Genomic DNA, 66,280 nt, shown 5'->3' with positions numbered 1-66,280 from the left:
GGTGAGATAAATACTAAATTTTGCAATGCAGCATGACTGTTGGTGCCACTAAGCTCCCACATATTTGCCCACCAAGGAGTTCCCTGGAGTTTGATGCACATTAGGGCTCCCTCAGTTTGTAGTGAGGTGGTAAAGTTTGCAGACAATACTAAACTGTTCAAAATAGTCAAGACAAAAGCAGACTGTGAAGAACTGCAAAAAGATCTCACCAAACTGAGTGATCGGGCAATGAATTGGCAAATGAAATTTAATGTGGATAACAGTAAAGTAACACACATTTGAAAAAATAACCCCAGTATACTTACAATATGATGGTGGCTAATTTAGCTGCAACTAATAAGGAAAGAGATCTTGGAGTTATCGTGGATAGTTCTCTGAAAACATCCACACAGTGTGCAGCGGCAGATAAAAAGGCAAATAGGATGTCAGGAATTACTAAAAAAGGGATAGAATCCAAGATGTGGGCTACCATAGTTTTATATAGGGGCAATAAAATAAACTTTGTCTTATTTTCTATCCCTTTTTTAGTAATTCCTGACATCCTATTTGCCTGAAATTTCTTTGCTGTAGGATAGCTACTTTTAAGTCTGCTATTGTGTGGCCTGGGAGATTGAAGTGCTCTCCTACGGGTTTTTGTTTATTGCCATTTCTGATGTCTGATTTGTGTGTGTTTATTCTTTTACGTAGAGACTGTCCAGTTTGTCCGATGTATATAGCAGAGGGGCATTGCTGGCACATGATGGCATAAATTATATTGGTAGATGTGCAGCTGAATGGACCCACGATGGTGTGGCTGATCTGGTTAGGTCCTGTAATGGTGTTGCTGGTGTAGATATGTGGGCAGAGCTCGCAACGAGGTTTGTTGCATGGATGGGTCCCTGAGTTAGAGTGACTGTGGTGCGGTGTATAGTTGCTGGTTAGGATTTGCTTCAGGTTGGCAGGTTGCCTGTGGGCAAGGACTGGTCTGCCTCCCAAGGCCTGTGAAAGTGGGGGATCGTTGTCCAGGATGGGTTGTAAATCCCTGATGATGCGTTGTAGAGGTTTTAGCTGAGGACTGTAGGTGATGGCTAGTGGTGTTCTGTTGGTTTCTCTCTTGGGCTTGTCCTGTAGTAAGAGGCTTTGTGGCACACATCTGGCTCTGTTGATCTGTTTTTACGCCTAGACACACCACATGATCCATTGTCTACAGCCAAGCACTAAGATATAACCGCATTATCTCCAACCCCTCCGACAGAGACAAACACCTACAGGATCTCTACCAAGCATTCTTGAAACTGCAATACCCACCTGAGGAAGTGAAAAAACAGATCAACAGAGCCAGATGTGTGCCACGAAGCCTCTTACTACAGAAATTTCAGGACCAGAAAGTTCAGGACCAGACTCCAAAGAGAAATTTCTGAGCTACAATTCATCTGCAAATTTGACGCCCTCAGCTCTGGCTTAAACAAAGACTGCGAATGGCTGGCTAAATACAGAAGCAGCTTCCCCTCCCTTCGTGTTCACACCTCCAGATCAACTGCTGGTAGTAAGCCTCACCCTTGCTGACTGAGCTAACCTTGTTATCCCCACCCTTGCTCTGGCTTATTTATACCTGGCCCTGCAGATTTCCAAGACCAGCATCTGATGAAGTGAGTGTGTGCTCACGAAAGCTCATGTTCAAGACTTTTCTGTTAGTCTATAAGGTGCCACAGGACCCTTTGTTGCTATATTTGGAATATGGATGAAATGTGGACCCAGTAGGTGGCACCATTGCATCTTAAATACCAATAGCTGCAGTCACCACATATAGGGCACAATATGATTAAACTCCCACTGATTTCAGCAAGGAAGGATCAGGCCATGAACTAGCACAAAGGAAAGGATCACACTGTAGCATGACCACCCATTCCATCAGGTCCTCTGCAAAACTTAGAACTGTGATCTTTTTTCTATTGGATCCTCAAAAAGTGTGGGAATCAGAGATTCAAAACATCAAGAAAAGAACAAAGAAAAAACTACTATTTTCAAGAAGTCATATAAAATTCAGATTCTTTGCTACAATAAAACATTTGCACACTTGTCTTAGTGCAATCAGTGTATTGGGCTTCCCAAGTCATGTTTGAAAGGAAATAATGAAGGAGTGGTTTAAAGCCCTTAAATCTATTTAATATAAATTTTAGTATAGCCACTTTCCAATTTTTGCTGAGTAATGGAATGAGTTTTCATTACCTTATTAATTACTAACATTCACTTCTTTTGCTTTGTTGTGACGTTTTATTGGGATTTTAGAGGAAGAACCTGTGGAAATTAACAGGCTGAGGACATGTTCTATTTTGGCTAGAGTGACATATTTTGACATAAGAATTTTCAAGAAAGGCACCAAATGTCCTCTGCTGATTCCTCTGTGCCATTTTGCTGCTCCTAAAAGTGACCTGATCCTCCCATTGTCTTTTCTGTACTTTGGATTAGGTTGAGAGGATGTATTTAAAGCAATGGTGTGAGCTATACATATCTCCTAGTGCTTGGGAAGGACCTTGAGAGGTCATCAAGTCCTGTTCCCTGCACTCCCAGCAGGACCGAGAACTATCCGTGACATTTTTTTTTTTAACCTACCCCAGATCTGTGAAATGACCCCTCAAAGGCTGAGATCACAACCCTGGGTTTACAAGACTAATGCATTAAGCACTGAATTATGCCTCCCCCTGTCTTTTGCTTTGCCTTTATTGTGATCTCACAATCTTCTGTAAATCAGCTTAATTTCACTGCACGTAACAGAGCTGTGCTGATTTATACCAGCACAGCATCACTTAGGATTTGCCAAGATCAAACCACTGGTCTTTTTAGAGAAATGCTTGCTGCTTCAGAAGGTACTCATCTGCTCTCCCCAACAAAAAATATATAAAGCAACCAGTCTAGAACCCTAATGTGGACCATCTCTAGGTGGGCTGTTGAGAGCTGACTGCTCACAGGGTGTACTGCTGGGAGAAACATGGAAGTGGGAGCAAAACTTTAGAATGTACTTGAAAAAAGACAAAAACCTCCTGTTGGATTAGAGGCAGCTAAAATACAGTGGTTATTCATGGTGATTAGTCTATGCAATCAGTTGCAGAGATGTTATATCATTGGGGGTGAGGAGAGAGGGAGGGGAAGGAGGCAGCATGTACAACAAGGAATACAAAGGGTGACAAATATCAGAGAATTTTCAGTTCAGGTGTGTCCCAGGCTAGAAAATATGTAAATATCCCTGGTCTAGACAATTGTGCAGTGTTGTACGGGGTGTGAGGTGGGAGCTTAGAGGCTTAAAAATTAAAGTTTTAAACACACAATTCCAGCAGCAGCAACCTTAAAGTCTCGCAGCTGATTCACCAGGAGAGGAGCACCCTGTCCAAACCCCTCCAGAACCTGCAGCTCCTGTCAGTGTATTCTTTATTTTGTTTTGTCTCATAATCTTCCCTTCCAAGTCGTCACTACATTCAAAAATATTGAGATCCTTCATACAAGGAGTGTTGGTGTGTAGAGGGGTGGGCAGTGTGTGGTAATGTGAAATACATAACTTTGGGCCAACGTCCCCTTTAATCTTTTTCATCTGTCAACTCACAAGTCCAAGGACTGCTGGGATTATGGGTTTTGCTTCAACACAGAGCCGATTAGGGACAGCATCCTTTATTAAGCTTGACTACTTCAAGCTACTACAGGTTCATAAGGTACACATTAGCAAGCAAAAAGCACAACAGGACAAAGTGCTCAACCGGATATGAGACGCTTTGGAATACGTACGTCCCTTTCTGCCATGGGGAGTCCCGGTCCCAAAGTGCCTCACATCAGGGCTGCAGCAGACATGGCTCTAGCTGGGGGGTGGGACAGTAGCATCTTATGCTGGAAGTCCTGGTGAAACTCAGTTAGGGGAGGGATTTTCCAAGTTTTTATCCCTTAGCTCTTTACTGGGTGTGTACATACAGGCTCACTGCCACTTTTAGCGTTCTCACAAGGATGAAGTCAAGATTGCTGTGTCTGCTGGTTCCCACCTCAAATGCAGGTGTAAGGGATGATATGTCTATCTGCTATTTATGTTTGCAGGGTTTAAGGCTGTAACAGGCTGTAACATAGGGATGGGAAGTTGGTTGTACTACAGGAATGAAAGTTTCCACTCTTGCTCTCTAAGGCTTGCAGGCTGCCCTGTAAGGCCTTTAGGCCTGCAGACAGGCCTGCTGGCATGTTACCTGACACTATCCATGTGTGGATTTTTTCCACAGATGTGTGGAATCACTTTTTTGTGTGCACTGAGGTACGTGTGAATGTGCACCACCACTAGAAACAGAAAACCTAGCTGTGGGTGCTCTCATAATCAGCTGGGTGGCATTTGAAACTCTTCTGAGTGGCTGCCCAAGGACACAGCTTACAGAGAACACTGCTTTGCATCCTCCATGAAGAGAATTTCAATACCCCACCATTCCTTGTCACAATGGTGTCCCTGGGAGGAAGTCTTGCTGAATGACATAGGAGTTAATTCCCAATTGTTGTGAAGAATCTGTACAGGGAGGTAATTAGGTGCAGTTGAGGCTAAACTCACATCTGCACCTTTCTACTACCTAGAAATCAGAGCAGTCAACTATGCGAAAATCAAACACAGGAGATAAGATACTCCCTATCCCTTCCAGTGTGGCTAGGCTGGGATGAGTTTACAGTTTATAAAGTTACATGAATGGGCTATGCAGATAGAGGGTTTTGCCAAATTAGATTAACAACAAGATTTGATATCTATTATTTCAGTTTACATGTAATAACGATTGTTAGTGGTTAAAATGATCTAACTCTTAAAAACAGTCCGGTTTTTGCCTGTGTTTAATTTTACAGCTGTAAGTAACACACATTGCGCTAAATTCCTTTTGTGTACACTCAAAAGCATTCTCATCCTCATCACACTAAAATCATGATTTTCTTTTATTTGGATTTCAGACCTGGGCCCATAATGGTGCTAACTGGGAAAGCTAAGTAGCTCAGATGTACAAATGATTGCTATAGAATATCCCAGATCCAGGAATAAACCACCAACATAAAATCAACATGAGGCAGATATTTTATTATGGTCAGAAGAAAACATTTGCGCATGAGTGGAAAAATGGAAACCTCGATCACATTTTCTTTCAGTTAAAAGTTTTAATCGAACAGCACACCCAACTGGAAAGTTCCTGAGACAGGGAGCTTTTCAAGCAAAAGTCAATAAATTACAAGTGAACATAAATAAAATCTAGCTCTACTCCCCTAGAGCAAAGGAGAGAGACATAAAAATGCAGGCATGTCTACAATAACTACGGCAGTATAAACTGACATAATGCCTTTGCTTTAGGCTACAGAATGTTCCTACTGTTGTTACTAACCTTAGCACTGCAGGTAAAAAATATCTAAAACCACGACTAAGGTAATGAACAATACATTTTTTTTCACAAGCACATTCCTCAAAATAACTGGCCAGGATAACAGAAAATTTGATTCATACAAATAAAAGAAGCAGTTAATATCATGCTGTTCCCACAAGGATGTATTGAACAGACAGACACATGAGGTTAATGGATCTATATACATTCATATTCCATCTTTATAGTCCATCAATTCTGCAAACATGTGCTTCATTTTATGCACTTGAGCTGTGTTTAAAATTAAGCATGGTGTAAATGTTTGGAAAATCAAGCCATAAAAATTAATGAATTGTTTCTCACAACAACCTTGTGCAGTAAATATTCTTCTCTACATTTTTCAAAAGAGGAACTGAGGCAGAAGTTAGAGCCAGGATTAGAGCTCAGTAAATTCCTGGCACCAAGACCTTCCTTGGACTAGCTAGACCACACCTCTTTCTGATATAGAACTTTATCCCTCTTTCCCATAAAACATTGCTATTACATACCTGCCCAAAGATCCCAAAATGATGGGTGCTTTTCAAAGGCCATACATGGCTCCAGCTGCAAGAGTCTCTAGAGAGACGAAAGGAAAAGAAAAGTCCATAGTGTTCCAGCTGCATGGACAACAAAAGTCATGATTATTATTTTTTCCTGATGGCTGCCCTTAGACAGGGAAATTATTTCTCTGTTTCAGAGATGGGGTCACAAATGACAGATCCCTAGAGACTCATGGGTATTCTTAGATTTGTATGTATACGGAAACTTGAGCAAGTAAAGAGTAGCTAGAGAAAAGCTTCAGTGGTTCAGAAAATATGTGCGTAGTACCAAATGCATCATCTTCTAACATAGTTATGGCTTGCTGGCTGAGCAGTTGGCTGTAGTGAGCTAGATTCTAGATTCAAAACTAATCTTGTGGTTTTGCTTTCTTATATGAGCCTTTGGACAGTTTCTCCTTTTTCTCATACTTGCTGAGTTCTCTTTTGTGTCCACTAACATTTATTCAACTGGTTTGGGGAAAGCATAAGGTAAATTAACTGACAAAATTAAAAATATGCCTGGATAACTAAAGAAGCATGTAGAGTCCTGGTATTAAGACACCATCCCAAACAGGAGGAAACTGTGACTTTCATCTATCCACGGACCTTGGCTGCATTTATGGGAAAGTGACTCTAGAGACATAGGCTAATACCAACCCACTCATTCTAATGCAGAGTGGTCTAACTAAGATTCACAGGTAATCTTGACTCCTTTAAGTAATGCCCAAAGGTCACATATGTGAGTAGAGACTCAGGGGTGGGTCTATTCTGTTGATGATCTCACCTACCTCTGAGTAATATGAAAGGGCTTCTGTGGGAGAACAGGTACTAGAAACCTCTTGTTTAGTCCATTACCTCAGCTGTGTTTATTTATTAACACTTTCAGTAGCATAAACACTGATCCTCAAGGCTATGTAGGTACCTAACACCCATAGATTTCAGTGGGAGTTAGACATCTAAATAATTTTGAGGAGCTGAGCCTTTTTCCTCTTGACTGAGGGCCATTCTCATCCCACTTACATTGGTGTAAACCAGCAGTAAATTCATTGAATGGCAAGATGTGGCCTTGTTTGGTACTCAACACCACATGTCCACAGCATATATTTTAACTGTGTATTGAAGTGTTGGCCCACACTGATTGCCACTCTGAATAGGCTTAATCTGAGTTGCCTTCAGTAAATCACCCATTCAGAGCTTTCCTTTTTCAAAACTGGCACTGGACACCTTCATTTTAGAGATAATTCGTCCGTCTCGCAAAAAAATCCAGTCTGTGTGCAAACTATCCACCGTGTTAACTAAAGAACAAGTTGTACACTAAAAGACAATCAAAGGACTAAATTGTGCTCTAATTCTCTGCCTGTACAGCCAGAAGCCAGTAGAGGTCCAGCTCAAGAAGAGAAAATGGTGATGGGCAGGCCATATCCTACGTAAGGACTGTGAAGAATGTATCACGAGGTAGGCATTAGAACAGAATCTAAAGGCAAAGACGAAAAGGGAACACCCCAAACAAACATGACAACAAAGTTTCCTGGATGAAGTGAAAGCAGCTGGCTTAATGTGGGACCAAATCAAGACTATAGCCAAGGAGCGCAAGAGATTGAGAATGACTGTAGAGGCCCTATGCTCTGCTAGGAGCCCAAAGGATTAATCGTCATCATCATCATCATCACAACCCCACTGATGTGAATGAGAACTGTAAATGCATACTGAGGGCAGAATTAGGCTTAAAATCTTCCTGTTACTGGACAGGGAAGGGACAACTAGAGAGGAGGAGAGTGGAGTGGAAACGATACAAGAGATTTAATCTCTGTACTCACAGGAGATCCGAGACAGAGCACACTTAAAATTCCTCCAGCAACAGCCATAAATTCTGGCAGCTGATTCACAAGGAGAGGAGCCACCTGTCCAAATCTCTCCAGAGGCTAAACATCCTTTTTTTCTGTAGCTCCATCTCTCATCCTTCTGCAAACAATTTTTTTCTTTCTGTTTTAGAGTAATTCTAAAAATGGCATGATGGGACTTCCATGTAGTTGAGGCATAATTACACCATTCTCACCAAATCTGCTTGGTTTAAAGTAAGGGTGGGAATGAGCTACTCATGGGCTGGACACAGTTTGCCAGGTTTAGCCCTGATGGACTGCTGGATGCTGTATTTACCTGTGCATCTGCAGGTATGGGTGCCTGCAGCTCCTGTTGCCTGTGGATCACAATTCCTGGCCAATGGGAACACTGGAAAGTGGTGTCCTGGTCCATGCCACTTCCTGCAGCTTCCATTGGCTAGGAACAGCGATCCGCAGCCAATGGGAGCTGCAAGAGGCTGTGCCTGCAGCAGGTAAATAAATATCTGATGGCCTGTGGTGGGCTAACCCTAGCAAACTGTGCTTCTTGCTTGAAAGGCTAAGAATACCTTTCTTCGTAATTGCCAACCCTCCAAACTCAAGGCTGTATTTGATGTCAAGATGGGTTCTTGCTGTCCAGTGTTTTGTCACCACCACATCATCTCTGCCCCCATACATAAGAACAGCCATACTGCATCAGACCATAGGTCCATCCAGCCCAGTATCCTGTTTTCTGACAGTGGCCAATGCCAGGTGCCCCAGAGGGAATGAACAGAACAGATAATCATCTAGTGATCAACTCCCTGCCACCTATGTCCAGTCTCTTGCAAACAGAGGGTAGAGTCACCGTCCAGCCCATCCCGGCTAATACCCATTGATAGACCTATCCCCCATGAGCTCATCTAGTTCTTTTTTAAACTCTACTACAGTCTTGGTCTTCACAACATTTTCCAGTAAGGAGTTCCACAGGTTAACTGTGCGTTGTGTGAAAAAATATTTCATATTGTTTGATTTAAACCTGCTGCCTATTTATTTCATTTGGTGACCCCTAGTTCTTGTGTTGCGCAAAGGAGTAAATAACAATTCCTTATCTATTTTCTCCAGACCAGTCATGATTTTATACACCTCTATCATATTCCCCCTTAATTGTCTTTTTTCCAAGCTATCCAGCCTCATCATCTCCTGTTCAGTTTGGAACTGAGTGAGTAATGCTGTTGATGCACAAGCCATAGCACAGAGCCCAGCTGACTCTCTCAGAGCTAGTTGAGTCTGAGTTACAGGAGCCACAGGAGGAGTAAAATCATGTCTAAACTTGGGCGGGGTGGTGGGGGAGGGAAGGCAACAGCATGGTGGTGACTGATCCTTGGCAGTTAAATTAACAGATCTAATGAAGACCCAAAACCAACTGCCAATGGCTGTCTTGTTGACTGCAGTATTCCACTGGAATGAGAAGCAGAAGGGACATTGATGGAAGAGTTTCTCCCATCAGCCACCCTGCAGTGGAGACCTAAGGTACATTGGCTCCAGCTACAGTATTCAGGTAGCTGCAGTTGTGTAAATAAGGTTGACTTTGTCCCATAGTGTAGACTTGCCCTAAGGAAGTGCTACATTTATATATCACTTTTCAGAATAGAACTTCACTTTTACAGTACTGATGGCCACCTCCTGCCTTCTTCCTTTCCCACCCCGTTTGGAAAGACAACTGAAGGGTCTTTCAGACAACTGAAAATTTAATTTCTGGAGAGTAAACAAAGCACTATGACCTAGAGTTCCAGTGGAATAATCTCATTCCTTGGGTTGATTTTAAAATTGCTCTTGATGAAATAAGAAGAACTCTTGTGATAGATGAAAATGGTAACACCTAATGGGTTTAATGTAGGTGCAGCTGTGCTGTAACAATATTTTATGAGTCATTACCTTTGTGCTCTTGACTGAATGAGTTTCTACAGGCTTCCAGTTAGCAATTAGACTTCATGCAGTAGCTTAACTTTGGAGAAACTCAGTGTTTTACAAGTGTCATCTATGTGAAGCAGCAAAGCCACTGAAATGTAAGGAAACTCATTTGGACAATGAGAGTGTGCCTATACTGCAATTAAAAAGCTGCAGCTGGTCCATGCTTGGTGCTTAGGGCTTGGACTAAGGGACTGTTTAATTGGACTGCAGCCTGGGACTTGGTGAGGTGTGAGGGCACCAGAGCTTGGGTTGAAGTCCAAATTGAAATGCCTACACCACAACTAAACAGCCCCTTAGTGCAGCCCGTTGAGCCTGAGTTGGCTACCATGGGCCAACTGTGGGTGTGTAATGGTAGTGTAGACATAGCCTTGGTCAATTTTTCAGACAAGTTACCAGTGCTACAGGGAGAACTACATGACTGAGTATAATTGCCTTCTCCAGGCTACCAGAGCAGGTCGATTACCATTTCACCATAGGCAGCAAATATTCAACAGGTAGCTTATATTCTTCCCTTAATAAAAGCGCTAAAAGGGGCTGGTCACACAAGACTTGCTGATGCTGCTCTACCTTGACTAATTTTTTCACCAAAAGAAAGAAGCAGCAATGGAAGGAGGACCAGAGAGTTGTGCAGGATCCCATTGGGCAGGACATGTCAGGATGCAGACTTGGGAAGGTTCTGCAGTTACTATAAAGAGATTGGAGTAGATTTCCTCTGAAAAAGTATGATAGCTTTGGAGATGGATATGGTCCCTCACTCAAATACATTCCAGGCCAGTAGTGACTGTAATATAATCCTGATGGATGTTCCTCCTGTAGGTCTCCCTACTTTCCTTCATAGGTGGCATGAATGAACGCTCTCAAGTCCACTTTAAAGTCTGAGTCTTTCAAAGTTGTCTTTGCATTGTGTTTGTAATGGGGCCTCAGATATTGTGTTGATGCTGTGATTAGAAGTGAGGTGCTTCTCGCTGGCAGTCTGCCTGCTAGTTTGAACTGTGGCTAGATACCACTTTACAGAAACCTTGCTTGTATGTGCTACAGTTTCACAGGTAGCCCAAAATGAGACCCTTCAAAAAGCAGGGCTTGAGGTGTTGATAAGTTGAAAGTCAGGGAACTAACAAGTGTGAAGCATGAAGTTGTTATGAAGTGGAGGATCAATAAATACCTAAAGGGACGTCATGTGGCAACATGTCTGTAAAAAACAGACATGCATGACAACATGTCTGTAAAAAACAAAATATGAATTGCAAAGAGAAGTAAGAAATCCCCACGTTTTGCAGAGGAGCAGGGTACCAAAATTGGAATTACAGGATAACAAATGTCAATCAAGCTGATTGTAAGGAATGTGGAAGCACAAGCTGAAGGAATTTGAGGAATGTGTCTTTATAGGTCATTTACCTGGAAATGGGAAGAGTTTCAGGGTGCATATATGTAAATAGTGGCATTGTTTCAAGACCTGCTGGGTAGCAGATGAAGCACTGGTGTTTTCCCTATTGTAAACAACTTGTTGTGAAGTCACCAATTATGACATCACTCAGTGTAGGAATTGTGGAATATCACCAGTGTATGAATTATTGTGGGGATAAAGGACAGTCATCATTGCTGAGTAAGATGTGGCTCACACACGACTCCCATCAGCAGAGCACTTTGGAGAAGAAGCAGGGGGAGGAGGTACTGGCTGAACCAGCTGGCTGAGAGCCTTTTGGCCATACAGTCATAAGTCTGGTTTGACTAGTCCTTCTCCCCACTGTTCAAAGATAGAACTAAAGCCCAGAGCAATGCTGGGATTTGTAGTTTTTTTTTGAGAATCCACACTGGTGGATACTGAGACTCTTGTGGCTGGGCCCAGAGCTGAAACCACCTGCAGCTGAAGCCACTGAGAGCTGAAATCACAGGGTTTTGCCCAGTGCCAAATCCACAAAGCAGCAGGTAAGTGGCCAGGGGAGAAGCAGTCAGCCAGGGTGGCCAGCAGCATGTGATGGGCAAGCAGCTGGGAGGGGCAGCTGGCAGAGCATAGCGAGCAAGTGGCCAGCAAGGGGCAGCAGCGGGCAGGCAGCTGGCAAGTGACCCTGCCCTTGTGTGGCAAAAGACTCCATGTTGATGTGTCTGTGAACTCTGGGTTTGTATGGACCAGCTCACGTGGTGAGTGCAGAGTTCAGGTGGAAGTACAGTCTATGAGGGGTGTGTGTACAGATAAAGAGCTCTAAGCAAGGTAGCTCAGCATAGCAGACTCTGGGAACAATGCCTTGCTTAACCGGGATTTTAGAATACCGCATGTGTCACTGTGTAAATTTATGTTAGGCTGCTGTTATTAAACAAGCTGTTTCTGTCTCAGACTCTTGTGCTTGTGAGAATGGAAGAACTGCCTTTATAGGCACCCAGCAGGTAGGGTGAGAATGTCCCAGATTACTGGGTGGGGACTCAAGGTGGTTTGGTTGCATTATTGACAGAAGCCACTAGGAATTGAACCTGGCCTTTCCTGCGATCACAAGCCGTTAACAGAAGGGTTGCATTAATGAGACATCACCATTTGAAATAATGTCTTATTTATGTGTCAAGTATTGCCTCACCTCATGGCTGCCCTGGGCATTGTTTGCTTTCACACAGCTCCACTACAGGGTGTGATCAACCACTCTGTATTGCAAATCATGTTATGGCAATAACAGATGAAGCCTCTGATGAGCTACTCCAGGCAAGCCCTGGGTAGCTGAATGCCCCAAATGTACTGTAGAGGAAATGTTTTGCTGATGACATGTCTACACAAACAGTGCTGCCGTGGCACGGCTATACCAGTGGAGCTCTGTTGCTTTAGCATGTCTGGTGAAGAGGTTAATAAAACCACCTCTGTGAATGGCAGAAGCTATGTTAGAAGGAGAAACTCTCCGCATGAACACATATATCAAAGGAAAGTAACAGAGAGGGAGCCGTGCTAGTCTATATACTATCAAAACAAAAAGCAGTCAAGTAGCACTTTAAAAACTAGCAAAACAGTTTATTAGGTGAGCTTTCGAGGGACAGACCCACTTCCTCAGAACAGGTCTTCAGACTTCTTCTTTCATGGTCTGTCCCACGAAAGCTCACCTAATAAATTATTTTGCTAGATTTTAAAGTGCTACTTGACTGCTTTTTGTTTTGATATGTCAAAGGAGTTTATGTAGCTCAGGGAGGTGGTTTATTCACGCTACTGAGAGGCATCAGTTACCCTGACATAAACTGTCATGTAGACATAGCTTTAGAAATGATAGTAAACATTTACTTCCAGCTGACTGTAACTGCTTGAGATTTTTATTACCATGCTGGTTGAGTTAACTTTTCTGTTGTTATCTTCCCAGGCAGCAGGAATTCTAAAGCAGAACTTCTCCTGGATTTCTGTTCTACTTGACAGGGTGGTATCCCCTAACCATCTCACACTTCAAGCCTCTGATGTGGCTAGGATTATGAACTGAAGGGTTTGGGGAAGGTTCTTTACAGATAATGTGGATTACTCTGAAGCTTAGTTAAGGTTCCTTTGATCATTCTGGGTTTTCTTCTCTGTTACTTGGAGATACATTTTTTTCCGCATTAAAACAACCGAAAGTCCCTTTAGTAAACTGAAAGCTAAATAAGGAGTAAGGCATCTTTTCTTTGGAAAATTGTAAGGAGTGTCCAATGTATAAAAATTAAAGTGCTTATAGGTCAGTCCAATGAGCAGTCTCAGAATATTACATTTCGAGGCCTGCTGCAGGTGTCTACAGAAATTTCATTAAAATGCAATACAATTATTTAAGGAGCGTAAATGATTATCAGAACTGATACAGCTTTTGTTAAGAACCAAATGTAGTAAAAAAGAAACATCAGTCTTTCAAAGCTGCTTTGTTAAAGGGTTTAGAGGAGTGAAATGATGGCTGTGCGGAACCTTTTACCACCAGCCCTAAAAAATTCTCCAAAGCTGCTAGATGTTATTTTGCTTTGACTCTGCGTGACTCACATGTGAAGCTAAATTTAGAAGCACATTATCAAGCAGTTAGGCCCAAAATTTGGATCTGTAATCAACAATACTTTATAAAACTTAATGTGACTGGAAATGTTTTTATAACATTTTCCCCCATTGGTCCCCCTCCAAAAATTAAAAGGAAAATTTACTCAAAAGAATTCCACACAGTCATCTGCGCTCTGGGAAATCCAAAGAGAACAACAATGTGCTAGTGCAGCACAGGCTGAAAGCGAATTGTTCTGTCTAGCCTCTTTTTCTAAGATGAGTAAAAAACAAAACATAAATGAGTGGCAGAAAGAATGAAATGTTTTTAAATCCTTTCTATTTTAATAATCAGTGTCCCTTTAAAAGGCAATTGCAACTCAGACCAGGGCTGGGTCATTTAAATACAACGGGCGATTTGCTGAAAACTTTAATGGGGTCATGACCAGAACCCAAGATGCCATACATTGGCTATTTGTGAACTTACATGGCTTTCATCATTGTACGTGGTGACCTAGACACAAAACTTGCCTATTTTGCTCACTGAGCTGGAGGATATTTGGCTCAGCTGCAGATCACATCCATTTTCATCAGCCTAATGAGGGAATATACATGTGCAATGAAACTAAGGGAAGTGCTCTCATGGGAGTAAACATTATAAAACAGCTGTTAAATATTTTCAGCATATCTGTTTATGGTTTAGCCTCTGTTTCAGTATTCACAAAAACACTGCTAAAATTCCTAATAAGGGAAGCCTTGGGTCACAGGAAGGGGTAAAGACCAGTTGTCATAGTTTGTGCCACTTTATTGGAAAAATTCGCTGTTGTTAGCTTCCTGATTCACGCTTAATTGAAAGAGATGAAAACCATTTCTAAACATGGCTTAAATCATACTGGAAGATGTCCTCAGAGATCCCCCCAGTGTAGAATACCACATTGCTGAGCTGAAGGATGCAAAGCAAAGTAAGACTCTCATATAACTTCATCTTGACTTTTTCACTTCTGAGATCAGTGACAAAGCAAAAGTCACTCGAAATGCAGTCTCACCTCCAAAAACTGCCAAGAACACCAAATGGTCTTTACTGAAATCCAGCATATTCAGTCTCAGGCCAGGCAATGGGTCTCCAGCCATCAGTACTTTTTTGCTATTTCTGCAATGCTGCTTATGAAAGATCTTGCATGATTAGCAGGTTTTGCTTTGGAAACCAGACCCTTCAGTTGCCTGTGAGCTTACAGGAAAATTACTAATGTGCTGGAACACAAACAGTCAGGCCTGATCATTGCTGATGTTTTAAAGCTTTTGAGAAATAACATGGTAAAAGATAGGGCGTTTGGACACATTAGTTCACTTCCATTTTTAACTCATCACCAACGCATAGACTGGCCCCAAAGAACAGCCGTGTGTATGGTGTGAGATTTCACCCCAGTGTGCATGGATGTGTGCAAATGGGAGAGTCTGCAAGGAGGCTCTGTTGGAATTCCAACTGGATATTATTAAACAAAAGCGATGAAAATATAGGAAGTTAATCCTTGACATTGTTTTCAGTTTCTAAAGTGCCAGTGTTCAGTGAAGTGACCAACAGGTTCGGTGTTTACAAGCAAAACCAGAAGCAATTGGTGGTACCCTGGAGAGGTACAAATAAAACTACACATCCTCTTTTAGGTACGTACATGCTGTCTGACTCTCTCTCTCTCCCCTCGTCCCCCATATACATATTGTCTATTTATGTGTGCTTGGCTGCTCCACAGCCTTTTCATCAGAGTTGACTATTTGGCTGAGCACATCCCTGTCTTTTCAGTTTCTAAAGTGCCAGTGTTCAGTGAAGTAACCAACACGTTTGTGCACAAATTTCTGTGGCATCTCTGGCAATAAACTTGGACCTGCAGCCTGCAGTGGTTGGACTGTGCCAAGACTCTGACATTAGGATGTCTGCTACTGGCATCCTGGCTGAACTCCCTCTCAGCACCACAACAAGCATTTCTAGATTTTCTGCAGATTTGCATCAACTGCTAAAGACCAATCAGCTTAATGTATGCATATGAGACTAGACTCCAGGCCCTCCTGCATCCAGGGAACAGCATTTAAAATTCGCTCATTTTAACAGCTATTCCGCAGTCAGCTGTGCTGCTCAGTATGTCACAGATTGTCTTGCAGCCCCCATTGCTTGAGTCTTGGCTGCCAGCAGCGATATGTCCATTGTGTTCTGTTGGAAGCCTGAAGGTGAAGAGTTGGCATGAGTCCTTTTGGTCACTGCCTTCCTCTATGGAGCCTAGAAAGGAGCCGGAGCCCTTCCACTCCTGAAATGTGTACATTTCCATGTGAGGGTGAGTGACTTTGCTCAGGTAGCCTGGGCTAGGAGTGGCTGAGGATAATGTTCTCTGACTGCCACTTAGGAAGCTTTTGCTGTCTTCCAACGAGTCCTTACGGGAGCGTTCGAAGGAGCCTGGGTTCCAGTTCCTATAGCTGTAGGCCCACCATCCTAACCGTCTGCGTCGGTGGCACTGACACTTCAGAATCCGTACAAAAGCCCGCTTGAACTCTTTGCTTGAGCAGGGGTAGATGATTGGGTTCAAGCAGCTGTTGAAGTAGCCAAGCCAAAAAATTATCTTGAAGATGGTTTCAGGTGGCTTCAAAGCAGAAAACATGGACCCTATCAGGAAAAGCAAGCAGAGAAAGCATCTGAGATAACTGGTCCCAACCACCTCTATTAAAGAGAAAAAGGTTAATCCATGATGTACATGGCCATTCCCATGAGGGTGCCTTTATTAAGAAGTCATATCACCCTTGCCACTTCAGTTAGAACTAGACTTAACATTCTTGATATTTTCCAGGCACAAAACGCATGACCCTTTTTTAGACTGATTTTTTTTTATCATGCAGTGACAGAAAGTTGCACATGAGCAACTGACACCCCCCACAATGTAATTATTTATTTATTTGCGTTGCAGTAGCACTTAGGAATCAGGGCTTCATTGTTTGTGCCAGTGTAAGGCTACAACCACACAGCAAAGTTATTTCAATATAGCAGCAACTATTCTGAAATACCTTTTCTAGCATCTACAGTACCTACATACTATTTCAAAACTTCATTGCAGGAGGAATAACACCTATTTCAAAATAGTGATTTCAACATTTGGGCTGTTAAGACATGCAATAGCTATATTTTGAAATAAGCCACAATGGTGTCCAATGGCACGATGTCAAAATAGGCACTCGGGCTGCACCTATACTAGCAAGTTCTTTCAAAAGAATTTTCAAAAGAAGGAGGCTCTTTCGACAGAGCCCATGGAGCATCTACGAATGAAAAGCATTCTTTTGAAAGTAAATCAGAAGAATGTGGCACTCCTTTTGAAATCATTCTTCCTTTCCTGTTTCAGAAAGAGCGCCTTCTTTCAAAAGCTTCTTTTGAAAGAAAACGTGTAGATGCTCCTCAGGGCCCTTCTTTCAAAAGAACAGTCTTCATTTTCAATCCCTGGCCTGTTCTTTTTAAAGAGCAGGGGCTGTGTGGATGCTCTCTTTTGAAAGAGCAGATCACTCTTTTATGTGTGGATGCACTCTTTCAAAAGAAGTTATTTTGGAAGAGATCTTCTGGAAGACCTTCTTTCAAAAGATCTCTGTAGTGTAGATATAGCCTTTAGGCTGTGTCTACACCAGCATTCCTCTTTTGAAAGATGCATGGAAATGAGGGAAATCAAAAATGCAAATGAGGTGCAGATTTACATATCTGACACATCATCTGCGTATTCTTCTTTTGAAAGAGCTTCCTTCAAAAGAAGAAAAGCAGTGTAGATGTGGCTCTTTTGAAAGTAAACCCTATCTTCGAAAGAACCCTTCTTCCAAAAAAAAGAGAAATAGGAAGAAGGGTTCTTTCGAAGATGGGGATTGCTTTGAAAAAAGCTGCATGTACACTGCTTTTTCTTGTTTTGAAAGAAGCTCTTTCAAAAGAAGAATATGGAAATCAGGTGCCAGATAGGTAAATCTGCACCTCATTTGCATTTTTATTTCCCTCATTTGCATGTATCTTTCAAGTGAGGAATGCTAGTGTAGACACAGCCTGGCTGTTTCTACACATGACACTTTCTCCAAAAGTGGCATGCTAATAAGCAGCCCAAAAGATGCTAACGAGGCATGTATGTAAATTCCCGGCACCTCATTAGCATAAGGTCACGTGATTTTCAGGAAGACGGGGCCTCCAGCAGGAGGACTTCCTTCTGGAAGACCCCCTGGGGGCCGTACTTCTATACACCATTTTAGAGTCTGGAAGGCCGTCTTCCGGACTCCAAATCGCGTGACCTTATGCTAATAAGGCACCGAGAATTTACATATGTTCCTCATTAGCATATTTCGGGCTGTTTATTAGTATGCCACTTTCGGAGAAACATGTAGAAACAGCCCCTGTGTCCAGACATGCTATTTTGAAATAGCTGGGTGCTGTTTCAAAATGCGTTCTTGTGTGTGGTTATGTTGTTTCGAAATAAGGTATTTGGGAATAACTGTTCCGGGATGGATTAGTTTAAAATAACACTTCTGTGTAGATATAGCCTAAAAACCATAGAGAAAGAGTTCCTTCTCCAGAGAACCAGTTGTGGGTCGCCTTCAATAGGAAAGACCCTAGGTCTTGTGCGTCTCCTACAGGCGCATAGCTGTGCTCAGATGTAATTTGCCATTTCCACAAACTTGCTTTGGGAGACATAGGTTTGGGAACATGTTCTTTCCTGTCCTGTCTAAGTTATCTAAGTCACGAATAGGGAATAATATTTGAGAGATACGAAAGCTATTTAAGCCTGAAATAAGCTAATGGTCACACAGGTCTACACAGACCAGGACTTTTCAACATATTTATAACACAAATAGAGGGATTATTTCATGAACACTTCCCCTCCCATTCACCATAACATATTTTCCCTGGATCAGCTACTACATTTGCCTTCACAGAAAATTAATACAGTATTAGCAAAGCAATTATTGTATTAATCTAATTAAATTACTGGTAAATTTAGCCAAAGGGAACATTCTGAAAGAATGCCTGAAGGCTCACAGTTAAAATTATGGGCCTCTTGCAACATTTTTATTTCTAGCTGGAGCAAGCTGAGCATGTGAACTCAATATGTGAGTTTAATTTCAGGAGTTTAAACTAGATTCTTGGTCTCCTAAAAATGGAGAGCTGGATCAGAACCCCTGTGTCAAGGCTCTGAGAATAGAATCCTTTTGTACTGGGGTGGTTTTCAGATTATGTGCATTATGAAAGCACTTGGGTCAGCAGTAGCTATCAACCCACCTTACTGTGGCAGCGGTGTGACTGTAGTAGAGGCACAAGCTATCTATCCCCATCTATCCCAGCAATGCAAAGGCTGTGGCCTAGGCCTGAGAGCTATGCAAAATCCTGTTTACTGGACATAGCTATGTATTATTTAGTAAGGAAACAGCTGGGTCATGCAGCTAAATATAGCTGCTGCTTTTTCAGTCAGCATGGTGGGCTTGATATTAACTATAAGGGGCTTAGCAAGCTTAACTCCCATGGAAGCCAAGGAGAGATAAGGACATACAACAGTTCATGTCTCATCCTGTCTTCCTCCATGCACTACCCAGCATGGCAAAGTTGGTGCAGAGGGTGAAGTCGCATGCTATTAATGCTGACAAACTGGGGATTACTTCCTGCCTCTGCCCGAAGCACGAGAAAACTGGGGAGAGAACCTTGCCTCCGTTCCCTGGACTACTTATTGGCTGATGCAGTCACATACTAGCTCTTCTATGGCTGAGGGGCAAAGCACCAATCTAGCTCTGAGGATTTAAATGGAATTTAAAAGGTGCATGGTGCTTTGTTCATGCCTTCTACAACAGACTGCATTTCAGTGCACAATCCCGTCTCTAACCATTGCACTGCCACTAATAGCCTGCAGGACTTTCCCTCCAGTTTAATGGAGCTGCTAAGGCTCTGCTCTGTTTGGTACAGCAGGAAGAGATGAGCACAGCACAGAGACTAGCACTGGAGAAAATGTGAAAAGTACTCAATAAACTTCCAACTGCACAAACCAAAATAAGGTAAGCACACTGGCCCCGTCCGCTTAGCTTAATGAGAGTGAACAAACATTATGTGGTCTAGAACATAAGCCAAGGAAAGGGTGTGAAGCCCTTAGACCAGGGATTGGCAACCTGTGGCTCCAGAGCCACATGCAGCTCTTCAAGGCTGGCTCCTCTTGCCGCCACTTAAACAAAAAAAATAAATTCAGTTGCTTGCTGTTAAACCAACCAAATTTAGTTTTTTTGCTTAAGAGGTGGGCAGTCTCCAGAGCCGCTGAGCAGTCAGGGTGTATTAGGGCTCTAATAGATTAAGAATAAAGGCACAGGGTCAGGAATCAAACTAGATCTTCTGATTACTAGTCCAGTGCCTTACCCACAAAACCCTCACCTCTTCATAAGGATGAAATCCAGGCAAGATTTTCCAAAGCTCCTCAGTGATTTAGAACGACCAGTCCTATGGACAGTCAAGCAGAACTGAACTCCAACATCATGGGGCTGCTTTTGAAAATCCCACTCGACAACATTCCAGTGTTCTTGTATTTTAAACAAGTCGCCCTACGCTTGGGTGAAAGTAACCTAAGTTTCTTACAATACTGTTGCATTGCACCTTTCTGGGTGAAACAGTCTGGGTAGAGAGGGAGGGGGTCTGATACGACAGCAATCATAACCGGTCTGTCCCACGAAAGCTCACCTAATAAACTATTTTGCTAGTCTTTAAAGTGCTACTTGACTGCTTTTTGTTTTGATAGTGTATAGACTAGCACGGCTTCCTCTTTGTTACTATTCAACACGGCTTACTCTCTGTAACCAATTTAATTGTGTGGGGGACTCAGGGAAGAGTGCTAGAGTGGTAGAGGGCTCTGAGCAGCAGGGTTTGGGGGACAAGGTCCCCTCCAATTTTTTCCATCCTTGGGCAGAGTAAATTTTATGTCCAGCAAGCATTCTGGGGACATGTGGCTGCAGCTCCCCCTCCTTGCTATGGGCTCCAGGGTGTGTGTGTAGCAGCTGATGCACTCCCCCAGCCAGTGCCTTTCAACTGTCTATCTACCTGCTCACTAGTAAGGCAGCCTGCAAGAAGGGTGCAGTGCCCAGGGCAAGTCATCTTTATGGAGGCTTCTCTTTCAGTTGTTTTTAAATACAGGTTACAGCGAGCTTCAAGGGCACCTGCTGGCTGCAGGGTTGACGCTGATAACGCCCAGCTTTATAGGTCTTTTTAATCATTATAATTAAAAGCTCATATACTGAAAGAACGTCATGGATCAGGATCAGTGTCACACTGCTTACATTCTGACATCCATCTTTCTGGACTTCCTTGCAGCAAAATCTGTTATCAGGCCATCACATACAGCCCCAGCTAAAGCCTCTCCAGCGCATCATCAGTGATCTGCAGCCCATCCTGGACAACAATCCTTCACTCTCACAGACCTTGAGAGGCAGGCCTGTCCTCGTCTACAGACAGCCTGCCAACCTTAAACAAATTCTCACCAGCAACTATAGATCACAACACATTAACTCGAAACCTGGAAACAATCCCTGCAATAAACCTCGCTGCCAACTCTGCTCACATATCTACACCAGCAATATCATCACAGGAGCTAACATCAACCCCACCATCAGGGACTCTTTCCTCTGCGCATCTACTAATATAATATATGCCATCATGTGCCAGCAATGCCCCACTGCAATATACATTGGCCAAACTGGACAGTCGCTAGGTAAAAGAATGCATGGGCACAAATCAGACATCAGGAACGGTAACATACAAAAACCTGTAGGAGAACACTTCAATCTCCCTGTACACTCAGTAACAGATTTAAAAGTAGCAGTCCTACAACAAAAAAATTTCAAAAATAAAATGCAAAGAGAAATTTCAGAACTTCAGTTCATTTGTAAATTTGACTCCATCAACCAAGGATTGAACAGAGACTGGGAGTGGTTGGCCCATTATAAAAGCAGTTTCTCTGCTCATGATGTTCACACCTCCGCATTAGCAATTGACAATGGGCCACATCCCCCCTGACTGAACTGACCTGAGTTCTCCTCTCTTGATGTTCACAATTCCACATTAACTGCTGATAATGGGCCACTTCCCCCCTGACTGAATAGACCTTGTCAGCTCTGGCCCTCCCCTTTACTGAGACTCCCTCTTTAAAACCTCCTCTGACCCCCACCCCGCACTCATGCATCTGATGAAGCAGGTCTTTGCCCACGAAAGTTTACGCTCAAAAATATCTGTTAGTCTATAAGGTGCTACAGGACTTCTTGTTGTTTTTATCAGATCATGGTCATCCAGGTCTGATGCTACATCCTTCTCAAAGGACAGAATGGCAAGTCCACCCAGTCTCTCTTGGGAAATAGTTGGCTGGAGGCAGAGCTCCCTGTAAACTGTGCACTTGGGTGGCCACTCAGGAGAGATTCCAGTGCTGCAAAGTTGATTAGCAGAGGGCTGACAGCTGGTGGTGCACATTTGCACCTGCCTCAGTGCACAGGAAAAATTATTGCACACATGGGTGGAAGAAGCCTGCACATGGATGGAAAAGATTAGTGGGAACATTGGCTGCAGGTAGCTCTGAATTTTTAATTTGGAAAAACTTTGCTCCCTTGAAGTCACATTGGGATTGTCAGCAAAGCCCTGTCTGCTACTGCTGTGTTTGGGAAGGAACTGACAAGCGATTTAAGAAACCAAAGGGCTTGAAGGGCAGTTTTTGTTCCCTCAGGGATGTACTCCCGTAGCACTCAAACCTACGCTTTCTCCATTTCTTCTGTGCCTGCTAGTGCTCGCCATTGTATGCTAGCTGTGGGGTAGGTGTGCTGGAGTGCATAGCTGAGGTGCACTGGACCTGGGAGGAGCCACGGAGTGCAGGCAACAGGAGTGCAGGACTCAGGGGATGCACTGGAAGAACTGGGTGATTCTATGTCTACCTCACTTGAGCCCCCAATCCTCCCTTCCCCCTCCCCACACCACTCTTCCTCTTATTTCTCCACTCCTCTGACCCCTAGTGCTGGTCCTGGCCCAGGAATCATTCACATGCCTAATTCCCACCTCCGCCCTCCAAGACAGATTACATTTCCAGCACAATCAAATTGCCAGCCCTCAGGATTTACAAATTGTAGCACCCTACGGGCATCCGTTGCAAAACTCCTTTTCTTGAATGGGCTTGTGATTAACTTAGCCTTCCCTACGTGAACTGCTGGTGAGGTGAGTTCACCGCCATCTAACTCAGTCAAATCTGTGATTCAGCCATCCTTAATCTCTCTGTTTATTCATGGAAGCAGGTTTGGGGAGCAGCCAGTAACTCAGGGGCTACTGGCTTAAATGACCCCAAATCTGGCTCACTAGTGCATCCCCAGCAGTCAGAAGAACCGTTCAGATTGAGAGCATTCAGAAGGGTTCAGTTTTAAAACTCATAAACTGGTGGAAACCCTCTGCTCTTTTTCTTTAATTTGCCACGCCTAGTGCGGGTGGGGGAGTCGTGGGAGCCTAGGTCTTCATACTGTGGGGAGGGGAACCCCACGGCTGGAGTCTGCTGCAGGAGAGCTGAAAAAGGCAATGGAGGAGCCTGAGTCTGGGGGTGATAAGGGCTGCCCCCCCCCAGCCTGGAGCTTGGTGGCAAGGAGCCCCCACTGCCAGTAGTGGGAGAGGGGAGAAAGGGCAGTGGAAGGGGGAGGTGTGAGGCACTGGAGGACACCAGTTTTGGGCTATGCGCGAGGGACATTAATGGGTAGTGGCTGCTGGAGTGGGCTCCCTGGACTGGACTAGGGTCCCACTGCTGGCAAAGGGAAGGCTCTGTCTCTCCAAGGCAGAAGACTGTGTGGCTGGGAGCTGGAGCTGGAGCAGAGCAGGCTCTGTGTTGCTTTGTTTCCCATGGCTCCCGATGCCACAATGTGTGTGTGTGGTGTGGTGTGGTGGGGGCAGAACCCTGCTGCTGCCCTGCGCCAGACCCCCTGGTTATTCCCCCAGGTCGCATAGCTTGGGGGGGTGAATTTTAGGGAAGGGGGGGAGTGGGTGGAGAAGGGAAGAGGTGGGGCAGGGATGGGTCCTGGGGCCAGGGCAGTTGCCCAAGGTTTCACACTTGCGATGGGAGCCTTATTCCAGGCCCTGCATCCCGTAGGAATGGTCCTGGTAACAGCCTTAGTCCCAGAGGTCACAGGAGCACTGTCTGCTGTGTCCGCAGGCGTGAATACAATCCCAATGAGAGCAAAGAGGAGGTGAACCCTTTCAGGCAGAGTGAGCTGCACCATCCTAAAGGCAGGGGCACCCTGTAGGTTTCTGCTGCACTCCTGACAACTCTCAGAAGGGTCCTCCTTCCCCAAGGTTACACTGGAATAGTGAATGCCACACCAGCTCCAAACCATGGCTGTGCCAGTAGCTTCCATCTAACCCTCAGACACTGACTAATAGGAATGATTTGGTTAATTTTCCACTGAACTGGTAAAGACTGAATATGGTTTCTTATCTTACTACTACTGCCTCTGATCAAATGTACTATCACTTTCCATTTAGTCTTCTGTGGGAATCCTACGAACTGTGTCCAGCTCATAGGTAGGCACACAAAGTGATCTAGGGCATATCTACCTTCTATGTTCCCAACACAGAACCACAATGAATATTTTAATGGTTTAGTTTTTGCAATGCATCAGATTTTACAGTTCCAGTAATGGAGGCCCATTGACAATCTGGCCCTCAGTATCTTTCAGTAAATATGTCTGTTATCTAGGCAAGGATTGGTAGAAAGATTGTAGTGTTCAGACACAGAAACTTGAGCAGCCCTAGGCTAGGAAGCTACCCGTTGTGGGAATGGGGAGCACTTCCATGGGACCCCAGCAATGGCTTCCTCCTCCTAGGAGCCCAGCAAACTCAACCAGTCTTTCTCCCTTGCAGCTGATGCCTAGGAGCCTGCCTATAGCTAGGGCAGATTCTAGGGCAGCGTGTCCCAGTTTTATTTGGCCATGGAACGCTTTTAATTTCAAACTAATTTTGCAGAACCCTATTCCCAGGCTCCACCCACCTCCCACCTCCAGGTTTTACCCACCTCAGCCCCCAAATCCACCCCCCATCTCCAAGTTTACTCCCCATCCCACAAACCTGGCCCCACAGCCCCAGGATAAACCTGCCTCAGCCCCACACTGGCCCCCGGGACTAACCCATCTGTGGTGCTGGCTGGGGAGCCTACACCATGTGGCCATGTGTGCCCAGTGGAAGGAAGGCTGGCGTGGAGGTTTTCTGCTGGCGGGGTGAGCCAAACCATGCCCATCGGAGGGATTTGGCTGCTCAGGTAGCAGGGTGAGTGAGGGGCTCTCTGTAGCTTCCTGCCCTGCTGCTGTTGAAATAACGGAACTAAATTTAATCGGTTTAACAGCTGTATCCTTCCCGCCGCCCTGCCAGCTGTTAAACCGATTAAATTTAGTTCTACTGTTTCAGTGGCGGCTGGGCAGGGAGACTCAGAGGAGTCAGTGGTGGCAGCAACCAGAGCTGCAAATGACTCCTTAAAGAGCCACATGTGGCTCCAAAGCCACAATGGAATTTTCTTGCAGAACCCTTATTTTCCCTTCACGGAACCCCAGGGTTCCACCACACACCACTGGGGAAACACTGCTCTACAGTTACCACCTGATGGGTATTAGACTGGCCTGGCTTGTTTTTTAAATGGATTTGCCAGTTGCCAGAAAATTAATTTAATCACTGGGTTTTTGCAACATGAGGCTAAAGATTGGCCCTATTATCACAACACACTGGGATACCTGTTGTTAAAAGTGTCTGTGCAAGGGTGCCCATCCATCCCGTTTTTACAGGGACAGCCCCCTGTTTAAGCTATCTCACAGGCATCCCGGCTTTTTTTAAGGAAATGGGCAAATTGTCCTGTATTTTGCAGGGCTCCTGTTCCCCAGCACGTGGTGCCTCAGGGCAGCAGCCCCCACCGCCATGGAGCTCCTCTGCTGGGCAGCTGCCCTGTTCCCTGGCATCCCAGGGAGGCAGCCCCCACTGCCGGTGAGCTCTGCCGCTGGGTGGCCTCTTAATTCCCTGGTGCCCCCCAGCTGGAAGGTTGTGGAGGCCCCATCCTCCACTCCCCTCATCAGGAGGCTGTGGAGCCTCTGTTCCTGGTGCCTCACTGGGGGGCAGCTGCCCCCATCGCTGAGGAGCCCTGACATGAGACAGCAGCCCCCCCGCCCCGCCCCAGAGGCTGGTGTCCCATCTTTGCCATAGGGCAATGTGGTTACCATAATCTGTGCCCAGTGGAAGATGAAGCACTGTCACTGTTTCCGCAGTTAAGTGATCGGAAATCAAAGCAGTCAAAAATACAGCTGCTCTCTGCCCATGCTCATGCGTGTGTGCAGGGAGGGTTTGAGTCACAGGAAAGCAGGGAGGCCTATGGTGTTATCAGTCGTATCCCTGTGTGTTCTCCCTCCATATGCTGTACAGGGCTGTTGAAGCAGGGGATTGTGGAGTTGCCTGGTGGTTGTGGATAGTGGTTGCAGAGGGCTGGCCATGGTTGAGGGCAGGCGCTGTGTTCATTTCATTTCAAAGGTGGTCCCTGCGTAGGCAGAGAGTGCCCTTTATGTTCCCTTCAGGGCTTCAGAAAGTGTCTCAGGTGTCATACGCTCTCCCCATTCCACGTGTGGGACTGCCAAAGACATCAGGAGGAATTACCCACAGAGATAGAAGGTGGTTTCTTATTAAGAAGTTTGGTTTGAGAGGTGCCTCTGCATAGACCACCTTGTTCCAAACATGCAGACCTGGGCATACTTTGAGCTTCTTTGACATTTATCCTACAGTAAAGATAGGAAAAAATATTTTGACAAGCTTGTGTATTTTTAACACAACTTTCCCTCCCTCCCATTCCTTGGTACTAACAATGCCTTTTATTTCATTGTACACACTTGCCTTCCCTTGTAATTAACCCGCCAGGAGCAAACAACTGTGGGCTATTTTGGCACCTTGAAAAAATAATAAAACTAATTCAACCAGGCACAATCTGCAAACATCAAACTAATATTTCCTTCTCTAATCTCTAGCTATTTTCCCATCACAGTCTGATAAACAGATTAAATATTTCCCAGCCCTGATTTAGATTGCCTTTCAAAATAGCAGAAAAAAATGTCGCCTATAATTATCTCGTCAGTGATTTATTCCTGATGGCGAACCAGAATACCTCCCCCGACTTGAGGCTATCTGTTTCCTGGCATTTCACGTTCAATAACTTTCCACAAAGGGAATGTATTTTTGTTCTCTTTTCATTTGTGTTTTATTTATTTATATTAATTTTATTTATAATAGTTTGAATTGTGATTCACTAAATATAGCTCTGCTTATGATTTACCGCTGTCTGCTGCCGTGACACCTTCCCCTTTTAGCCATTTTGCAAATACCCTTATCCAGTAATAACGTAGAGTAAGAAATATATCAGGAACTCAGTCAGTCTAGTAGTTTTTGTTGACATTTGGGAAAAAACAAAACAAAATAAAAACAAAAAATCCCTAATCATTACCAGCTGTACACACCAGACATGACAGAGCTATTCCGTTTGGAACGACTGAATGAAAGTGAATACAGAAATTTGGAATTGAAAGGTATTTTGTCTAGTGAAAGTTAATTTCAATTAGAATGTGTCAATTAGTGTTTAAAGCAGATTTTAAAGAACTGTTTGTTTCAGTCAAACTACATAAGTCACCCTCAGTGAAATCCACAAAGGCTGTGGGAAACTGTTTATGGGATTAGTCTATCATTACACATTTGGTGCATATCAGATGAGTACATCATTGGGTTATTGAACCTATCATTATTTCTAGGATAACTGTTCCTCATCAAGGGTCTGATCCTGGAAAATACAGAGCCCTTCAAAATATCAGACTTTAACTTCTTTGTTATGTTCTACCATTTCTATAGCAACCAGGGCTCAGTTCCTGATCATGGGCCCAGTTCTGCAGTTTGTACACATCACAGCTCCTGGTAACATATGGAATTTTGCCCGTGTAAAGGATTGCAGGGCTGGACCCGGGGCTGTGCAGCACAAAACATATGTGTCTCTTTTTGCTCTCCTTTTCTTACCTGATTATGCTTTTTTTTCCCCCCCAGATGGAAAAAAAACCCCACAGAAAATAATTCAACTCACAGAGAGAATGTGCAGCCTTTCCCCGCAGCACTGATAAGAAACAGCTAGTGATAGACTAGAGCTGAAGCCCTGGAGGCAAATATACCCACCCCAGGGAGAAGCTTTAATAGTGGTCAGACCTTTGTGGCCAGTTCCACTGCCATTGTTAGCCAAACTATCCCTCCAAAACTGAGTATTCTGAAATATTGGGGTTCAAGTCCTACTCTAGGGACTTAATCCGTAGTGTGTGGCTTCAATGGAAGATTTTGAATGAGCTTTGTACTTCAGTGGGTTTGGATCAGGACCTAAACCAGCAGGATGAAAAGTTGGGATGATCCTCTGGATTCCTCAAATCCTGACATACTTACATAACCAAACTCCATACTGCGCACAGTTGAGATGGAGCCTGCTACACAAGAGACATGCACATGTAATTTCTCATGAGCTCTCTTGCTTTTTTGTTTTCTAATAGTCTCAAGAAAAAGTTATTAACACCAAAAATACTCTGTGCTTCAAAAAACAACGAGGACCAGCTTTAAAACCATTGCTGCACCATCACTGCTATTCAGACTGATCTTCAATCTAGCCTGTTAGAGGGAAAGCCAGATGTGTAACAACCACCACCATTGCCTAACTCTGTGCCACACATTAAAAACTAGATCAGAATATTTCCAAGGTATGGATAATCAAACCTAGACAAACAACATTCTTTGGAGATCCACTGATGCCTTAACTAGTGGGTTTCTAGGAAGGGCATTTCTGTTCCAAGCTCTAGATCCATTCTCAGCAGCCTGACATGGCATTAGTATTTGCTCAATAGTTTCCTACTACCTCAGTCCACCAGCAAGTATGTTAGCATGTGATAGAAAGATGGACAAATTAAGATTCTTCATTTAAGTACAAAGGATAAATGGGCCTCTTATTCTAATAAGTAAGTAAATCTGAGAGGATCCTGTTGTCATTTTTGTAGGAAAGATCTGAGTGTAAACAGTTAGGCCAGGTCTATACTAGGAGATTAAGTCGAATTTAAGGGTCTTAGGTCAATTTTATAAACCACCAGTCTACACCACAGCGCTCAATATGTCAATTTTAAGGGGCTCTAAGGTCGACTTTTGTAATGCTGAATTCACCAGGAGTAACTGCTAAAAATCGATTTTACAATGTCAACATATGCAAGTGCAGAGGGCACAAGTATTAAAATCGATGTTATTAGCTCTGAAACTGTCCTACAATGCCTCTTGATGTGTCCTTTCTGGTCATCACTTCACCTCTGTTGCTCTCCAGGTGAACAGGAAGTAGGTGACAGGAAGCAATGGTCAGCAGTCTGGGAATTTTGCTTCAATTTCCCTTCCTCTCTAGCCAGACTGGCGAGCAGACATCTGGAGCTCATATCTGCAGCACACCTAGCTACCTTGTAACCATGAGTTCTCAGGATTGCAAAAGGACCCCAGCATGGAGTCATCAGGAGATCCTGGACCTCACTGCAGTGTGGGAGGAAGAAACTATCTTCCTTCAGCTCAAAGCCAGCAAAAGAAATGCTGATATTTACGCAAAGATATTGCAAGGCATGATTCTCAAAGGGTACGTCAGGGACACTCAGCAGTGCCACGTTAAAATCAAGGAGCTGAGGCAAAACTACCAAGCTGCGTCTACACGTGCACGCTACTTCGAAGTAGAGGCACCAACTTCGAAATAGCGCCCGTCGCGTCTACACGCGTCGGGCGCTATTTCGAAGTTAACTTCGACGTTAGGCGGCGAGACGTCGAAGTCGCTAACCTCATGAGGGGATCGGAATAGCGCCCTACTTCGACGTTCAACGTCGAAGTAGGGACCGTGTAGACGATCCGCGTCCCGCAACGTCGAAATTGCTGGGTCTTCCATGGCGGCCATCAGCTGGGGGGTTGAGAGATGCTCTCTCTCCAGACCCTGCGGGGCTCTATGGTCACTGTGGGCAGCAGCCCTTAGCCCAGGGCTTCTGGCTGCTTCTGCGGCAGCTGGGGATCTATGCTGCAGGCACAGGGTCTGCAACCAGTTGTCGGCTCTGTGGATCTTGTGTTGTTTAGTGCAACTGTGTCTGGGAGGGGCCCTTTAAGGGAGCGGCTTGCTGTTGAGTCCGCCCTGTGACGCTGTCTGCAGCTGTGCCTGGCATCCCTATTTCGATGTGTGCTACTTTGACGTGTAGACGTTCCCTCGCTGTGCCTATTTCGATGTTGGGCTGAGCAACGTCGAAGTTGAACATCGACGTTGCCGGCCCTGGAGGACGTGTAGACGTTATTCATCGAAATAGCCTATTTCGATGTCGCAACATCGAAATAAGCTATTTCGATGTTGGCTGCACGTGTAGACGCAGCCCCAGAAGTGCAAAGAAGCAAATCATCTCCCCAGAAATGCACTTCATGCTATTTTGGGGACAGATGCAACCTCTTCCCCCAGAAGACACATTGACTCCTGATTAAAGATTGTTCCTTGGCAGGATCATGAAGCACAATCTCATTTGCTGAGCCAGTCAAGTGTAGAAGCAGATCCTGCAAGCCAGGAGCTCTTTCTCGACTTGTATCCTGTCCCCTTATCTCGGGAGGTGGCTTTGGAGGCAAACCAAGATGCTAGAGAGGGCACATCTGGTGAGTATATTTTTTTCTAATATAGTATGTTGTAATCTTGAGGGAGAGGGTCTATGCCCATTTCCCTTAGAAAAGCTGGTTAACATTTCTGGTCATTGAGTGCTGATCCTGTTTGGATAAAAGCAGAAGGTCTTAGACAACTACTTTTGGATTTTCCTCATGAGATTTTTGGGGAGGGACTTGTTCCTACTTCCACAGTAAGACACCTTACCATGCCAAGCCACCATTATGTAATCTGGAAGTATGGGCCCACAGAGTATTCTTGCAAATTTTCCAACATTGTACCTGGACAGAAGGAGCTATCTTTGTAGTGGCAGGTAGCAATCAATATAAAAGCAGTGCAAAAAATTCACTTGTCTGTTTTCAGCAGGAATTGGGAAGTGAGGGAAATGCATTCTGGGGTGATGACATCAGAAACCCACAACCACTTGCAGCAACTTCTTTCCCACAAGACACTGGTTCAAAATCTCAAAATGCAATGGGTCTTCAGGAACTATGGGATAGATGCCCACAATGTGCTGCTGATACAGTCAGACTTGGGCAACCCTTGTGGGGACACACTAAATTAACTTTGTGAGCAGTTCTGGACATTCAAATTTGACATTATAAAATAGTGTTAAAAAGTTGACTTTAATAAATTTGACTTTATTCCCAAGTGTAGATATACCTTTAAACTTGACAAACCAAACCAAAAACCCCAAACTCAAACCCAGTTTTTATCCTGAAGAGAAAGACAAGCCAGAGAGTCCATTAAACTCTGGAGGGTCTTTACTGTTGATTTTATATGGTCAAGATTCTGGGTTGCAGCTTTAACTGCTCAGATACCAGATAGGCTGTGTCTGCTATGGACATGCAGTTAAAGCTGGCTTTGGCATTTTTGTACCAGCTTGTGGCATTTGCATCAGGCAAAGGGAAATAATTTGTGAATACCATAGAAATCAAACTGTTCTTCATTTACAGTGTCATGGCTTTGATTGGGTGGCTACATTTCCTTTCATCTGGCTGCGTGCTGAGAATATATTTACTTCTGCTGTGATGGGTTTGAGAGCTATGCAGCCAATGGGCACATATTAATTAATTTACACCTTATTTTAATGTAAGTGTGCTTATCAGCTTCCTGTGATGATGTTCTCCAAATTTGGATTTGCCAGGCGTGCTTATACATTTCTTATTTGTGTCCAGACAGTGGGAACCAGTAAACCATTTTTATTCTTAACTAATGGCATTTTCCTTTTCTCTTTTCTCTTTACCTTCTTCTGATGTTTCATTCTCTCTCTTCCCAGTTTTCCCTTTCTGTCACCTTTGCTCATTTATTCCTTTCTTCTTTTCATTTTATCATACGTCTTCTCTCTTCTTCCTCCCTTCCTATTGAGATTTTCCCTACCCATCTATTTTCTAATCACCTTTTTCTCTTCACAGTTTATGATTTTCCATTTGCCTAACATCCACTTATAATCACATGTTGAAGCAGAATTAAACACATATGTATTTACTCTATATCATAGTAGAAACGCCTACTCTGCCCAGACAGATGAAGTCTTGGAGATTATTAATTTGCTTTTTTGGCAGATATATGATCACACCAAGACAAAGTTTTTGTGTATGAGTTATAGGTTCTCAGATGTCATCTTTTCTATCTATTGCTGATAAAAGTACCATAAATTTGCACAAATTTGGCATAAATTTGGTTTCATGTATACTGAGACCCACTTAGAGGAATATCTCTCTATTGTCAGTTGTAGGAACAAATGTTTGCATCCATCGATACAGAAGTGGGATAATGATCTGAAATTGACATTATCATAATCATAGAAGCCAAGAATCCCAGGGCTGGAAGGGACCTCAGGAGGTCATTGAGTTCACTTCTTATGGTGAAATGTAACATGATAGGATAATTGGTTAGTCAGAAAGTGTCACAGGATAGATTTTTTTTAAAAAAGATTAAAACAAAGCACATAACAACATTTGGTCACTACCTAAGTTGGAATGTTGTTCAGCTTAGGGTCATTTTTATCAGAAAGAGAAATGAAGGGTTCTGAGTTTCAAACAGAGTCAGACAAGTTCCATAGACAATACTCTCACCTTCTTGCATGAATGTCATAGACGAGAATTAGACGTGGGAGAGTTACTACCTATTCTAAGCATGGGTGATAGAACCTGGTCCTAAGTTTTTAAACTTCCCCAGGGCAGGTGTAAAAGAAACATAATTATTAGGTGCCGAGAGGCTGAGTGAATTGCTGGGCACTGAAGGGAAATTCCACTTCATGAAGGATTTTGGGATTTTGAAATTTGGTTTCATTCCAAACTGGAAAAATACAGCTGAATATCCTGAAGTTCTCCATGGAATTAAAAAATGATTTCAGATCAGCCAACATGTATGATATAGCACATTTTAAAAAACTGAAACAAAAAGTAACGTAGAAATTAGAAAAGATTGTTCCAACAATGTTAAAATGGGATGTTTTGATGTTATCTGAACCTTTTTCCCCTGGTTTTCTCCTGAGTGAAATTTCAGTGATGTTGCTGTAAAAGTTCATGAAGCATTTCAGTTTTAAGGGGAATACATTCTCTGATTGAAAATGGTTCTGTCCAAGCCTTTTGCGCATGCTGTAGAAGACAGACTTGTCCAGTGTCACACGATGAATCAAAGCCCAAAGCCCAGACCAGAACCTTAATCATCTGTTTTCCAGTTCTTTGCTCACTATCTCATGCCGCCCCCCCCCACCCCCCAACAGGGATCAAATAAAAGCCAAGCTTTTATTACTGTAGTTCATGATTTCCCAAACTGGGACGCATGCAGAAATTCCAGGGGGGGGTGCGAGGCGACCCAGACCCCTATCATTCCCCCCATCTGAAGAAAGATCTGGCCTTTGCTTCCATCTCTCAGCCCCTGCCCTTTTACATGGGTGACCTGGAGCAGCTGCTTTAAAAAGCGGGCAGCTGGTGAAGACTCACATGGAGCTAGCTGCCTTCTGTGAAGATGAGTGAGTGTGGGTTGTATGTGGGGGGGAGGAGGAGAATGGGGTTAGATGGGGGGCTGGAGGGTGCCTGGCTTGGGTGAGGGGGGTGGGGAGGGAGATGGGGTAAGAACAGGGGAATGGTGGTGCCTGGCTTTGTGGGATAGCAGGGTGGTTTGTGAGGGCTTGGCCAGCTGCCCGGCTTGTGGGACTTGCGCTGCTTGGGCAGCTGACTCTGGCATCGCAGGGTTCAGGTGGCTTGGGGTGGCAGCTGGTCCCGACAGTGTGAGGCTTGGGCAGCTCAGACTGGTGGGTGGGCAGCTGGCCCCAGCAGCACGGGACTTGGGTGGCTTGGGCTTGCAGGCACATGGCTGGTCCCAGCAATGTGGGGCTTGGGTGGCTGGCCCTGGCAGCATGGGGCTTGGGCGGCTCAGGATGGCAGGCAAGTGGCTGACCCTGGCAGCATGGGGCTTGGGTGAGTGGCTCGGCCAGCTGGCCCACAGCTGGGGAGAGTGGCTGGTAGGTAGGCAGCTGGTCCCAGCAACGCAGGGCTCAAGCAGCCAGCAGGTGGGTGGCTGGCTGGCCTGGGCGGCTGGCAGGCAGGTAGGTGGCTGGCCCTGGTGGCACGGGGCTTGGGCAGGTGGCTCTGGCAGCACAGGTCTCAGGTGGGCAGGTGGCTGTCACAGTCAGTTCTGGCAGCTGGCATGGGGCTAAGATAGCTGGCCAGATGAGGCTGCACCAGGCACCTTCATGGGGTCAAGAAAAGCTTTTTGTGCTTATTTTTAATTTTAAATAACATTTTTATGTCAAGTTTTTGTGTTTAAGTTACAAATTGAATTTTTTGTTAAAAGGCGGGGTTGGATGATAGTAAAGAAGAGGCGGCTGGTGAGGGTTTCTCAAAAATCAAAAGAAGGTGGGGCTGATACCAAAAAAGTTTGGGAATCAGTGCTGTAGCTAGTTATGCAGTTATGCTAGTACTGAGAAAAACTTGGCTTTTATGTGGCTGAAAGTCATAGCTGCCTACCTGAAAGAAGCAATGTTAAGCTAAGTAGCAATAAAAGGTTAAACTAACTTTATGTTTGCCTAAAGGTGAAAAGCAGATACAATAAGTGGATGGTAATGAGGTTTTTACTTGGATAGGTGAGAAGCATGGAAAATAGCTGTTACTGGCACTGTTGTGAGCGCTGAGTTTACTGAATGCAGGAAGGCATGCTGAACTTTGCTAGTTTGCTGTCGTCATTCTTAGAATGAACTTGACCAAATCAGCATGCCAAGGTTTTAATGTTAATTGGTTTCATGAAGCTCCTGGGTTTTTTTGCTTCCAACATTTAGTATTTGTTTAAATTGCCCAAAACTTATTTAAAATTGAACAAAAAAAACCCACCCAAATTTACAAACATTTGGTAACTGAAGTCACAGGTCTGTTATCTGTCTCAACGGGTTCTGAATTATACAAATTCCCGTTCTCACTCTGTTACAATTTGGAAATGCAACCTGTGCAAGCCAATAAACACTGTCAGCGTTATTAAATAGCCAAGAGCATTTACACATCTTGGGCCTGCTCTGTATTCCTTGCACATACAAACACCACAGGGAATTCCGGGGGAGTACAGGTTGTGCAGGGAATGCAGAATCAGATGCTGAAAGGCACTTTTCTATACCCACATGTTGGTAAATACGACAAAAAGATCTGGCAAGGAGATTCCTGACTTCTGGCAGCCTGGAGTAGCTTTGCTTTTTGTTCTCTTAGCCTAATTAAAATCCACATATTCAGATGCCTTCTCTTATCATCCACATCATCTGTCTGTGATTAATGGTGTGTCACATTTCAAGGGAACAACTCATGCTTGCAAATGCAGTATGATTTCATTCTGCACTGTACAAGGCTCCAGTTCTAGGGATGGGTCTACACTAGTCAAAACAGGATCCACTCTGCAGCTGCAGGGAAATGTCACAGCTGAGGAAGCTGTAGCATGTTTACAATTGTGTTGGCTAGTCCTGCCCAGAGCAGAACCCTGTCTTTGCATTTCAGTGGTAGCTGACATGGTCTTTATATGTCCCATGTACTGCAGGCAGTGACAGGTATGTGTGAAACACAGAAATGTACATATCATATCTCACGGAGCTGGAAGAGATCTTGAGGGGTCATCAGGTCGAGGCCCTTGCACTCACAGCAGGACCTATCACCCTCCCTGACAGATTTATAAGAACAGCCATACTGGGTCAGACGTTAGGTCCATCAAGTCCAGTATCCTGTCTCTTGACAGTGGCCAATGCCAGATGCCCCAGAGGGAATGAACAGAACAGGTGATCAATTCCCTGTCACTGATTTCCAGCCTCCTGCAAACAGGCTACGGACACTGTCCTTGTCCCCCTCAGGGACTGAGCTCACAGACCTGGGTTTACAAGGCCAATACTCTAATCACTGAGCTATCCCTTGCCCCACAGTGGTGTAGAGAAGATTCCCATCTTTAGTGGTCAGGTCACGCAGTCCTGGCATGTAATAGCAGAACTGGAAATGACCAATAACAATGCTCCTAGCATGACAAAGTCAGTGGCTGGCACATTCTGTTGGTGCCATCCCAGGATTGGGGCCCACCCAGAAATTCATGCCCTTCAGATGAAAAATTCTGTCACACCAGACAACATTGGTGTTAATACAAGGTTTGAGATCTGAATTTAAGAATGTTATGGTTCAAGAGTCCATTTGAAAATAGGTACTCAGAATGTTTTGGCTAAAGGAAGGTCAATAGGAGCTTTCTCTTCTAGAAAGAAAGAAAGAAAGAGGAAGCAAATATCTTAAATAAAAACCACTTGGAATTCTTTGCGTCCCATCTGTAATGTTGTCACTATCAGTAGAAATACAGGACTTTTTGTGCGTAGCAGAAATTCTTTTAAGTTCATTCTCCCTTTTATTTACATGTTATCAAAACAGTCCTTGAAAATGCATTCAGGGAAATCGAAGGAAAAACTTAAATGCAAATAGAAATCTGTCAGCCAAATCTTGGGCTAATATAAATCAGTTTGCAGCTGGCCAATGGGATAGGCTATGGCCAGGGCTTGCACTTGTTTTGCAAAGGATTAGTTGATTCAGGAAAAGCTACTCTAAGGCTACGTCTACACGTGAAGCCAACATCGAAATAGCTTATTTCGATGAATAACGTCTACACGTCCTCCAGGGCTGGCAACGTCGATGTTCAACTTCGATGTTGCGCGGCACCACATCAAAATAGGCGTTGCGAGGGAACATCTACACGCCAAAGTAGCACACTTCGAAATAAGGGTGCCAGGCACAGCTGCAGACAGGGTCACAGGGCGGACTCAACAGCAAGCTGCTCCCTTAAAGGGCCCCTCCCAGACACAGTTGCACTAAACACCACAAGATCCACAGAGCCAACAACTGGTTGCAGACCCTGTGCCTGCAGCATGGATCCCCAGCTGCCGCAGCAGCAGCCAGAAGCCCTGGGCTAAGGGCTGCTGCCCACGGTGACCATAGAGCCCCGCAGGGGCTGGAGAGAGAGCATCTCTCAACCCCCCAGCTGATGGCCGCCATGGAGGACCCAGCAATTTCGACGTTGCGGGACGCGGATCGTCTACACGGTCCCTACTTCGACGTTGAACGTCGAAGTAGGGCGCTATTCCGATCCCCTCATGAGGTTAGCGACTTCGACGTCTCGCCGCCTAATGTCGAAGTTAACTTCGAAATAGCGCCCGACGCGTGTAGCCACGACGGGCACTATTTCGAAGTTAGTGCCGCTACTTCGAAGTAGCGTGCACATGTAGACACAGCTTAAGTCTGCTGACATTTCATTTTTTTACGTTTCTGAATTTTCAAGTACTGGGTTTGCTTTATAACCATTTTTAAAAGTTCTTATAGCCTAAACATTTTTTCTTGGACACCTTTGAAAAAGGACAATCCTCTTGTGGGGGACCTAATAGTGGAGCTATAGAGAATCCATCTTGGCTTCCATTCTAAAATCTGATACTTGCACCTTGATGATTGTGGCTTTTTAATTGAGTAGGTTGGGGCTCAATCCAAAATCCATTGAATTACTGTAACCGAAAAATATTCCTAAAGATTTCGCTAGATTTTGGATCAAGTAGCCCAATTAAAATCCACATATTCAGATGCCTTCTGTTTGTTCAGATGTGACTAGACCCTGTACTTTTTGCTCCTGACCTTCATTTAAAAGATTTGTGCTTTTTTGTATTAAATAGCACCTGTCTCATACATCCACTCTGGTCCTGATTCTGTAGGCACTTACGCATGTCTGTAACTTTACTCACATGAATGGTTCAATTGAAGGCAATAGGATGTGAGGAAAGTTACCCACATTCTCTACATCTGCAAGATCCGGACATATGTCCGCTACTCTGGTGGGTGGTGATAAAAAAAAAATAAAAATAATTTCCTTCCTCAGATGGAAGGCTAAATGGCTAAATTCCCAAAATTCTTCTTTGAATCTTCTGGTTCAGTAAAGTATGTGACTACCTAACCACAAAATACATTGCCCTAGCCAGTAAGAAGATATCTATATCACCTTCCTTTTTGAGGTTTGCTATCATTTTTACTGAGGCCAGTTGGCATCACTGGAAATCAGAGTCTGTCTTGTGCTGTGATGTATGTTTAGAATTTGTAGCGCTTAGTGATGCTGTTTATCTTTAGTCACTCTCAATACTTTCCTTTGTATTCAAACTGTCTTTGTCTTTTACTAGCATATTTACTTATGTGTGATGATGGGTTTTAATATTTGCCTGTTTGCTACCAAAAGCCTGAGTGTAAGCTGATAAATAAAAGAAGTGTCCAATCCCCTGATATGGAAACAATCTCAGGTATTTTGACAAACAGCTTTGCTTAAAAAAATAAAACAGTGTAAGGAAATTAACTAATCACCTGGAGTGGTTTGGATGAAATTCACCCCTGTGCAGAAGGAATTGAACAGTGCTTAAGTGGACCTTGAGTGGCACATAGGCCTCATGCTGTGATGAATCGTAATGAGAAGGGCAAGAACACCGTACGTGACAACTCACACTGGGCCTCTGCAGTAACTGTACGTCATCATCTTTGGCCTCACGTGCCCTGACCAGAGAAGGGACAGAACTGTTTCATCCTGTGTGTTGAACTACTGAACTTTGTTCCAAAGATCTGGGCTGAAGCCGAGCACATGACTAAATTGCTATATATGCTTTTCTAAAGGGCTGAAAAACCATCTGACGCTGAACTGGCCATTTGAGGTCACTAATCTAAAGAGGGCTATAGGAAGAAATAGGCCTAAAGTTTTTTGTAGCCTATACATACACAGCCAGGACTAGACTTAAAAACTTTGTCAAATTGTGATTTCCACGGAACGATATGAGGCCTGAGCCTCAATTCCCACTGCACTGGGAATGCAGAGTCAGGCCCAAAATAACACAAAACTACATTAAAACAAACCAGCAGAAATGTAGCACTTTAAACACTAACATACTTAACATAAAGACTAACATAATGTGGGCTGTCCCAAGAAAGCTCATCACTGAATAAATCATTTTGTTAGCTTTTAAAGTGCTACATTTCTGCTGGTTTGTTTTGTTGGAGTACAGATGAACTTGGCTACTTCTCGCTTACTACAAACCTACATTGTAACCTTAATATTACTCATTTTATTGTCAGATTTAAAAAGACTACGAACTAGGCTTTCTTGGAAAGAAGATGTATTGATGTTTTGCTCTACGCATCTGATCTCTCATACTGTGCTCACTGATGTCAATGGGAGTTTTGCATCTGATTTCAGTGGATGTGGAAACCAAGTTTATTTTAAAGCTGCAATGGGTAGATTATTGTACTTTTATGGAGACCCAGTCAACTCAAGTTGCAGGACTGGTGTGTTACATGTTAATATTTTTAGTGATGGTGGTAGCGGCTTTTTTCCTTGCAACATATGGTACGTGGTTTATAGGCTTTACAGCTGGACTTTTCAAAGGAGCCCATAGGTGTTGGGTGCCAAAGTCATATTGGTCCAATTGTGAGTTGGATGCCTAATTCATTTACACTGTTTTTGGAAAGCTCTGCCTAATGAATCACCTGATAGAAATAACATTGAGTTGCAACTGGAAACAGGGCTACACGTTGCAACTGTGTTATTTCTATTAAGTGAATTATCAGGCAGTGCTTTCCAAGGCTGTATCCCTAAAGCTATGTTTTATGTTTAAATATTCACCCTGGACGCATTTCTTAGTTTACATGTAATGGCTCAAAATTGGTTCCACATTATGACTTCTTCTCCTTCTACCCTGGCTAAAAATTGTCTACTTTTATTTGAAATTTTCCAACAGTGAGTGCTTAATATGTTCCTGGTGCCTTTGAGTATTTTTGGCTACGTCTACACGTGCACGCTACATCGAAATAGCTTATTTCGATGTAGCGACATCGAAATAGTCTATTTCGATGAATAACGTCTACACGTCCTCCAGGGCTGGCAATGTTGACGTTCAACTTCAACGTTGGGCAGCACCATATCGAAATAGGTGCTGCGAGGGAACGTCTACACGCCAAAGTAGCACACATTGAAATAAGAGTGCCAGGAACAGCTGCAGACAGGGTCACAAGGCGGACTCAACAGCAAGCCGCTCCCTTAAAGGGTCCCTCCCAGACACAGTTGCACTAAACAACACAAGATCCACAGAGCCGACAACTGGTTGCAGACCCTGTGCATGCAGCATGGATCCCCAGCTGCAGCAGCAGCAGCAGCAGCCAAAAGCCCTGGGCTAAGGGCTGCTGCCCACGGTGACCATACAGCCCCGCAGGGGCTAGAGAGAGAGCATCTCTCAACCCCTCAGCTGATGGCCGCCATGGCGGACCCCGCTATTTCAATGTTGCGGGACGCGGATTGTCTACACGTGCCCTACTTCGACGTTCAACTTTGAAGTAGGGCGCTATTCCCATCCCCTCATGGGGTTAGTGACTTCGACGTGTCGCCGCCTAACGTCAATTTCAACTTCGATATAGCGCCCAACACGTGTAGCCGTGACGGGCACTATTTCGAAGTTGGCACCGCTACTTCGAAGTAGTGTGCACGTGTAGACGCGGCCTTAGAGTGAAAGCAAGAGATGTTAATTTTAAACTAACTAAGATATTTACATGTGAAATTAAGTTGCTGAGTTTTTGGAACTACCAATTGCCGTGGCAGCAGATCTGCCTTAATTTTATTCATTATACTGCATGATACATAATTTTGAATATCATGGCAGCTGGCTATATAAACTGAATGTTTATGAACATGCATGGTACGGCTATAATGTAGGCCTTATTTACTTGAAAGATCAGCTGGTACCTTATGGGGGAAAATCTATGCACATTATTCTGTTTGGAAACAATTCTGACGAATGCATCATCATGTGCTTAGTGCTATAAGCAGTGTGGCCCACTGGATAGAGCTTGTGTGGGCCTCAAGCAATCCGGGTCCTGTTTCTGATAGTAACTGGTTGTATGAGGAATAACAAATCAGAACCTATGTGGCTTAATTCTCCTGTTTGTGGACTGGCTATAGGAGTTTTCCAATCTCATTAAGGCTTTACCATCTTTAGTTAAAAAGTAAATGCAAGATAATATTTCTCTTGTTAAAACAAATCTTTGTTTCTCAAGAATCTACCTGATCCTTCTGCATATTTATACCCCCCAGTGCCATAATCCTTTGTTTGGGACAGCACAACAGGTAGCTGTGGAAATTACTGCAGTGTTACTGCCAAGGGATTAGAATTTATAGCTGGGGAACAAGCAGCAGGAGCTGAGGAACTTTTGAAAAGAAAAGAGCTTATTTACATATAAGCAGAATCAGTAGTCGAGGCAATATTTCTGCAGTGTCCCAGGATGCAGGCACAACTGTACAGTTGTAAAGTGTTTCAATATACATAGGGGCAGCTTCTGATCAGTTTCACATGACTACAAATCCAGAATTGCTTTATTTTATATCCATACATGTCGAGGAGCTATGTCATCACTGGATGAATCAGGAGAGGGAAAGCAGGCAATTAATTAGCTCTTAGCTTGTGCAATAGTGGTTGTAAACCCTTAAATGCCTGGTGTTCAACCCCACCTGCTGATGTCATGGGTCTTGACTTTATAAGTGGGAGCTTGTCTGGGATTTCAGTTAGGAGGTGTCTGAAGCTTGGGATGCACTTCAGTTCGGTTAAGTATGTCACCCATGCACTTTCTAGGCATCTAGTGGTACTGAGACTACTTTCAGAGAGGCCAGTCAATCTGCTCTCTAGTCCTAGCTACTAAACTGCTTGTGTTTAGCTCATGTTCTAAGTTTCAGAGATAGCAGGTTCTATTCTGCCTGCCAATGATCAGCGTCTGCTGGTATTATGATTGCAGAGGGGCGTGCATGTAGAGATGACTAGAAATAAAGACACAGAAATGGGAAGATATAGGCTGAAATATAAAGAGAAATGTGCAGGGAAGTAGAAGAAGCTGTTTAAAAACTAGCTTGGACCCCCAACAGCAGAAAATGTACTGCAGATAACAAGGCTGCCTTGATAGGGGTGTGGCCAACATAACAGACTGTTTCCACCTTTAACATTTTATGCATTTTCAAAGCACTGCAAGGTGCTATTAGCCAAGCATTTTCATTAAAGCTGAGGGAAGTTGCACTGAGAAACTTCTAGTTATTGTTCCCTTTCCAGTCCAAGTATCTGAGAATGATACTTCCCCTGGATAGTACCATTGTGAAGAGCTGGATGGATTAGGACAGATGTTAGACATCTGGAGATTTCAAAGTGTTGCCTGACCACTTATGAAAGGTCTTCTGAAAAGAAAAAAGTTCATTTCTATGGCAAGTACAATGTCAAAATGTTAGCAGTTCAGTAAACTAACCTTTAAAAACCTGCAAAAGAAATTAAATGCAAAACAGAAAAACAAATTAGTATAAAATGAGAGTCTTGGTGTCAAGTCACCAAAGCACCAGAGCTCTGATTTAAAACAATATTGCAAAAAAAACAACCTTTACACTTTTTCTTGTTTTTTTCCCCTGAACATTATTGGACTAGTCCTGCGTTAAGAAAAGCTTTCTCCTTTCTGATAGTTCTACTTTTTGCACTTCCTACATTCGGTGACCCTCAATATAAACCACTATCCATCGATGTGCAACAAATATAGATTGTCAAACAAATAGAATTGTAGCGCCTTAAAGACAATTTTATTTATTATGGATTTGTTTGTTTTTAAGGTGCTACAAAACTGCTTTTTTTTTTTTTGTGACACTACTAACATGGCTACCCCTCTGAGACTAAACAGAACTGTGACATCTCTGAATGGATTAGGGAAGATCAGATGAATTAGGACATGATTTAGATTAGCAATAATTGAAAAAGTAACAGAAGAAAAGTACATAGCAGTAAAATGGACTTTGATAACATATTTTGGATTTTGGCTCCTGGACTGAGTTGTCAGAGACAGGAGATTGCAAATACTGAAGAGAGTATTGCAATTCCAATGTATTGATGAGTATTCACACCCTCTAACAGGAATGTATACTGATAACAAAAAGAATCTTTTATAAGACCTAATTAGACACTTCAGTACCCCAATAAAAGGCCCTATCCTGTAAGGTGCCAAGTTTTCTCAACTCCTCATTTGTTCAATGTGATTGTGGAAGCTTAGCACCTTGCAGAGTGAGGTCTTAGAACCCAGGTCCCAGAACAACTGTTTTCATCCAGACAGCTTCTCCTCATCCCGTTTCCAGCTATGAATCTCTGTGTCTCCAAACAAAGAGTGCTCCTCTGTGACTTTTTGATCAGTCACTCCACTGGCAACATCTTAGGCTCACAGGTGAGACAACAGGTATACTGATGGTTTAAATTTCTCATTCAAGTGTCTTAAGCGATAATACATTAGCCATCTCATGGGTGAGCTGGGAGTTGGCAGCAGCTTTTTGCCATTCTGAAGGCAAAAGAAGACATGTCAAAATACATCCTCTTGTGACTCCTTATCGGTACTACTCTTATTAATATGACTTTGGAAGTGAAGCTATTGACTTAAGAGGCTACACTGATTTATGCCAGTTGAGTATCTGGCCCTTTACATCTAAGTAGGCCACGATATAGCAGTGATTTTGAAGGTTCCTACAGTTCCTACAGAACGGAAGTAGCCGAGCTGGCTTTTATGTTCAAATTCAGTACATTAACACATGGTTTAAAATGTGATGGGAACTTTCTGAGTCACTATAGGGGCTCGTCTGCATACTTGGCTCAATCTAATTCTTGATCTTCCCCACCCATCCCTCCACTCTCTGATTTGCTCACCTTGATTATCTTTTTCTGATTTGTCCTCCTTGCTTACTGTTTTTGGTTCTCTGTGTCTTAAATATTGAGTCTGTTCTGGTCTGGCTGTGGTCTGAAGAAGTGGGTCTGTCCCACAAAAGCTCACCTAATAAACTATTTTGCTAGTCTTCAAAGTGCTACTTGACTGCTTTTTGTTTTGATAGTGTATAGACTAGCACGGCTTCCCCTCTGTTACTATTACACATCCAGAGTTTGATTTAGTAGAAGTGATAAACTTCAAACTTTTAACCAGAACCCTTAGATCTCTGAGACAATTTGTTTACCATCGGTGAAGGGGACCATAGGGGACCATAGGTGAAAAATATAAACAAATCATTTCGATTACCATGGTGACAGGCTTAGAAATAGTTTGTTGTCTATTGACTGAATAAATATGAGACAGAACCACAAGAAAGCTATTTTCCACCTCCTGTCACAGTTAGCTATCTGGATCATCATCTGATTTTGGAGAGAGATTTCAGAGTAAGCTTTAAGGGTTCTCTGCTAAGAGGTGGTGAGATGTTGTACTGTGATGCTCTTTCAAGGTGGGGAATAATATTAAGGACAAAAAGAGAGATGGTCAAAAGGATTTCAGGAATGCAGCCAACCCGAGGTAAGATTTTGTAGGGTGCTTTGGCAATATTTCTAGTTAAATCTGCAGTATTAGTGCATTTAAAAACGAAAGAATTGATTGCTCAAAGTTCCAGTTGCTGCCTCAGCCTGATCCAAAAGCCCTTTGAAATCAATGGGAGAATTTCCCTTGGCTCTGGATCAGACCCCCAGAGCAGACATGCAGTCAACTCACACTATATGGTTACAGATCTAGATTTTGAACATGCCCCAGTTAAGAGGGGTTTGGATTCAGAGCTTTGGAGCAGGCCACTTCCACTAAAAATGTTCTCAAGTACTCTGTATTATTAACAGCTGACAGTATAACATGTTAAGAAGCTTCATGTGACATCTGAGTGGACTGCCCACGTCTCTTTAAAATGTGATTTTTCCTATTCAGCATGCTACAAGAGTGTCCATAAAACATTTAAAAATAAAAGACTAATAAATGGAACCTTAATATAACATATTAAGAAAAATATATGAAGGTTTTATCCATGTGGCATCTGTCTGTCTGACAACTGTGCTGATTTCTTGCAGGCTGCAGACACTGCAAAGTTTTTTGCATGAATTTCAGCACAAAGGATATTATGATATCATTCTATCCAACTATCTATCTGTATTTCAATGATTCTTTCTTTATTGTATATAAACTCCATTCAGCTGACTTTAACATTTCTGTAATAAACAATTGACACTCAGCACTTTATCCCAAACTTACCTAGAGGCAGAGCTATGAAGAAAGGTAGCCAGCACAAGATAAACATTCCCACTACAATTCCCAAGGTCTTGGCTGCCTTCTTTTCTCGAGAGAATTTGAAAAGTTTGAAAGCTATGGAATTCCTGGGGTGGTGCCCCTTTGCCCTGGTGCTATTGAATGTGTCTTCATGAATGTTCCGGGAGTGAATCCTTAACGTCAGCTCCTTGGAATCACACATTTCTTTCATGACCCCAGCTTCCAGGTTTTTTGTTGTCCTTTTGGCCACTATGTAGACTCTACAGTACATCACCAGGATGACAATCAAAGGAATGTAAAAGGACCCCAAAGAAGAAAACAAGGCATAGAATGGTTCTTCAGTGATGCGGCACTCCTTATCATCTGTGGGTGCTGGTTCCTTCCAGCCCAGAAGAGGCCCAATGGAGATTACCATTGAGAGGACCCAGACGCTTAGGAGAGCAAGAATTGCTTTCCTTCTAGTTACCAGAGTTGGATACTGAAGTGAATAACTCACTCCTATATATCTATCTATAGAAATTGCACACAGGCTTAAGATCGAGGCAGTACAGCACATCACATCAACTGCTGCCCAGATATCACAAAATATCCTCCCTAAAACCCAATAGCCAACAATTTCTAATGTAGCAGAAAATGGGAGGACAGTAAAACTCAGCAACAAGTCTGCTATTGCAAGGTTAACTATGAAGTAGTTTGTAGGGATTCTTAAATGCCTATTGCAAGCTACAGAGAGAATTACCAAGATGTTACCTACTATAGCAAACAGTATGAAGGCTCCTAGGACTAGCCCCACAATTATAGCCCTAGTGATATCCAAAGTAGGTAAATTCAGATCCTTTTCTGACTGATTTGAGTTGTTTGCAGTGAGATTCTCCTTAGTTAGTACAGAGTAGTCCAAATTTCCAGGTAATGATGAATTGTAGTTATCATCAAGGTAGGTATTCATCTTAAAAATCATCCTCCATAGCAAACTGCAGTAGATCCCCTGAACAACGTACAAAAGTACTTAAGGTTTGTTGAAAATTATCTATCTACCCAGCAACTTGCTGCAAGGCAAAGCCCAGTGTCAGCTTGAGAGCTCATCTTCACTGTAGGTTACAAGCCACCAGCATGCATAGTTTGCACAGCACGGAATCCTCTGAAGCTTGTCAGAAAGTAACAGGATGCTCATGTCAATTCATTTAAACAGAAATTTGCAGATGGAACTCTTAAACAGAGTCTGAGAGTAGCTGTTGAGATCTTGAGGTCTCTGAAACAACAGGCAGGTCTATTATCCTCTCTTGTGCATTTATGGCTCTGTTGGAAGGATGCCCCAGACTTGCTGTTGTGACATGCGTCTCCAGGAAGAGTTTGTAAGTGTTGAGGCAGCTCTGCATGGAGTGGCTGTCTTGCTTACACTGGCTGCTCTAATAACATCACTAGAGCCTGGACACATAACAGCACTAGAGGGCAATGTAGTTTAAGTTAAAATTCCAGATCTAAGCTTCAAAGCTAAACAAATTGAATATATCAATCGTAATTAAAGCATTTGCTCCCTAGAAATCTGCATTGGAAACCTTAAAATATAGTTTTATTATATGAGAAAAACATACTCAGTGGGATGTGGAGAAAAAGCAATTGCAGTACAAAATGAGCTAGTACCCTAGGACTCAGACCCAATGGTTGAGTAGAGGCAGTACAACACATGTACACACGACTACTTTTTGTAGTTTATTTTGTAATCAAAATGAATCCTGTGCTATTTGGTGGCTCTAATGATCCCTACTTTGTAACAATTAATATGTGGATTTGGGAAATGCAGCATTCCTGGGTTTTATGGTAAAATATTGACAGACAATATTCGGAAGTGAAACAGAATTGTGTGTGAGTTAGATCATTTCAAAGGCTGCTTTCTCTTGTAGATCAGGAAAGAAAGTGCCAGCCAATGAAACTCAAGATCAGTGGCAAGAGCTTTGATTATGATTCTGTACTGTACTATTCTTGATCCCTCTTTCTCTCTTTAGACCCCAGTTTTGTTAGCTGCCAAGCACCCTTAACTGCTTTTGAAGTTAATGGGAATAGAGGGGGCTCAGTTACTTCTTAGCAGGCATTCCATATGCTTAAACCCCTTGCTGCATCTGTGCCTTAGACTGTGAGGTCTTTGGAACAGGAGCTTTTATATTTTAGGCACAGTGTATGCTTACGATGCCATAGACACAAGAATTTGAATAAGTGATTTGTGCTAAGTTGTGGAACTAGCATTTACCCCTAACATTGCAACGCTGATGAGCTCTTTATCCTGACGACTGCCACTGCCTAATTTTGTGTAGCCTTCACAGCCTAATACCATTAAAAAATAAAAGTGAAACATGAGCTAAGCATAAAATTGCCAAAATACCATTCTCCCCTTTTTTATTATATTATACACTACAGCTGGTGTCTGAAGAACTCTGAGTTACCATTATTGTTTTTTCTGTTACAAAATGTACTATGTTTCAAGTAGAAGGGTTAGTGTCAATAAGGCTATATGGAGTGAACTGGGACATTGTTTTGAAAGACATGTTTTATAAGCAAAAATACTGGTTGAGTTTTAATTCGGAGAGTTTCTGACATGTTTGCCTTGCACTTAATAATAGCAGTGACAATGAGAAATAATTAGTTTTTTAAAGCTTTTCTTTGAAGTGCCTACAATAACACACTTAAAATATGTCAAGAGACATCTGGAGTGATAAAATCAATTATTTTATGAATACCTCTGTTCCTGGTTAGACTGAAACATCTTCAGTTTGGCCACTTTGGAACATAGGCATTGCAAAAGCAAACTGAGAGTGCCTTTGAACCTAGCCCTGAGCCACGTTCTCAGGAGCCCTATATAATGCCTGGGGAGAGTTAGGTCGCTAAGAATGGGATCCAGAAAAGCCAACCTGCTGAACAGTGCACCACCAAAGCTAACCCATAGGAAATGTCCAGGAACAGAGGTGTGTCATAGGCTCCACCCCTCTCCAGGTCTTAGGTCCCTAACTCTGTGTTGAAGGGAAGTATCTGTTGCCACTTGGGATGCCCAGCCATGACCCCTCTCCTGGAGTTAGGCACCTAATCCAAGTCAATCCTTTCTTGCAAAAAATTCAAAGCAGAAATTCTGCAACCTCTGCATCCACTAGTCTCCTTGGGCAGGGGTGTGCAACCTGTGGCTCTGGAGCCGAATGCAGCTCTTTAAGGACTTCTTTGTGGTTCCTGATGCTATAATTGCAAAGTAAAACAACAAAACAAAATTTCTTGATTATTTTTGCTAAACGGTGAACATCTAAAAGGCCAAAAATGAACAATTCAGATCTAAACAGCAAATGAGATGTGATCTTGGAACATTGGATAACTCCCCCTAGCATCCTCCAGAGAGAGAGAAGGTTCACAAGTCAAAGCCAGGAAGACAGTGGTACAAACACATGCAGGTAAAGTGTGAGGAAATAGAATATGTAAAAAGTTTGTGAATCTCCTGCAGTAAACATATATCACATTACAAATCATTGTGGTGTGCTCTTCTTAAAATAGGGGTTATAAAAAGTACTATTTGACATTATTTATTAAGGACGGTCTTGTACTCACATGCATTGTGACTCTTGAATTATTGATTTTTTTTACCGAATTGGAAAAAAATGTCTCTTCTTGCTATTTTAGTTGCCGACCCTTGCTCTAGGGGTTAACGCACTCAAGCTGTGTCTACACGTGCACGCTACTTCGAAGTAGCGGCACTAACTTCGAAATAGTGCCCGTCATGGCTACACGTGTTGGGCGCTATTTCGATGTTAACATCGACGTTAGGCGGCGAGACGTCGAAGCCGCTAACCCCATGAGGGGATGGGAATAGCGCCCTACTTCGAAGTTGAACATCGAAGTAGGGCACGTGTAGACGATCCGCGTCCCGCAACATCGAAATAGCGGGGTCCGCCATGGCAGCCATCAGCTGAGGGGTTGAGAGACGCTCTCTCTCCAGCCCCTGCGGGGCTGTATGTTCACCGTGTACAGCAGCCCTTAGCCCAGGGCTTTTGGCTGCTGCTGCTGCAGCTGGGGATCCATGCTGCATGCACAGGGTCTGCAACCAGTTGTCGGCTCTGTGGATCTTGTGTTGTTTAGTGCAAGTGTGTCTGGGAGGGGCCCTTTAAGGGAGCGGCTTGCTGTTGAGTCCGCCCTGTGACCCTGTCTGCAGCTGTGCCTGGCACCCTTATTTCGATGTGTGCTACTTTGGTGTGTAGACGTTCCCTCGCAGCGCCTATTTCGATGTGGTGCTGCGCAACATCGATGTTGAACGTCGACGTTGCCAGCCCTGGAGCACGTGTAGATGTTATTCATCGAAATAGCCTATTTCGATGTTGCTACATCGAAATAAGCTACTTCGATGTAGGCTTCACGTGTAGACGTAGCCTCACTGAGGCTGTGGGGGACCCAGGTTATGTTCCTGCTTATGGCCTCCAAAGGACTCTCATCTCACACTCACTCATCTACGAATCATAGAATCATAGAACAATAGAGCTGGAAGAGACCTAAAAAAGCCATCAAGTCCAGCCCCCTGCTCTAAGCAGTACAAAACCCATCAGATCAGCCCCGCCAGGGCTTTGTTGAGGTGAGACTTAAACACCTCCAGGGATAGAGACTCCACTACTTCCCTGGGTAGACCATTCCAATGCTTCACCACCCTCCTAGTGAAAAAGTTTTTCCTAATGTTCAACCTGGACCTTTCCAACCTCAACTTGAGACCATTGTTCCATGTTCTGCCATCTGTGACCACTGTGAACAGCCTTTCTCCAGCCTCTTTGCAGCCTCCCTTCAGTAAGTTGAAGGCTGTTATCAAGTCCCCTCTCAGTCTTCTCTTCTGCAGACTAAACAGTCCCAATTCCCTCAACCTTTCTTCATAAGTTATATGCTCCATCCCCCTAATTATTTTGGTTGCCCTCCGCTGGACCCTCTCCAGTGTATCCACATCCTTCCTATAACTGGGGGCCCAGAACTGGACACAGTACTCCAGATGCGGCCTCACCAAAGCCAAATAAAGAGGAATAATCACTTCTCTGGATCTACTGGCAACACTCCTCTTGATGCAACCTAATATGCCATTAGCTTTCTTGGATACAATGGCACACTGTTGACTCATGTCCAGCTTCTCGTCCTCTACAACTCCCAGGTCCTCTTCTGAAAAAATACTACCGAGCCAGTCGGACCCCAGCCTGTAACAATGCTTGGGATTCTTCCAGCCCAAGTGAAGGACTCTGCACTTGTCCTTATTGAACCTCATCAGATTTCTTGCAGCCCAGTCTTCCAATTTGCTTAAGTCAGTCTGTACCCTGTCCCTACCCTCCAGCATATCTACCTCTCCCCCTACCTTAGTGTCATCCCCAAACTTGCTGAGGGTGCAATCCAACCCCTCATCCAGGTAATTGATAAATATGTTGAACAGAACAGCACCCAGAACCGAACCTTGGGGCACTCCACTAGAAACCGACCGCCATCCTGACATTGAGCCGTTGATCACCACCCTCTGGGCCCAACCTTCTAGCCAGCTTTTTATCCATCTTACCGTCCACTTATCCAATCCACATTCCTTTAACTTGCTGACAAGAATATTGTGGGAGACTGTATCAAAAGCTTTGCTAAAGTCAAGATAAATCACATCCATTGATTTTCCCCTATCCACACAGCCAGTTATCTCATCGTAGAAACTAATCAGATTGTTCAGACATGACTTGCCCCTCATGAATCCACGCTGACTATTCCTGATCACTCTCTCTTCCTCCAAGTGCCTCAAAATGGCTTCCTTGAGGAGCCCCTCCATGATTTTTCCAGGGACTGATGTAAGACTGACCGGCCTATAGTTCCCTGGATCATCCTTCTTCCCTTTTTTAAAGATGGGCACTACATTTGCCTTTTTCCAATCATCCGGGATCTCTCCCGATCTCCACGACTTTTCAAAGATAATCATTCTGTCTCCAGCTTTAATATGCAGGACCTGATCCTATAGGCATGTTTTAAAGAGCAATCTGGGCCCATTGCGAGACAGGTGGGGGGAACTCCTACTGCAAGGCTCCTGGTGGCATCAGGATTTCATTATGTGCATGCCCCCTGGGAAAATGTAGGTGCCTAGGGGACTTTACCAGTGGAGGTGTAAATGTTTAGTGAAAATAAGTGCTTCCAGGGTTAGGCAGCAGTTGAGTGGGGTCTTTGGGAGTGGGATAAATCCTGCTGTGGATCTAACTCCTTGTCTCTACTCTTTCTTGGTAGTAGGGAGTTGTCTGGGCTATAAAAGCATGATTTGTACCTTTAGCTCGCACACAGACTTACCGGTTTCATTTCTTCCTCACCTCTTGCTCTATTTCACCAGAATCTCATATCATTTCTCTCAGGTTTATTTGTAATTTCTGATCCTGCTTCCCAGCATTTGTCTTGTCCATTTAGAATATAAGCTCATCAGGGCAGTGGGCATAATCCATGTCTCGTGTCATGGAGCATCACTCTCAATTGGTTATTTATAAATAGCAGGAAGGAAATTGGCATGCAAACACTGAACATTAATGTAAAATGAGGAGAGGTTAACACTGTTAGTAAGGGACTGAGTTTGTTCTAGTAGTTAGAGCAGAAAACAGGACTATTTTGCTTTATGTTCTGCCAAAGACAGAGGCCATGTCTACATGGACAGCCTTTGTCAACAGTGGTCACTGTTGACAGTGAAACCTCGGCAGTACCTCTGTCAACAGCGTCTATACACAAAAGCAGATAGAAAGAGCAAGCCATTCTATTGACAGAGGGCAGCCAGACTGCCCTGCTCTCTCTCGAGAGAATGCCTGACTGGAAGCTCTGCAAACAGGTCTGCCTGGGGAAATGGGAACCCTCTCTGTTGACAGAAATGTCTACATGGGCACTCTGTTGGCAAAACACTCATGACAGAGGCGCTATACCTGATTGGGAAGAGGGATAACGCTGCCGACTGAATGGCTGAGTTTTGTTGACAAACTCTCGACAGCGCACTTTAACCGTGTAAATGCTCAGCAAGTTTTGTTGACAAAAGCCCAGGTTTGTCAACAGAAGCTGCCTGTGTAGGGTCGGCCTCAGTATATGGCTTTGTGTGAGTCACTTTGCCTACTCTTATCTCAGTTTTTTCATCTGTGTAATAATCTTACCTACCTCAATAACTTGTGAGGCTTAACTCATTAACGTTTTCAAATTGCTATGAGCTCTTCAAACACAGGTTCTTTAATAAATTATTGTTAGTAAAGAATGTGCACGGACATAGATACAAACATTAACTCTTTGCCATCCTTTTCAAAGATGAGGGGAATTGGTACATTTAGGAAACAGGCTTCTCTTTCCATCATGGTTAAGACAGTTTTTTTATGTTACTGCATCTGAAGACACAGAAGGTCAAGGAAACATAGATCTTATTAACTGCAAAGCTGCTTTTATCCTTGAATTCAAGTATGTCATGTTCTCTGAAAAAAAGATTCCTAGAGTTTGGAGGTTCTATTCAAAGCTGTTTCAATAGCGTTTTATTGTAAGACAAACTGCTGTTCCTCTTAGCCTTTCAAAGGAAGCGTGCTCCACTCGAACTGCCAAAGCAGCAAGAGACTGAATATAGAATACTTATTTGTGGAAACGAAGAGTATATCTTTAAAGAGAGTTAGGCTAGTTTGAAACTTGAAATGTGCTGAACGTTTTAAAAAATATTTTACCTCATCAGACACACGTGGCAAAAAGATTCCCGCCATCTCAAGGCCTAGCTTTGGAATTAGTTGAGTTACGTTTGCGCAAAAAGTTTTATAAAGTGTTTTGTAGAATGTCTGTCAGTATTTTGGTCACTTTGGGCCAGATTTTTTGAAAGTTATTACAGTAAAAGTTGTGTTATCTGGAACGCCGATAATTGGCACATTCTGTTAACTGGCATTCAGGGCAGTTGCCCTGGGTCTGGCAGGACAGAGAAACTGGCAATCTGCAGAGACCAGCTTCTGTGGAGCCACCTCCCTCTGCTCCTTCATTGTTGGCTGGAGCCAAATGAGCAGGGCCAGCTTCCTGTCCTGGGCCAGCTGCCATGTTGAGATCCCCCCTGGCTGGGGCTAGCTGAGCGGGTCTGTCTGGCAATCCCTGTTTCCCAGGGATTCCATCTGATCAAGCTTTTACTGTAACTGTAATACCAAATATAATTTCTATAATTACGCTCTGGAATAGGCTTTCCAGGGAGGCTGTGGAATCCCCAGCTCTGGAAGTTTTGAAGAACAGATTCGACAAACACCTGCCAGGGATGGCTTAAATTACCTTGGCCTTGACTGAGGTCAGGAGGCTGGAAATGACTTTTTGAGGTCCCTTCCAGCACTCCATTTCTGTGTTTCTAAAGATACAGATAGGCAACAAGTGGGATTGAACACCTCAGCTACTATCTCCTCTGGGAGCTTGCAGCCTGATGGGATTTTCGAAAGTGCCTTTATGCCTATCTGCATCTTTAGAAGCCTAAATACTTGTAAGACCTGGTTTGGCAACCATGATTGTGTTTAATTTCATGTATATTCATACAGTCATGGAACTGAGAATACATAAAGCCAAGCACCTACATAAATCTGTGCAGGACTGGTGCCTAGGGCGAGAAGCAAACAAAAGTGGTTAAAAATGTCAAGGAGACTGCCTGGAAAATGATACCTGGCATATTCATTTGGATATCTGTACTGCAGCAGACACACTGCAGTGTATTTAATACCAAGTATTATGAATATCATTTGTTTGTATTACATTAATGTGTGGTCACCACAGTCAGGACCCCATTGTGTTAGGTGCTGTACAAATACAGAACAAAAAAATGGTTCCTGCTCAGAAGAGTTTATGGTCCAAGTTTAAGACCAGAGGTAACAAATGGATACAGAGGAAACCTTGGTCACATCAGACCTCACGGCTGCACATTTTTTTCCGAGAAGCAGGGCAAGACTGCTGCTTTTTGTGAGCAATAGCAGCTTTGTGGCTAAGGGAGAAATAGAGACAGTCTCACGAATCTCTGACGTTTGGTTCTGCAGCTTAAAAAATAGATTCTTTATAAATAAACATCAGCAATTTTACTCATATATGTAAGTTCAAATTCAAACAAGATATGTAGAAAATGATAAAACTTTTGCCTGTCATCACTGGGCACTGAAATATAATTCCTCTAAGCTGACATTTGATATTGTTCTTTTATCACTTGCTTTATGAATGGCAGATGGTCCACAAAATGGTTCCATCAGTTTGATATACTTGAGATTTTTGAGGTCTGTTTTCATTCTGTAAACAATCTCTGACATGTTCAGCCAAACTTTTAAAACCCAGGGAGAGTATTCTGCGAAATCTTCATTAAACTCTCTTATATCTCTTCCTTTCCTCTCATTGCCAATTAGCAAGATGTTGAGTATAGAAGATCACTTGGCATCAGACAGAGTTGTGCAAAATATATATATTTATATATGTATAACATCCATTGATTTTCGGTATCTGAATGGCTTTTATTTCATTGTGAAACTGAAAATTGGTCCATTTTGCATTTTTTGTATGTACACTCCTCTTAAAATGTCCATTTTCAGGATGAGATGAGAACAATTGTGTTAAAATAGGTCACGTTTCCAGAAATGTTTGCCCTATTTGTGAGCAAAGGCAGGTTCACAATAAGACATGAAAGTTTGCTGTTTCTCCTGTTTTTTGGCATGGAAAAAATACTGTGAATTAAAGCAAAATATGCAGGCCTGTAACAATAGAATAACAGTTCAGGAGTAGGATTGAAACTGACTCTACCCAAAGTACCAACCTTCAAAAAATATGTTAAATTGTAGAAAGAGCTTTGAAGGTCAGCTCTGAGTATTGTAACATGAATTGGACTTGGCTGGCCATGGCTGGGGCTGTACTGCAATACAAATAAAGAAATACCGCTGGTAGTAATACTTTATACTTATATAGTGTTTCATATTGAGAGGTATCAAAAGACTTTACAAAGGGTACAAATCCTTTGAGAAAAACCAGTGCTAGGAACAGGAAGGCACAAAAAGGTATGCCTGTATATTAAGGTTGTGGTTAAAATCTGCTTGAAAGTTTGCCTGTGTGTGTCAGTGGGTCTTTAAAAATGGAGGGGAAACCCCCCCGCCCAGTTCTTAGCTCTATACCTGCACAGAGAGATGGGTATGTGACTTCAGATATACATACGTTGTCAAAACTGATAGGCAAATCTAACGCAGCTCTTGCTTACTTCAGCTACTCTTTGACATATCACAAGAATATGATGACAGTACAGGACTATTCTCTGTATCTATAAATTACATCCATATGCAAATTCAGAAAGAAAACTGACTCTCATAGCATAAACTTTCACACACACTGGGGAAAAACCACTCTTTTCCTACATTCTGCACTTTATGGCTACGTCTACACGTGCAGCCAACATCGAAATAGCTTATTTCGATGTTGCGACATCGAAATAGTCTATTTCGATGAATAACGTCTACACGTCCTCCAGGGCCGGCAACGTCGATGTTCAACTTCAACGTTGCTCAGCCCAACATCGAAATAGGCGCAGCGAGGGAACGTCTACACGTCAAAGTAGCACACATCGAAATAGGGATGCCAGGCACAGCTGCAGACAGGGTCACAGGGCGGACTCAACAGCCAGCCGCTCCCTTAAAGGGCCCCTCCCAGACACAGTTGCACTAAACAACACAAGATACACAGAGCTGACAACTGGTTGCAGACCCTGTGCCTGCAGCATAGATCCCCAGCTGCCGCAGAAGCAGCCAGAAGCCCTGGGCTAAGGGCTGCTGCCCACAGTGACCATAGAGCCCCGCAGGGGCTGGAGAGAGAGCATCTCTCAACCCCCCCGCTGATGGCCGCCATGGAGGACCCAGCAATTTCAACCTTGCGGGACGCGGATCGTCTACACGGTCCCTACTTCGACGTTGAACGTCGAAGTAGGGCGCTATTCCTATCTCCTCATGAGGTTAGCGACTTCGACGTCTCGCCGCCTAACATCGAAGTTAACTTCGAAATAGCGCCCGATGCATGTAGACGCGACGGGCGCTATTTCGAAGTTGGTGCCGCTACTTCGAAGTAGCGTGCACATGTAGACGCAGCTTATCAGAATCATTTAATGCAAAAAACTGGAACCAGCAGCACGTACAGCTCAACCCAATGAAAATGCAGTTTTGTCATGGACCTGCATGTAACTGTCAGCCTGCCAGAGCTCTGACGAGAGCTTGTTACAGATTTACACTGTTTTGGGCCCTGTACATTTACAGGAATGGGACTTGCCTTTCAGAAAGTGGCTGAGAGGAGTTCAAATTCTGGGACCCCAGACTAAAGGAAAGCAGAATAAAAAGCCTCAGAAATGGAGTAATGCTGTGTGAGGGCTTGTCACCGGCTGTCAGATGGTCTCAGTCTCCTCTCGAACAAGCTCCAGGTAACTTTGCCTTCCCCCAGCATCCTGGGCATGTCACTAGATTCAGAGTGGTTCAATAATATCAGGCTGTCTTGCCCACCACAAAGTGGGAGCTGGCAAGGCAACAGAGGCCTTTACTTTAGAGCTCTGACAAAGCCCTACAAGTGACCTCTTGCTGTCATTACATATGTACACCCAGCATCAGCAGCCCTTCTGAAACAGTCTCCTCTCTCTCCATAAGTGAGGATGCATGGGAACTGTGGAGAGGCTGATTCCCATAGTCCAAACAACTGCACCGCAAAGCAATGTTCCTCCCTGCACACAATCCAGATATCATAGGAAACTATCCAAAGGCCAGGAGTCAACACTGCCCTTCAGCCACTCCTGAGAAAGCCAGATCTGGCTTCTAACCTTGAAAAATTCACCCCTTTTTTCTGTCCCTTGGGAATGTTATCTGCAGCTGTTCCTGCAGAGGATGCAGCTATAGAGAAGCATCAGAAGGTAAATAATAGGGGTGTTGCAAAGACAAGACAGTTGGTGAAGACCTGGCATACATCATGAGCATGTAATTCCTTTACTACTTACCTCAGTCGTGTCAGTTTGTGCAGTGTTTCCTCCCCCTCATGGTATTGTGACTAAGAGTGGAACAAACACGGCTCTGTGCTGCAGCATCCCCCTCATCTGCTAAAATTAATACTAATAATCAAAACAGATTTCCACAGAAACAACCATTCCTGTAGAGCTTTCGTGCAACATGCTTCTGGTCTTAAGCACTCCTCCTTGCAGATGTCAAAAACTGTGCATATTTGGGTGCATAAATATGAATTCTTGTGGCTGAGGATTTTGTTTTTATTAAATTTCTTCTGCCATATTCCAGGAACGCAAACTTGCCTAAGGTTATCTGAACACTGGGAAGAGTTTGTGGAACTATTATAAAACCATATTAGCCAAGTATAAATCTTTTCCTCCGACAAACGAATGAGCAATGATAGTTAACTACAAATGTTTCCTAGAACATATATTTATAGGATTACTGGCACCGCACACCTGTTTTGTGGGTGCTAATACTGAAAACATGATATAGTCATCTGCAAATATGCACTCATGCTTATTGAACTCATGCACTACTGATTTACGTAATCAGTTTCTCAGTCTGTGCACCTATAGTTTTCAGTGGTGTGTCCTTTCTACCCATATTTGAAAGTTCAGCCGCCTCTGTCACTGTATACATAGCTGTGTTTTGGTTTAGTCACAATAACTTGTGACTTGAATTAAGAATACAATATAAACTACACCCTGAAATGGATAGGCAAATCATTGTCTCATTATATTTGTTGCTTGGAATGTAAATTAACTGAAAGGAAAATAAGATTTAAAAAATCAGGCCTTAATTTTACACAAGACAGAAAGTAGGCATTCACAGTACATCAGATCTCCTTGCCATTTTCCTGAGATACATAGTGTGGAGACTAAATTTGATCTTCCCTTACCACTGAGATAATCTGACAAGTCCTGTTTCTTGGTTTGCCAAAATACACTAATTCCAACCCCAGCAGTGGGAATTAAAATGCAGTTTACTAGCACATGAAGCTTAGCTTTGATTGAAGCACCAGGAGCTTACTGATGGCAAATGCAGTAACCAAGGAGAGGTCTGCTATGAATTCCTGAGGGCAGGTGTACTCTGGACCTAAATGTCTATCTTAGATACTCAATTCCAGTTACGACAATTGCATACCTGGAACTGATATATCTAAGATTGATTTATCAGGCTGTCCACACAGAGGGAGGACAATGGGAGAAACTCTGTTGTTGACCTCCCTTGATCCTTGTGAGAAAGAGGAGTGTCAGTGTCAACTGTTGAGCCCTGGTGACTAGGCACGCTAATCAAACCCTGGAAGATCAACCCTGACCAAGGGTCTGCCACCTGCAGCTCCAGACCCACATGTGCCTCTTTTAGGACTTTGTGGTTCCTGATGCTATACTTGCAAAGTTTAAAAAAATAAACAAAAACCCTCCTGATTATTTTCACTAAACAGTGAACATCCAAAAGCCCCAAAATGAACAACTCATATCTAAATAGCATATGAGATGTGACCTCAAAATGTTGGATAACTCCCCCTAGCATTCTCCAGAGAGAGAGAGAGAAGGTTCAGGAGTCAAAGTCAGTAAGACAGTGGTACAAACACACACGTAAAGTGTGAGGAAAAAGAATAAGTAAAAAATATGTGAATGTTCTGCTGTAAACATGTATCACATTATCAGTCATTGTGTGTGTGCGGTTCTTAAAATAGGGGTTTCAAAAAGTATGATTTGATGTTATTTATTAAGGACTGTCTTGTATTCATATGCATTGCATCTCTTCAGTTATTGATTTTTTCACCGAATTGGAAAAAAAGGGCTCTTCTTTCTATTTTGGTTGCCAATCCCTGGTCTAAATGTACCCTTAGTAATTAGTGACTAGTATGTTGAATAACAAGAGTCCAGCTCAATTCTCTTTCTTTCGTGTCCCCTCCTCATCTCTCAACCCCATTTTATAATAAGCTTTTCTAACCTGGGCTACAACTGCGTCAAATATGTTTAGGTGATTTTCTAAAAACAGAGACCCCAGGGGATGTGGGGATGAGGGTGAACTAGCAGATTAAAGTACAGCAGTCCAGCATTTAATAATGCTGAGTTTTGCAGTGTTCAGGTAAGAGATTGCCAAGAGCAAGTTCCAGCACAGCCACATATTTTCAGGGACTTTAACTGTAAATTAATTATTGGGATCATTACAGATGTAATGAGGCTTGATACATAAAGAAGGGCTATAAAGCATCTGTCATTTGAGGGAACAGCACTTTAAACAAACACTAACAGAACAGCTTAAAAGTTTACTGCAATGAAGTTATCAGGAACCAACTGGTCCTAGTTTGATGAGCATAAGTAATTAAAATTGTCACTGTATAATAGAGCAGTGGCCAAGGTAATCTTTTTGGTACCTTGTCTCATAGTGTAGCCAATGCGATGTGTCTGCGCTGGAGAGTTGTGTTGACAGAAAGGGCCTTCTGTTGACAGAACTCAGGGAGCGTCTGCACTCATAAAGTGCTCTGTCGACAGAGTCTCCACAGAACTCTGCTTTAACTTGACAGAATTATCCCTGCAAAATTTGAGGCACAACACTCTGTCAACAGAGTTCTGGCAACAAAGGTGTAGCGCAGACATTTCTGTCGACAGAGAAGGCTTCCAGTTCACCGGGCAGCCCTGTTTACGGAGCTTCAGGTCAGCTGTCCTGTCGACAGAGGGCAGGGCAGTCTGCCTGCTCTCTGTTGACAGAGTTTCTGTTGACACAACTCTGTCGGCAGACATTACTGTCAACAGAGTACTGCAGTGTAGACGTAGCCTGTAGGACCCTCCACTGGAAAAGGTAACCTCTCCTCCTTTGAAGACTGAAGAATGATTAGCTTTGTGATTATTATCTTAGCTAGAGTCCCTGCAGGCTCTTATTCAGTCAAATTAGTGTCCAGTCCCTTTGTGAAATGCACTAAGCTGCTTATCTCAGTTACAATTATTGTGCATGTATGTATAATTTACACACAAATAAACTATGTTAAAAGAACATCAAAATGAAGCACTTAGAAGGTAGGAAATGCTAAAAATAAGGTTGCTGGCGGAACGCATATAATTAGGAGCTGTCCATCAAAGTCCAAAAGTTCAAGTTGAAATCTATGAAGAATTAAACTATGGTAGCATAATTAATACCTCTCAGTATGGAAAGCCCCTGAATTCTAAGTCACTGTTCTGGCTTCCTAATGGTTTTGGTCAAATTATATTATTTCATCTACACTATCACTCAGTTTAGTGGGCACGGTATATTTGGTTCTGTGAAGGCTGCTGAGGGAACAGCAGGGGGCCTTGGCTGATGTTCAGGAAGAATCTGACCTGATCGTTAGCTCCAAGAGCTCACTATATAGTACATATCCACATCTCAAGTGCAAATGATAGATTGTTGGTGAAATTATATATTCCCCTGAGACCGTCATACAACAGTAATTTATTTGACCAAGGGTACTAGCGTAGTTTTACAAATACTATTGGATTTATACACCATTAGCACACTGAATAGAAAGCCATTTACTGTATTCACTGAGAGCAATGTACCTAAATTCCTAAAATGAAAACTTCTCCAGTATTTTTTCTGTGCCCTAAATTAATTCTGCTAGGATTAAAATGAACAAAGACATTCTAATCTCCTGTAAAATTTGTGACTGCTATAAATGAAAGAAAAGTTTGTCACTGAAATGTAGCCAAAATATTATTGTTTTTGCTTTACTAAGATTTAAAAACCTGGCAGCTGAACACATCTTCTGCTCTAGGCTGATGCCTGACATGGCTTTCTTTAGAAAGCTACAACACAGTTTTCATGCAGTTTATTACAAAATGTTAATTTTTTTTTAAAAGTGAAAATGGTGTGCTCATCCTGCAGCATTCAGAGCTGGGTGAAAACCTGATTTTCATTTCAGGGAAATTCCATAATTTTTGAATTTTTTTCCATTTTGAAAAAAAATTGAAATTTTCTGGGAAACAAAAAAAAAAATTTAGGTCAACGAAAGAGTTTAATTTCAATATAACTGAAACATTTAGTATCCATTTTGACCTCTTATACAATTTAAACATGTTTTTACTATCATTTGAAAGAATTTCAAAACAAAAAAACTCAAATATTTTAATCAAGAAATATTAGAATGGAGTATTCTAACATTAGTTAAAAAACAAAACTAAGCATCCTGATAGCATTTTATTTCAGGTCACACTTTTTTCAACCCCCTCCTGGCCCCACTCAATTAAAAAAAGGACATTGTTATCAAAATTTTCATGAAGATATTTCCGACAGCTCCATTTCTGGATGTTCTTCACTCTCAGTAGAGTAAATGGCAGATGAGAATCCATATTAACAAAGGATCAGGCTCTATAAATTTTAATGAAAATTACTATAGACTTGTATGCAACTACTGACATGATGGCAATGTTCAGTAACAAACAACAATCCAGGAGCTTCATTCTGAGTATGCTGTTATATTTATACTGTACATGTTTATCTATATTTTAACTATGGTAATTTTTCCCCTTTTTATCACGGATTATTCGTTCTTAGTACCTCTAGATCCATGGCTACATTTTTACCTGTCCTTTTATGTATGATGCCCAGTTTTGACACGACACCCAGTTTACATGCACCCCTTGGCTACCACACAGTCATGGAGAACATACAGCCTGAATGATTTTGGAGGCTGGGGTACCAGGAGAGTCTCCTACCTGAGCAGCAGTCCTACAACAAGTTCACAACACCTCTATCCACGGTGGAACTGAGACCCTATGAAGACAGTGGAGTTACCATGCGTATAACCCAGTGTTTCCCAAAGTGTAGTCCATGGCACAGTACCTTACCTTGGAAAAAAAATACTGGTCCTTAGAAAATATACAAATTATCGCTATGTACTATTATTACTGTGAATAAATAATAGTGAAAATTTATTCATATTTTATTCTTTTTTATATGAGTTTATATTTTTGGACTGCAAAAAAAGGTACTGAAAAAAACTGGCTCCCAACTATATAAAGTTTGGGAAACCCTGGTATAACCAGTTCTACCCAAAGCCTACTGAAGTGAAAGTCTTTTCATAGACACAAAAGACCCATTCTAGATTCTAGGAGCAAAGTGCATTTTATGCAGCACTGATTTATTACTGTAACAGAATATTCTCACATTACCAGGTGAATAATCAACACCTCCTTCCTGCAGCACTTATCTTTTGCTGAGAGGCCTCCCACCCAATTCCTGCATGTAAACCTGCCTAGCTTACATGGGCTGAAAATATCAGGCACTATGGTTACAAAGAGAAGACGCTTCTGAATTCATTAGGAATTCTGGATGTGCACAGATTCCAGGACTGATTTCTGCACAGTTACAGAACAGAAATAAAGTGGAACAATTTTCAGTTGATGTGACAGGAGAGTATCTGGATCCATATTGTAAGACTGTCCCATAGAATGATGAAAAGTTGAGGTGCATTTGTTGTTCTTTTGTTCCACTCTTTTTTTCTACGAAAAATAACCCCTCCAAAATAAAATGGGTATTGGTGGTTGAAACTAGCAGTTCCATCTCCACTGGGAAGATGCCAGCATTGGTTGCTCAATTTTATCCCACTTCTTCTACAATAAATTACAGTGGATCAGTATTTGATTTTGGTGAAATGAGGAAACAGTCACCCAAATTAAACTTTATCACTCCTGTTCAAATGTGGAAGGCAGGTGCTAGAAAGGAAAGGAGAAGCCCATTTCTGGTTCTGGAAATAGAGTCAAATCCACCTATGTGTGTGGTATTCTACCTAAAGCTGCCCAAACTTTCTGGGAGAGCCTTCCCTCCCTCCCTCACTTATCATATTAAACTCTTCTGGTGGGGGCCACATACCTCCCTTGCTAGGTTCATTATCCACTAAGTCCACTTGATTCTTTCTTTGGGGGCAACAAACCAAGGCCACCAGCACCCCAAATCCAGTCTGGGGAAAGCCTCTGAGGGTGCAATCTGGGCCAAAACCTTCTCCTCTCCTGTGCACGCATGTTCCCCCTCACCACCTTCCAGCAGCCCACTCTCTATTCAACCAAGTGGAGATCTTAAAGGCAGAGCAGCCAGTCTTCTGTCAAATTAAAGGAAATTAAAGGAAATACTTCACTGGTTCCAGTGAACCCATGAAGGAGACCCAGCACAACAATCTTTAGAGAACATCAAAATTGCTTTGGGAATTTTGTTTGTAACTGTAAACTGTTTCCTTAACAATTTTTAGTTTAAAATAAATGTTTGTTTGTTCCAGGGTATCGGTTGTATAGAAGAAATATAGAATCTGGCCTATCTCTAAAATGATCACAGATGATAGGAGTAAGGAGATGTTGACATTTGTGGGGACCTTCTGAAAAGGGCCCCATGTAGACAAGCTGCATGTGATCGAAATGTGACACTTCTGAAGTGCCGCGGCCAGCAGCATGCTAATGAGGTGCTGAATATTCATTTCAGCATCTCATTAGTATTCTTCGATTTGGCCATTAGCATGGCCTTTCAAAATTTTGGCAAAGTGTAGATATGGCCATAGTGTTGTCTAGAGTTCTGGGTTACTTGTTTATTTCATGCCATGTGTAAAGTTCTTCTGTCTGGGACATGTGGTTTTATTTGAAGGGGAATTTGGGTCTTTATACTGGCTTTTGGTTGGAGCATTGATCTGCACGGTCTGTAATAAAAAGTACTTTTTTTGGAACAGAAGAACTGGTGAGTTTTCCTGGCTTTCCTTACACATCTCTGTGATCTCAGTGGTGCTGGATATGTGGCTGCAAATTTCACCAACAGCAGCTATGCAGTGAATGTACACAAGAAGCAGTAACAAAAATAGGATTACTTCCAAGCTGAAGATAACTAACTTCCTCACCCTGTTTCATGTACCACCTGCTGGTAACAGGAGAGGACTCTGGCCTTCTAAAACTAAACTGACTCTTTGTTAAGAGAACTGTTTTGAGATGCTGCAATTGCACAAAGGATTTTATCCATGCTCTGTTAAGTGGGTTTGGATCAATGCAGATACTCAGTTTACCCAATGGTTCCCTCATGACTGCTAGGTTTCTAATCCATTGTGTGATAATTTCAACAGGCGGAATGATGCCACTTCTTTGCACATCTACCTATACCATTAGTGGCTGCACAGGCTGCACTCTGGGGTCTTTTTCTAATTCCAGCTTTTTATCTGGGTGTCCATCTCCTTGAAATACACTCTGACATTCTGTTAGAATGCTAGACAGGACCCCCGGTAACTGTCCTTCCATCTCTCTCACACTGTACTGCAAGCAAATCCATAATTTATACTGCCCTATGGTGGCTCATACTCCAATGTTTTGACTAGTATAAATTCTAATGTCACCCACTTTGGTGTCTTCTGTGGGCATGGAGAGTGTGCAGATGCAGATGTCTGGCTGGGTTTATTTAAGCGTTATTTGGTCTGTGCTGTACTGTTGTGTTTTTCTTTCTATATTTGATTTACAGCTCTGGCTCAGCAACCCACAAGTTCATGTCAAGCAAAGAGGCAATTGTACCAACTGCTCAGCTAACAATTTTCGGAATGTGGGTTAGCGGGCCAGGTTCACTCTAGCCTAGTGATGGGCATTCCAGAACTCTCCCATCTCCTAATTTGTGCTGGTGCCACTGACTAGGGATGGTGGAAGAGGACAAAGGAGTGGTTAAGCCCAGAGATGCTGGCTGGGAAAGAAATGAAATAAGGCTTCCTTTTCCCAGTGTTTTTCTATGCCACTAGCCTGGGTGAGAAAGTGCCTGAGAACCTACTCTTTTTTGGGGGCATTCCTGCTGACAGAAGTTGGTTTAGGACTTCCCCTGCTATCCATCCTTCTCCCCTCCTTCCATTCATCCTTCACCCTCTTTCTCTTGCAATTAGAGAGAGAGAATAAGGGTGTGGTATGTGGCATCAGGAGGCAAATTGAAAGGCAGGGAGTGGTGGAGGGGTGGTGATAATGAATGGGGGTTCATAATGAAGGGCAAGAATGGGTCAGAGGAGCAGTGGAAGGAAGGGATAAATGTACTAAGGTAGGGAAGAGATGAGGGGAGAAAATGGCAGTGCGACAGCCTGTCCTCTGAGGGCTTCTGTTTGATCTGGGAAGTAATTTGTTCTGCTTAGAAATGCCTAATCAAGCTAGGCACCCAATTCCCATTAATGTGGGATTTTGGCGTCTTTGAAAATGTTATGCACAAAGATTTAGAATATGAAAAAGAGTAAGTGGAATGTGTGCACAGAAAGTTCACTTCATGAAACTTTTCTTGACTTCCCAATTTTCGGACTGGAACATGAAACTTAGAAGTTTTTTAGTCAAGGTATTTTTTGCTACCAAAGCTAAAATATTGATAGTTTCTCTTTCTTCCTTAGAGCACCACAACTACATGGAACTTTGACAACACTGCCAGAGGAACTAATTTATTCAGTATCTAGAACAACATAAGGCTAATGAAAAAGGCAGAGTTATTGGCCTTGTAAACACAGGTTTGTGAGTTCAATCCCTGAGGAGGCCATTTAGGAGTCTGGGACAAATAGATTAAAAAAATCTGTTAGGGATGGTGCTTGGTCCTGTCAAGAGGGCAGGGAACTGGACTTCATGACCTCTCGAGGTCCCTTCCAGCTCTGTGAGATGTGTATGACTATGGCTGTGTCTACACGTGCCCCAAACTTCGAAATGGCCATGCAAATGGCCATTTCAAAGTTTACTAATGAAGCATTGAAATGCATATTCAGCTCTTCATTAGCATGCGGGCGGCCGCGGCACTTCGAAATTGACGCGCCTCGCCGCCGCGCGTCTCATCCCCACGGGGCTGCTTTTCAAAAGGACCCCGCCTACTTTGAAGTCCCCTTATTCCCATCAGCTCATGGGAATAAGGGGACTTTGAAGTAGGCGGGGTCCTTTCGAAAAGGAGCCCCGTCGGGACGAGCCACGCAGCGGCGAGGCGCGTCAATTTTGAAGTGCCGCGGCTGCCCGCATGCTAATGAAGTGCTGAATATGCATTTCAGTGCTTCATTAGTAAACTTCGAAATGGCCATTTGCGTGGCCATTTCAAAGTTTGGAACTCGTGTAGACGTAGCCTATGAAAAATACCTCAAGAAACCCAGGTTACTATAAGTGGAAACTACTACACAGACTGCTTCACTGATGGAGGTCTGTAGGTAAAAGATGAAAGAAAAAAAAAGGCAAATGTGAAGATGTGGGATCAGAAGAGACAAAGGCATAGGAGGAAGATGAGGAAGAGGAAATGAATCTGAAAAGGATGGAAATGAAGAGAAAGGGGAGAGGATAAAGAGAAGAGAAACGGAAAAAT

The 66,280-nt window shown here is 43.2% G+C and overlaps 1 protein-coding gene across 1 annotated transcript; it reads right to left on the bottom strand.

Moving 5' to 3' along the window:
* Positions 1–15,735: 15,735 nt before the first annotated feature.
* Positions 15,736–45,945, bottom strand: ADRA1B (adrenoceptor alpha 1B). The gene is made up of 2 exons (XM_075009696.1): positions 44,973–45,945; positions 15,736–16,304 (listed from the first exon to the last, which is right to left on the bottom strand). The coding sequence occupies exons 1-2, from the start codon at positions 45,943–45,945 to the stop codon at positions 15,736–15,738; spliced, it is 1,542 nt and encodes a 513-aa protein (XP_074865797.1).
* Between the last annotated feature and the right edge of the window lie 20,335 nt (positions 45,946–66,280).

This window comes from Carettochelys insculpta, chromosome 15, assembly GCF_033958435.1.
Source record: "Carettochelys insculpta isolate YL-2023 chromosome 15, ASM3395843v1, whole genome shotgun sequence".
Lineage (NCBI taxonomy): Eukaryota > Metazoa > Chordata > Testudines > Carettochelyidae > Carettochelys > Carettochelys insculpta.
The sequence above is the reverse complement of the archived record's forward strand: the minus strand, read 5'-3'. Positions and strand labels throughout refer to the sequence as shown.

Excerpts from the sequence above, each read along its gene's own strand:
- ADRA1B (XM_075009696.1), bottom strand. The coding sequence starts at position 45,945 with ATGATTTTTAAGATGAATACCTACCTTGATGATAACTACAATTCATCA. Across the intron at positions 16,305-44,972 it reads CTTCATAGCTCTGCCTCTAG|GGTCCATGTTTTCTGCTTTG; the intron begins GTAAGTTTGGGA and ends TTTTCCTGATAG.